The following is a 60,948-nucleotide window of genomic DNA, read 5'->3' as shown; positions in this document are numbered from 1 at the left end:
GCCACACCTGGCAGTTCTTGGGCCTTACTTCTGGCTCTGTATTCAAGATTCACTTCTAAGGGCCTGAGGGACCTTGCACAGCCCAGGGTAGTAGTTCAACCAGGTATGGGGCCCAAGCTAGGCACCCCATAATCTGAACTATGTTTCTGACACTGAAGTATGATTCTATATATTCCACAGGGTTCATAGGCCTATGTATTTTTGTATGGACATATTTGTGCATATTAATTTTTAATGCAATTTTCAATCATTGTTGCATTAGTCATGGTCTGAATGCCTTCATCTATTAAAAGAAAATGGTTAAAATTTAAGTCTTAAAGTTTAAGTGAAGCAGTCTTCACTTAATCACTTAACGTCCCGTTAGTCGTCGATTTGCTCGAGCGGGCACCAGTAACGTCTCCATTTGTCCCTGTCGCGTGCTAGTGTAGCCCAATGGCATCTGTTCGCTCTGGGAACATGAAGAGCCTCAAACCGATCGTTCATGATCTTCAAGAAGTAGTGTGACCATCTGGTAGGTGGGTGGCCATGCGGTCTTTTGACATCCCGTGGAATCCAGTCAGTAATAACTCTAGTCCAGCAGTCGTCTTTAAATCTCATTACGTGACCAGCCCATCTGATTTTTGATACCTTGGCAAACGAGACAGCGTCCCTGATTCTTAATCGTCAACGGATGTCAGAACTCCGGATTCTTTCTCTCATTTGAGTGAAACGTGATATTCCAAGCATAGCTCTTTCTATTCTTCTTTGGGAGACCTGAATAGCGTTCTCATCTTGTTTGCATAAGGCCCAGGTTTCTGAGGCATATGTTAATGCAGAAAGAACAGTGGAATCAAAGAGATGTGCCCGGCGCCGGAGGTTCTTTGTCCTATTAGGTATTTCTTCAACGTTCTTGAAGGCGTTTCAAGCCACTCTCTTCCTCCAGGTTATTTGTCATGTTGACTTCTCGACCTAGGTAACATAGCTGTTGCATTCGGAGATGGTCGTTCCGTTGAGAGCGAATGGGGCATCAGGAACGAGGCTGTTTCTCATGAACATTGTCTTCGTAAGATTCAGCTGTAGTCCTACCTTTCCACACTCACGGTCGAAGTCGGTCAACATTTGTGCCGCTTGGCTGATGTTTGGTGTTATTAAAACAATGTCATCAGCAAAGCGGACGTGATGTAGTTGCCGACCATCTATCTTCACTCCCATTCTTTCCCATTCCAGTCGTCGCATGATGTTCTCGAGGGTGGCACTGAAGTGTTTCGGTGAAATGGTATCACCCTGCCGCACCCCTCTCTTGACATCAACGATCACTTCTTTGTAGAATGGTGAGATCCTGGTAGTGAATCCGCAATACAGCTCACGGAGGATCCTGATGTATTGGGCTTGAATGCCCTGATTGGCTAGGGCTTCAATGACCGCTTCCGTCTCAACAGAATCAAAGGCCTTCTTTAAATCAATGAACGTTAAACAGAGCAGCATCTTGAACTCCCGAGAAACCTCAATGAGCTTGGTTATCGTGTGGATATGGTCGATGGTGCTGAATCCTTTGCGGAACCCTGCTTGCTCGCATGGTTGTCATTCATCTAGTATTCTGCCAATCCTATTTAGGATGACTCGAGTGAATAACTTGTAGATGACAGAAAATAGGCAGATCAGGTGATAGTTGCCAATGTCATGGATGTCTCCCTTCTTGAACAGTAGTATGGTCCTGCTGGTTTTCCATTGGGACGGAACCTTGCATTCAGATAGGTAGTGAGTGAAGAACCGAGCCAGTGTATTGATGAGTACTGAAGGCAGGTTCTTCAGGTGTTCAGGTCTGACCTTGTCTGGGCCGGGTGCTGTTTGTTTCTTTACCAACGAAATGGCGTGTCGGATTTCAGAAGGGAGAATGTTGGGAACGACATATCCATCCTGTGGAATTTGGTATGTCGGCAAGTGGACATGGCTATCGAAGAGATTTGAGTAGAAGTCATGGATAATCTTCTCCATTGCCGTTCTGGAGGATGTGATGGATCCATCAGGACGTCGGAGGGCAGTCGTCTTGGTCTTGTAGTTGGCGAAGGACAGGCTGGCGTTACGAATACTTTTCCCGGCTTCTGCCGCATCTACCAGTACTTCTGCTCTTCTCTCTTTGAGGTCTTCCTTGATCGCAACTCTGCACTGCTTTGCGAGCTCGGACGTTAGCTTGCCATTGCCTGCAGCATGCGCCAAACCATGCTGGCGAATTAGCTCAAGAGTTTTCGAAGATAGGCAATTTTTTGTGGCTATTTCTCTCTTGCATTCCTCGCACATTCATGCTGAACCAGTTGATCGTATTCCTCATCAATGTTGTCAACAATGGCATCTTCCCATGTTGCCGCAATAGTGCCAAATAGTTCCCAGTTGGTGGTCGTTCTGGGAGTTCTCTTTTTGAACTTTGCAGCCCTTTCTCCCCACTCTGTGAAGTAGAATTTTGCATGAAGGAGACGGTGGTCCGATCCCGTTCGAAATTTTGGGACAACAGAGACATCGGTCAGGCAAAACCGTCAATTGAATATGATGTGATCTATTTCGTTGTGGAATCGTCCACTGGGAGACTCCCATGTCCATCGTTTAGATTCTGCCTTCTGGAACTGTGAGTTACCATGGATGGTCTTGGTCGACATGATGAACTCAGAGAGTCTCTCACCCTGTTCATTCCATTCTAGGCCATGGGTCCTGATGTGAAGTTCTTCAGCTGATCTTCTTGTTCCTATCTTGGCATTAAAATCACCCACAATGATCTTGTAGAAGGTGTGATCTTTTTTATAGAACTTCTCCAGCTCCATGTAGAACTTCTCAATTTCTCCTTCATCATAATTGGGTGTTGGTGCGTAGACAACAAAGATAGAAACTGCAGGCAGTGAGCCACATCTATTCAAATGTAAACATCCGATTCGTGTTGTTAGGTATTCGAATGAATCAATGCTCTTGGCCAAGTTTGTGTTGACAAGAACACAGATGCCTCCGACATCTCTTTTATCGCATGTTCCGAGGAATAATTCTTCTCCAGTGTCGAAAACGGCATGGTGAGATTCGTGCCTTCTTGTCTCAGTCAGACTAATGATGTCGTACTTGATCATTCGCGCTTCTACCATCAGGTCCTTGATGGATGCATCTGATGCTAGCATATGTGCATTGAAAGTACAGATGATCATTTTTGTCTTCCTTCGTTGTGGCAGCCTAGGTCAGCCTTGAGATTTTGTCGGCCTCTCCTTTCTCATCCTTCTCAGTGCTGCCAGGTCGGTGAAGCCTTCAGGGTCAGGTGAATGAGACCAGTTGTAGTTACTGGTTTTGGCATATCGAATACACAACGGATAGCTTGCCAGGCTCTTCCGTGCGGGCGGAATACTCTCGGTAGCTTGCCAGTCTTTCCGAGTGGGATAGAGGCTTTTGGGGTGACCTCTAATCACCCATGTAGGTGTTACCATATTTGAACCCTGTCAAATATGGTGCGACAATTCCGGAAGATGGGTATTTAGTGTCTTTTGATGTGTCGCACTGCGGCTTTGTGGCCGCACAGGTCTGGAAAGCATCCTGGAGTATGGCGACGGCTGAGTAGTGGAGGGAGTGTTGATAGTGGAAGTCTGCCAGTGGGGTATTTATCTGGGTAGGGTGGGTCTTCTGTGGTCAATTTGATCCCTGGGTGGTTGATGGAAGCAGCCAGGGCAGGGTAGGGTGGGGCTCCTGATTAGAATCCCTTTGTCACCTGTGGTTGGTGGGAGCAAGCAGAGAAACTCTGTCCCTGGGTCCGCCGAGCCTGGAGTCCAAGGTCTCAGAGAGTTCTGCTTATCTTGTTCTGTGGGTCTTCAGTCGTGCATGAGTCTAGGCCGGAGCTGCCACGCGAGTCCGGAAGTGTGGAGTGTGGAGACGGCTCGGTAGTGGAGGAAGCAATCTTCAAGTTGCTTTAATGTGATCACATATTGTTGATTAAAATATCTTAGCATCACATTCAAATTTTCTAAGAAAAATTTGTATATAAACATAAACTTGCAAGACTAATAATTTATAACTGCAATCTTTGATATAACTCTCTCTCCCTCTCTCTCTCTCTCTTCTCGCTCTCTCTGTCTCTCTCCCTCTCTCTCTCCCTCCCTCTTCCTCTCTCTATGCTAGAGGCACTGATGTATTCACAGAAGAACTTCTCGCACAAATTCTCTCGGGGACTTTATGCAAGAGTGGAATCCTTTTTATCAATGAATTCTTGGATAAAAAATAATGTATTCTTAAAATGATTAAAAAAATAAAATTAATGTTTTCATAAATCTTTCTTTTAAAACTGCTTTGTGGCCTAGAATGTTTTAGATTTAACCTCTGGAAAAAAAGGCAAAGGTAAAGGCCCTCCCGTTGATTGTCGATTTGCTCGAGTGGGCCTAGTAACGTCTCCATTGGAGACTTTGTTGTTACTGTGTCTGGCATATCGAATACTCTCGGTAGCTTGCCGGGCTCTCTGAGAGGGGCGGAGGAATCAAACTCGGGTTGGCCATGTTGGCCGCGTGTAAGGCGAATGCCCTACCCGCTGTGCTATCGCTCCATGTAAAATTATGAACCAAAGGTATTCTTAGTCTAAGCCAAACCTGATTCATGAAAGCTAACATTTAATTTTAGAGCATATTTTTGCTTTGGTGGGGTCACAGTTGGTGGTTTCTCCAAGCTCTGCACAAAGAAACTACTCATGGTGGTCCTTGGGGAACCATATGGGATGCCTGGGGTCCAACCTGGGTCGGTAAACACAAAGCAAATGCCCTACCTGCTGTACTGTCGCTCCAGCCCCTGATATTTTATATTTTTAGTCATTTCTTAACCTCATGGGGTATAGCAAAATCATCATTAAAATTATTGTATGGCCAGATGTGTAGTACAGGGTTAAAGGAAGTTATCCTCATGTAGCCAATTCTGATTTGAATCTCTGGCACTGCATATTGTGCCCATCACCATCAATAGCCAGGAGAAAGTTCTGAGCTTCACTGAATAAGCCCCCTCAAAGCAAAGTAACTAGATATGATTTGGTAAATTTTCAACTGTCAACTTGGCAAAACTTCTATATTCACTATGCCAGAAAATTCAGTCTCTTAAATAGTTTATATAATCCTGATTTTATATGTCATTGTCATTGCACATATCTCAAAATTTGTAACCAGGATCTGATAAGACCATTTACTGGATCAGTATTCGATTCCACTTTTTTTCTTCTTTACTATTGGAATTTCTAAAAGTCTAATTGGAGAAACCATATAGAATAATTAAAACATCACACGTTTGGGGGGTGCAGTGGGCACAATGGCAATTCTCAGGCTTACTCCTGCCTCTGTGTTCAGGGATCATTCCTAGTGGTGCTCAGAGTACCAGATGTAGTTCCAAGGATCAAACCCTGTTTGGCTGAGTAAAAGACAAGTACCAATATGGCACTATTTGTCAAAGTCAAAGCATCACACTTTTAACTACATAATAGAGATGTAGTTAAAACACCAAGCATCATTACTGGTCTTAGGGCAGGATTACCTAATATATAATATATTCCCACTCTTCTCACCTCAGTTGAAGACATATATGTTCAGGAAAAAACAAACAATGTGATAAATAATTTTTTTCTCTACTTTTGAGGGTCACACTAGTCATATCTCATGGGCTAGTTCTGGTTCTGTTCTGAGGGTACAGTGGTATTGGTCCGGGAGGTTCTTTTATTATCATGTAGTGTCATGGTGGGTGTGATGTTGGGACAGATTGTTAAGTGGAGCTTTGTGGATGTGACAGAACATACTGGGCCTCTTCCATGTGATGCATGTACTCCAGCTATGTTACTTCTCCCATAAATCCAAGCCTAAGCACCAAAATGAAATAAAAATGTACATAATCCAATAATTTCTACTATATAAATATGGTAGTAAATACTAATCAAAAATTATTCTAAAGGGTCTTGAGCAATAGCACAGCTGGTAGGGCATTTCCCTTGCTCACAGCTGACCTGGGTTCAATTCCAAGCATCCCATATGGTCCCCTGAGCACTGCCAGGAGCAATTCCTGAGTGCAGAGCCAGGAGTAACCTCTGTGCATTGCCGGGTGTGACTCAAAAAAAGCAAACAAAAAAATATCATTCAAAAGTAGCACTGTCCTCTAGTTGTTCATCGATTTGCTCGAGCAGGCCCAGTAACGTCTCCATTGTGAGACTTGTTGTTACTGTGTTTGGCATATTGAATACATCATGGGTAGCTTGCCAGGCTTTGCCGTGTGGGCAGGATACTCTCGGTAGCTTGCTGGGCTCTCCGAGAGAGGCAGAGGAATTGAACCTGGCTCGGTCGGGCTAGCTGCGCTACCACTGTGCTATAGCTCCAGTCCTATTGAAAAGTATATGGAGGGATGGGTACTTGATCGTTGTATAACTGAAACCCAAGCACAAAAATTTATAAGTCTATAACTGTACCTCATGGTGTTTCACTAATAAAAAAAATGTGTATACAAGCAATATACTGGTTTGGCAAGTATTAGAATAGATGTACCTGTAAATTTTTCATGAATTCAAGAAACAGTCTCTACAATATGGTAAATTAACTATTGAGAATAAAGATACACACACTCATGATTTTGAAAAAACTGTATATGAATTGAAGCAGAAGTGAGCTCTAATTATTTTGATTCTAATCATCATGACAAATTATCAGGATTCCCAGCACTCCATATGGTCTCCTGAGCACCTCCAGGAGTAATTCCTGAATGCATAGCCAGGAGTAACCCCTGTGCATTGCTGGGCGTGACCGAAAAAAACAAATAAAGAAAACAAACAACCAAAAAAACAATTATTCCATCTCAATCCCCCAAGCCTACCACCAAAGCAGAATACAGTAATTTATTTCATATTGCGTGTTATGAATAATCCTCTATAGAGGATTCAAAAAAATTTCCTTAGAGGAAAGTGTGAGAAGATTGTTGTATCACCCTGGAACCTTTAAACCATTGCTTTTTTACTACATGAAAGTTTGCTGACACCTGTTGTAAGAGGTTCAGAAATTCTATGTTTATAGAATACTTCAATATAAATATTTGAATGATGATGATATAATATAATATGAACTGAACATTTGAATATGTATTTGTTCAGTTTCAAGAAAAACTTTGAGATTATGCCCCATAGATGAATTTTCTCTTTGATATGTTTCTGCATTTTTAGCCACTTAAAAACAAAGGATTAATGAATTAACTTCTATGATGAGATTGTTCATCATTAATTAGTGTATTTTCAAGATAATTGAAAGATCAGGGAGGACTTTGTTTCACCTAATAGTCTCTTTGTAATCATGGAAAACACTACTTCAATAAAATATTCTCTAGAGTGAACATCCCCAAGGCCTTGTTTTTACATATATATACAACTGTGTGGTGTTAGAGTTACCTTTCAGATTTTCTTCTTCTGTGAACATCTCTGTGGTTATATTTAAAACAGTGAAAGATAAGTTCATTTTTATTTAATACATATCTACTACATAATTTCCTAATCATATTTTTAAAGTTTGCAGTTGTATAAAAAAGTGCTAAATGATCAACAGGAATATCCAATGTTGATAATTTTAGCAAAGAATTTTCCATAAATGACTAAGTCAAATTATTCTATAGTTAGGTAAGTAAAATCAGTTTTTCTTAAACTCAATCAAGAAGGAAATCATGTTCCCTCTCATATCCAACAATCTTTGCAAAAATCAAATTATATTTATTGTCTAACTCCATAATTCCTATTTAATTCAGTTTGCTAGAAATATTTGATTCCTGATCTTGTGCATATGTAGCTTCTGGGCTTTTGTCTACAAATTGCAATTTGTAGAATTGAAAGGAGAAGGTGTATGAGAATCTAGTGAGTATTTAATGATCAAAATACCTGTTCACAACATAAGTATTTAAATGTGACTTTCATTGCAAAATAAATATATCTTTGAATTTATCTTGATTATTTATAGTCATTGGGCTCTGAATATAACTGAATGTTTTCAGGTTTTCTTGATCAGTTTTGCTAAATTGTCTACAAACAAAAATTATGTCATACTATTTGCAATTATGCACAGTATTCTTAGAAACATTTTAGAGGAAAACATCATTGGTTATATAAATGTATTTTATAAATAATGGTTTCTCAAATAACTTATGTTTCTGGGCATACATGGTGACTATGAAAGGAAAATAATGTGACAGGTGTTACTGGAAATTTGAAAAAGATGTTTATAGAAATTTATAATCTCAGACATGTGAACAGTTATTAACACTTGGAACTCAATCAAAAACTATCAACATTGGATGATCTCCTGTTATTATACCAGAGTTATGTCAGTTTTCTAGTGGTGGAGTGAAAGAGCAGATATACCCGTGGGAATAATGTGAAGGACAGAGTGACTTGAAGAGATTTCAGCAATTGTATTTATCCTTGGGGCTGGAGCGATAGCACAGTGGTAGGGCATTTGCCTTGCAAGCAGTCAATATGACCCACTTGAGTTTGATTCCTGAGCCTCTCTCGGAGAGCCCAGCAAGCTACCCAGAGTATCTTGCCCACACAGCAGAGCCTGGCAAGCTACCCGTGATGTATTCAATATGCCAAACACAGTAACAAAAAAGTCTCCAATGGAGACGTTACTGGGCCTGCTCGAGCAAATCGATGAACAACGGGAGGACAGTGACAGTGACAGTGACAGTATTTATCCTGAAACCAATAATTTTCCTCTCAGTACATTACTACTCAGACTTTTCCACAATAATCCTAGAGAATAACATAGATTATTTGAAAAGTATAGATCTATGAATATTGATAAAAATTTTATTTTTACATGAAATTTTTGTAAAATTTGGGTAAATATGTTAGGTAAAATTGGAAAACAAACTAAAATAGTATAACATTTGTGATTGAAGAAAGCATGAAACTAACAAAAGATATATAAAATAGCAGTTGAAACAAAGGGTAGGTATATACTGATGATGAAGTTTTCTTTATGAGTGGAATTCATAGTAGTTTTGCATGGTTTTGGAAGAAAATGCATAATTGAGTGGAAATTACAGAGTACATAAGTACAACCATAATAACCTAGAATTTTTATGGCATTTTATATGCACTGATCTTCCTCTTTTGCTTAGTACATCCAATGTTTCAGTAAGCAATCAGGAAGTAGCTGAGACAATAATCGTACATACTGGTGGAAAAATACTCTTGAGACTTTTTTTTTTACAACAAACGAGACATATGCAATTTATACTACTCATTACTACTTTATTTCCATCCCCACTTCAGCTATCACTTGTAAGAAGACAGTTTTATGTCTACTTTGGTTAAATTGGCTCAGAGAAGAGGTTTTAGTTCTGTCTTTTTTGGTCTATATTGATTTGCTACAGTGTGTTCAAAACTAAAGAAGCACTTTGACTTCTTTAGTATAGTTTTTATTAATGAACATAATGTAGAAATAGTCAGATGGAGTTATGTATGGGGAAAGGATTCAGAACTTCCATACAGCTTGTTGGTGCATCCCTGCCTATCCTAATGCTCATCCTTGTGTTCTATGAAGATTACTTATGTTGACAAAAGGTAAAGGTAAAGGTAAAAGGCCCTCCCGTTGATCGTCGATTTGCTCGAGCGGGCCCAGTAACGTCTCCATTGGAGACTTTGTTGTTACTGTGTCTGGCATATCGAATACTCTCGGTAGCTTGCCGGGCTCTCCAAGAGGGGCGGAGGAATCGAACTCGGGTTGGCCATGTTGGCCGCTTGTAAGGCAGTCGCCCTACCCGCTATGCTATAGCTCCAGCCCCTTATGTTGATATAGAGGATTATCAACTTATGTTGATATATCATATCAACTTGTTGATATATCAACTTATTGATATATCATATCATATATATTGATATATATATATTCATATATATTGATATCATATATATTGATATAACATATCAACTTGTTGATATATCAACTTATGTTGATATAGAGGATTAATTATTAAAACTGAAGTATGTAGTCAACCTTCATTTCTTTGTCTCCCTAAGGAAGAACAAATTTCCACTGTCAGTTCTGGTCCTCTAACCTTAGGGCTGGTTCTCTTGGTAACTTTCACAGTCACTCTAAAAAGAGAAAACATTTTTGATCACTCTTATCATTTAGGAAATCTACAGGAATAAATTTATAATCAAAATAAATTTAAAGATTTAGTCATTATGTAGTGAAGTCATGTTCACGCATTTATTTACAGGTATTTGTATCATTAAATACTTACTATATTCTAGAATACCTTTTTCTTGTGAATTGGACTTTGCAGAAGGAAACCCAAATGTAATATGGTAAATGAAATCAAATGAGTGAAATAGGCATTATTGCTGTATGTTATATTGTCATATTGATAAGAATATACTCATTGAAAATGATATAGATAATAAAGAATAATGAGTATGAGAAATGAGTAAAGTAGAGATAATGGGAATGGAGAAATAAAGAAGTCAAGAGAATACCATATGGAAGTGATGTAATATGTTTCTTTGAAATCTACTCTGCAAAAAGCAAAGTAAAAAAACAATTGATGCATATTTTTTAGATCACAATGAATACCTAAGTAATATGTTCTTCACCTGCTAATTTGGGCTAGAGTGATAGCACAGCAGGTAGGGTGTTTGCCTTGCACACGGCCAACCCAGCTGACGCTGGTTCTATTCCTCTGCCCCTCTTGGGTAGCCCGGCAAACTACCGAGAGTATCTTGTCTGCACGGCAAAGCCTGGCAGGCTATCTGTGACATATTCGATATGCCAAACACAGTAACAACAAGTCTCACAATGGAGAAGTTACTGGGCCGCTCGAGCAAATCAGTGAACAATGGGAGGACAGTACAGTACAGCACAGTACCTGCTAAGTTACAGGTAGAGAAAGTTGAACATTTAATGGTGCTGTGGAATTAGTCTTCAGCAAAATATATATTAAATATATATTAAGCATATAATGCTTAAGCTGATTTATAACACAGAGCCCTCTAAACAGTATTATAATAGAGTAACAAAGGCCAACAGTGTAATTTCAATATTAGTTTCAAGGTTGTTATTCACAGAAATCCTTCTCCTAAGTAGAAAATATTAAGACACAAATGAAAATAAACAATGGCTGTTTGGTAGAGAAAATTCAGATGTAGATATATGCACTCTTAAAAAAACGAGTTTAGATAAACCATGACTTTGTCCCTCTATGTAATTTTCAATTTTAAGTAGTCATAGTTAAACAGATTAGGCTGTAGGAAAATTGTCAGAAGCATGTACATTATCTTCAAGATTTTTAATTACACATAGATAAAAAATTTTATATTGTTTATTACAAGTAAACCAGGTGTCTGCAAATATTATAGTGTATCAGTTTAAATGCATGTTGATAAGTTCTACCTTTGTTCTTTTCTCAAATGACTTTTTAATAGCATTTTTTATAGAAAGTTCCCTAATACTTTACAATTGTGATGGTAGTAGATTGTAGTTTTTGAGGGAAGATATTCACTGAACAGAGATATCCTTAATATCACTACTCACAGATCTTTCCATATCTGGATGTTGTTGTCAGTTTTCTGAATAAACTTGACTCTGTTCTTTACAGGCTCGCAGAAAACCAGAGTGCTGAAGCCACATTCATTCTCCTGGGATTTTCAGAATATCCTGTAATCCAGATGCCTCTGTTCCTGTTATTCTTAATAATTTACATTGTTGCTGTTGTGGGGAACCTGGGTATGATCTTGGTGATCAAGATCAATCCCAAACTCCATATCCCAATGTACTATTTCCTCAGCCACTTATCTTTTGTTGATTTCTGTTACTCTACATCCGGTACACCCAAACTCCTAGAAAACTTGGTTGTGGAAGACAGAACCATCACGTTTGCAGAATGTGTCACTCAATTCTTCTTTCTGTGTTCCCTTGTGGTGACAGAAACGTTCATGTTGGCTGTGATGGCCTATGACCGATTTGTGGCTGTTTGCAAACCTCTACAGTACACAACTGTGATGTCCCATAAGCTTTGTGCCATGTTGGTTGGTGCATCATACTCTTGGGGTATAGTTTGTTCCGCCACTCTTAGCTACTTTTTACTGGATTCATCATACAGAGGAAAGAACGTCATAAACAACTTTGTTTGTGAACATGCAGCCATTACCTCTGTCTCTTATTCTGACCCCTACATCAGTCAGCTGCTCCTCAATATTATTGCTACCTTCAATGAAATAATCTCCCTGGTCATCATTCTTACTTCCTATGCTTTCATTTTCATCACAGTCATAAAGATGCCTTCTGCAGGGGGTAGGAAGAAAGCCTTCTCCACTTGTGCCTCCCATCTCACTGCCATTTCTGTCTTTCATGGAACCATCCTCTTTCTGTACTGTGTTCCTAACTCCAAAAATTCATGGCTGATGGTCAAGGTGGGCTCTGTGTTTTACACAGTGGTTATCCCCATGCTCAACCCACTGATCTACAGTCTTAGAAACAAAGTTGTGAAAGAAACAGTTAGGAAATTATTTCAGATCAAATTATGCAGTGATAAAGTGTAAAGCATATATGAGATTACTTTTCTAGAAAGTATTGGCTGTAGTTATTCTATATTGAGTCCATACTGTATTTTATAACACGTTAGGTGACATTCTATCACCTTTCTAATGTCTTGTAACATAAATTGAAAATTTCCTAGCTTGGTTCAAATTTTGAAATAATCCAGATCTTAAGGCTGAAAATTCTTTTATTTTGCTCTTTATGTTTCCCACTTCTCCCTCTTTTTCTTTTGAAATGATCTTTAATACTAATATTTTATTTACTAAAAATAACATTATTAATATTAATGTGATAAATCTCCTAATTATAAAACTAAGATCTTAATTAAAAGTCACAACATTAACATTTCTCCTATAGCATCTATACCATGTGATTTCCTTCCAAATTTTTTGTTAAGTAATTGAAATAAATTTATGTGTATCTCATACATAATATGAACATTTATTATGATGAAGACATTTACTCATTAATATAAATAATAAAGGCCCTCCCATTGATCATCAATTTGCTCGAGCAGGCCCAGTAACGTCTCCATTGGAGACTTTGTTGTTACTGTGTTTGGCATATTGAATACGTCACGGGGAGCTTGCCAGGCTCTGCTATGCGGGCGAGATACTCTCAGTAGCTTGCCAGGCTCTCTGAGAGGGGTGGAGGAATCGAACTCGGGTCGGCCATGTTGGCTGTGTGCAAGGCAAACGCCTTACTGCTGTGCTATTGCTCCAAACCTGTTAATATAAAAGTAGACTATATATACAGATTGAACATAATATCCTAAATATAATTTCATAAATCTACATTAAATTCTAAAATGCCATCCTGCATTATTTACAATGAATGAATCAAAGACTTGGTCCTTGCAGTGTCAAGATCCACACAGGGAAATCTGACCTAATTCTCTTATAAATATCAGAACATGACATCTAAAATGTATGATCATTAGATTAGTTCAATACAAATATTTTCATTACACATGCTAGGACATATTATACATATTATAACTTATTATTAGCATTTCATTTTATTTTAAAATTGAATTGTACTTATCATTTGTCACCAAGTTGTGCTATTCATTAAAATACTGAGATTTTTATTTGTTTTAATTTTAATGAGTTCCCAGTACCTTTTGCCAAGCTCTTCTCTTTTTGCTATAATTTTAACAAGTATGTTGACAAAGATATAAGCATAGGAATTATCTTACATCAAATATATATCCAATGATACGCATAATAATATCCATTTGATCCATGTTCTTTTTTATTATTTCCTCTGACACTTGTATGTAACTTCAGATTCAATAGTATGCTATGTCAATTAATCTTTTTCTTCAATTTTATCTGCATGTCATCACCCTTGAATATCTCCAAAATCCTAAACATATTTTATGGCATTTTCAGATCTTATATGCTAGTATTTTGTGACCAATTATATCATTTGATTAAGCTTGGATTCTAAGTGTAACACCATTCTCTCTCTTACAGAATACTAAAGTTTGAAATTAACTGTTTGCAGTGTATAAAGAAGTGAGGAAATTAACTCAAAATCTCCCAAAGAGTGATTAGACAAGTTTCATCATGGATTTTTTCATCTTTTTTTATATACGTAAATAATTTGATAGAAATAGGTAACCCATAACTACTATTTGTTTTTATCAAATTTTCAGTAATTGTCAGGCTTACCCTAAGCAGATATTTTCCGTGGAAAAGTATAATGCCAGATGAAGAGAGGAGTCTTTCTAATCTTGATGCCATTTATATGCTCTGATGCATGGTATCCATGAACTCTTGTTCTAACTCAGCCTTGTAAATGCTCTATGTTTTTTTCATTATTTCAATATTTTCTCCATTATGAAATTAGAAAGATCTATTCCAATTTTTTTTACACCAAATGATATACTGTATATAACATACTATTTGAGAGTATATGATAAATTAACAACTCTAATAATTTAACAAAAAAGAAATAATAGATTAATTTTTTTAAAAAAATTTCAAACAATGAGTTTTCGGTCCGTGTTAGGCATTTAAATATTTTTCTTTTTTGTTACATAGTATGCTTCAAAATACTAACATAATTTAAATTTTTAAAGACATATCACAGAATAATTGGCAATTTTGATGGAAGGGTCTCCAGTTGTGGTCACAAGACCCGTGGGACATACCTAGCAATTTCTGCCAACTTGACTGGGTGGTTCAATTCTAGAGCCAAAGGATGCTTCAATGCAAATTGGGACCTGCAGTTTCAAGAACCACAGAGGGCATTCTAATTCTGACTTTACTTTGAGGTTTGCAATCCCACATGCAAATGCTTGGGAGCATTTGATGCCAGGATTGAAATGAGGAGGGTTTCATGAAAGGCATACACTTCTGTATTTCTTCCCAGATAAATCTCTTTCTCTGTCTCTCTCTCTGTCTCTGGGTGATTGAAACTTGGTTGGCCACCACATGCCAGCCAAGAGTCCTACTACTTGTCACTTAAAATATATTTTAAGCATATATTTTTAACTTAAAAGCTATCTCCTCTCTCATTTAATTTGCTTTCAAGGAAAATTCCAAGTACATGAGTTATGATGTTAAAAATATTGCCTATCTTGGTACAATTTCTTTGTGGAGTATAGACCACGTCAGATATTTTTATATAGGGTTATGTATAGATAAATCTATTTTAACTAAGTGCAATCAAATATTTTATATAATCTTTACTTTTATATGTCATTGTCAATGTAGTTACTTCAAGATTTGTAGTCAGGCTCTGATGAGAGCATTTTCTGGATCAGTATTTAAATCCACTTTTTTTCTTTCCTAGTGAAATTTCTAAAAGACTAAATGAAACCACAAAGAAGAGTTAAAACATCAGACTTTTAATTTGTTTGTTTGGGGGCCACATCTGGCTGTGCTCAGGGCTTACTCCTGGCTCTGTGTCTACCATTCTTGGTGGTGCTCAGAGTACCATATGTAGTACCAAGGATCAAACCCGGTTTGTCTGAGTGCAAGGCAAGTGCCTACCTGCTGTACTGTTACTCTGGTCAAAACATCACACTTTTAACTACATCACCAAGGCAGTAAAAAAACAAGTATCATTGTTGGTCTGCTGACAATAGAATTTGATCTATCCTCAGGACAGAGTTACCAAATATATTCCCACTCTTCTTAACTCGGTTGAAGACATGCATATTTTGGAATTAACAAACAATATGCCTAAATGGCTTTTTAATTCCTTATAGTTTTGAGGGTTGACACCTGTCAGAGCTGAGGAGCTACTTCTGTTTCTGTTCTGAGGGTGCGGTGGTTGTTGTTCCAGTAGGTTCTTTTAGGATCATGTGGTACCTGGGTGTGCTGGGATGTAGGGTGAATTGGTAGGTGGACTTGTGTGCAGGTGGGGATAAAAATGACGAATCATACTGGGTCTCTTACATGCAATGCATGTACTCCAGCTACGTGACCTATCACACCAAACCAAGCCTAAGCACGATAATGAATTAAATATGCACATAATAATATTAATTGCTACTATATAAATATGGGAGTAAACATGTAATAAAAATAAAATGACTGAAAAGTATAAAGTAGCAATATACTGCTTTGGGGATTATTAGAGTAGGTGTACCTGTGTTTTTCATGAATTCAAGAAACATAGTCTCCGCAATATGGTAAATTAACTTTTGCGACATAAAGATACATTCACTAATGATTTTGTAAAAACTGAATAAATTGAAGCAGAGAAAGAGTCCTCTAATTATTTTGGTTCTAATCATCACAACAAATTATCAGAAATCTCCAGGGTCTGTGTCTCCCAGGTCAGGAAGTTTATAAAACAAATAACATAATTATGAGTTTAGTTTCCAGATGTGCCTGCCCCATAGATCTTCTCTATGGTAGCTCTAAAATTTCTCAGAGTTGAAAATGATATTTCTTAATATCAACTGAATTATCCTGCAATAGTAAGTAACAATATAATGAAAAATTTGGACATTTTTAAGCAAAAATTCAATTTGATTGAATGTAAGAAACTGATTAATTGTAGCCAGGAAGCCTTCAATAAAAGTACATCAGGAAAATCTGAGTTTGGGTGAGTTGACTAAATAAAGGATCACCTCTTCATTCTGTTATATGTTATATCATAATTCAGGAAATTTTTGTCATAGAAAACATATGTAATCTGAGCAACAACAATTAGCACACAGATAAGACTCTATAGTAAAGAGTCACAGTCTATTCGTCTTATTGCAGAACCATTGCACTAACTATGACATCGGGGTTTTAATTGCTTTGATAGACACAATATGTGGTCTTAAGAAAATCATTACTAGACTTACACAATAGAAGTAATTTCTTTTATGGAGGAAACTAACACACAAATTCACACACATGTTCACACATTGACACAAAAATTTCCACTTAAATTTTTAAAAAAATGTACAAACATATATATTGTGAAATATATATGGAAAATTTGAATTTAAATACATAGGGTTTAAACTTTATCACTGGGAGTTATTGGCAGAAAAAATATGCAATTCAGGAAGAAAGGTGTCACTTCTTCCTTCCCCCCTGCATTAGACAATGATAGATAATTATATAAATGATAAATAATTAGAAAATAATAACACTTTTTTTGCAATAAAGATTTAAGAATCCCTACTAGGAATGAACAGTCTTTTAGTAACCAAAGAAAAAGGACTATAGAAAAATTTCTGGGGCTGTTTTAGAACTGCAGACACAATTGTTTTGAGTTATTTAATATAAGCACCATGAAAAATATACTACTGCATCCCAGGCTTAGTAAATAAAAAAATAACTAACATATTGGTCTGCAGATTGATAAGATTATTGGAATTACTAGGTGTGGTTAAGCAGAAAATTTTTAATGTGGAAGCTTCGGATTGTTCTTTTCCTGAATGCCTTACTTACATTTCCAGATATAAGATACAAAATGAGTATCAGAAGAACACAGATGGGAATTGGTTTTTTTTTCTATTGTTGCTATGCACAAAGTTATAGGTTTTATTAAATACTCTACAGGGTATACTCAAAATTCTGGGCCTAATATCAAAGTACAATTTTATTTTGCAATATTGCTAGGAATGCATATTATTGCAGAATCCTAGTAGTACTCTCAGATACCCCACTAAGTTCATTAAAAACAATACCTAATCTTGAAAAAAAAATTCTATTTTAAGAATTATTTCCCATATGCATTTGTCCATATATATATTTTATTTGTGACCTAAATTATACACAATTTTAGTCTAGTTCTTAAAAGAATTATGTAATGGTTAAGTATCATGTTTATCAAGTAGCATTAAATTCTATAAGGTAATTATTCCTCATTAGGTGTATTTTGAGAAAAATATGGATTTAAAAGAAGAGAAAAAATATTGACAAAGAACTTAAGTATTACCCATAGTAATAGAAGTGAAGTGAATTCTGAAGGTTGGTGAGATTAACAAAGTCTAAAGAAACAGTGAACACATTCTGAGTAGATATAATGTGTTAAATTAAAGGAAGAAGCAGTATGTTCAGCAGTCAATATAATTAAAATGAACTGTTATATAAGTAGGAAAGAGAAAAAGAAAAGAGTCGAGAACTGCAATTTATTTCATAAGGACATTGTACACAATTTTAAAATTCCAAGTACACATGTGCAGTATTTTGTATTTAAGAAATATTAAGATTAGCAAGGCAATCAATTGAAAGAAATTAATTGAAATATTTTGTTGCATGTACCTATATGTTACTTGCTACACAGATGTTTCAGTAAACTGAGTGGGCACATTTAAAATAAGTTGCTCATTTAAGCAACTCTGCTAAATATTTGGCAAATATAAGCATACTGCTGAAATTAGACCTCACAGTCTAGATATTCTGAAATTACCATGCACTGTTATTAGTTCAGAGAAATTGATAAATTAACAGAATATTGAGTACACCTTGTGGCTATATCTCAAAACCAGTGCAAGGAGGAAATTGAAACAAAACAAGTGTATTCAAAATAATTTTCTGTCACTGTCACTGTCACTGTCCTCCCGTTGTTCATCGATTTGCTCGAGTGGGTATGGTAAAAAAAAAAAACAACTCTACTTTGTGTGCTTTGGGGACCACACTGAGTGCTCAGAGCATAGTAATCTTATTTCTGGATTCAGGAATAATTCCTGGCAGTACTCTACTGAGACCATATGTGATGCCAGGTCAGTCACCATGCCAAGCAAAAGCCCTACCACCACACTACTGTTCTGACCTCAGAAGTCTATTTCTAATGTTTTCTAATATGTGAAGTTCTACAATGTTAAAAAGGGGTAGCAGTTTTAATTTATTTGAGCACCAGTAATATGGCTATATTCATTTAATATGTAAAGTAAGAGAAAGGAAGAGTACGACCCAAGAGAAATTTTCTAGAATAGAATTGACATGATGATTATTGCTTTGGATAATTTTCACTGAAAAAAGATCATTACTTAGTGAAATTCAGTAGTTCTAAAGTAAAGAATAGGTAATCGAGTTGTTTCAGAGGAAGACAATACAAGATATATGTAATAGTTCATTAATATGTTTTCAACTATGTTTATCTCATAGGGCTGGGGTGATAGCACAGTGATAGGGCGTTTGCTTTGGCTGCGGCTGACAGGACCGACCCGGGTTCAATTCCTCTGCCCCTCTTGGAGAGCCCAGCAAGCTACTGAGAGTACATCACCTGCACTGCAAAGCCTGGCAAGCTACCTGTGTCATATTTGATATGCCAAACACAGTAACAACAAGTATCACAATGGAGACGTTACTGGGCCCGGTTGAGCAAATCGATGAACAAGGGGAGAACAATGACAGTGACAGTGACTTATCTCATCATCATGGTTAAGAAGCATTCACAGACATAGGTTCTATTAGTCAGATTTTACCCCCTTCCACATCTTTAACTGATAATGATGTAAGCTAGCTTTTTGGCAGTAGGAGAGAGCCTTCCCAAAATTTTAACCTGAATGACTAAAATCCAAGGAAACAATTTATAGTAGAGAATTTAGAGAGAACAGTTTCCATTTTTGAATAAAACAACAAAGGCTTTTTATGTTATGGTAAAAGCAATTCACAAAGTTTGAAATAATTTTCTATAAAAAGGAAGGTGCTATCTCAAAGCTGATTATTTTTGGTTGGGAGTAGAGTTAGATATAATGAGAGTTTTGCTCTTTCCAGGCAATGCTCGTCAGTATTCATTCTGAACTCTGTTCAAAATGGCAGCATCATGTTTAATATTTCCTTGACATCCATTTCAAGAATTAGGCTTTGTTTAAGCCTTAATATTATGAACTTTGTAAGAAATTTGTCACAGTAACAGTCACAGTCCTCCTGTTGTTCATTGATTTGCTGGAGTGGGCCCAGTAACGTTTCCATCGTGAGACTTGTTGTTACTGTGTTTGGCATATCAAACACATCATGGGGAGCTTGCCAGGCTTTGCCGTGTGAGCGAGATACTCTCGGTAGCTTCCTGGAAGAAATTTGTCATATTCAATAATTCAGTTTAACAAATATTATATGTGTATTTTTTATTATTTCTTTTTTTCATTCCTCATTAGTCCCCAGAACAAAGTTTGTCCCATCAGATTAAAGGGTTTTTGTCAATGTTACTAGATGAGCTTCTTGTGTTAGCACTGTAATTTTTCTCTTTTGCAATCAATGAAAGATAAACCATTCTTCTTTCTCATACATAAGACATTACAGAGTGAATAAGTGACATAAAATCATCAGTGAAATTGTAAAGGATATATATTTAGAACAATTATGAAGAAGATAGTTTAGTATCACTAAAATGTTTTCAGTCTGAGGAAAAACTAAATGGCATATATACAATTGAGAGAAGATTGTTAACAGTGCAAGTTTTAGCTGAATCCTATTAAAGATACTATGAGGTAGACATTCTATGAATTCTTAAAAAGAGGAGACATTTCAAATGGGCAAATGTTCAATAGATTAATATAGAGTCTTAAATGCTTTAATGCATATTTTTCTCTGAGATTAGAAGATGACAAGTTTTGCTTTATTGAGAAAAAGTGTTTCATCTTCCTAGGACTACTTATGTTGTGCTTATATAATGCTTTTGGTATGCTCAGTATTTTTCTCTTTGCTTTCTGTATTCTTTGGTCTCATAATTTAATCACCAGGCATTCAGTGCTCTGCAGAAGAAGACACTCACGTACAAATAATCAAATATTGAATATTGATAAAACTCTATTTTTTCTTGTTTTCCAGATGAAGAAACTAAAATTCTAAAGGAGAACTCTAATGGCCCATAACAAGAAAGTTAAAAAAAATTTCAGTAGAACTCCCAAGTGAAACATAACATTCTGCCTGGTTTATATTTAGCTCTCCTTAATTCCTTTTAACATATCATACAATATTCTGCTATCTACTCCTCTGTTTTTAGTGAAGTCATGTTACTGGCTAACAGAAATCAGAGTTCAGTGACCATGTTCATCCTCTTGGGCTTCTCAGACTTCCCACATCTCCAGACACCTCTCTTCTTGGTGTTTTTGGTCATCTACACAATCACTGTGGTGGGTAACCTCGGCATTATTATGGTGGTGAGGATCAATCCCAAGCTGCAAACACCCATGTACTTTTTCCTTAGTCATCTATCATTTTTGGATATTTGCTACTCCAGTGTATTTACACCCAAACTGCTTGAAATCTTAGTCGTACAAGATAGAAGCATCTCCTTCAAAGGATGCATGATTCAGTTTTACTTTATTTGTGCCTTTGTGATTACGGAAATGTTCATGCTGGCAGTGATGGCCTATGACCGTTTCGTAGCTGTATGTAACCCCCTGCTCTATACTGTTGCTATGTCTCGTAAGCTCTGTACGCTCTTGGTAGCCGGAACCTACACTTGGGGTGGACTTTGCTCTTTAACAATCACGTATTCTCTTTTAGAACAGACCTACTGTGGTCCTAACATCATAAATCACTTTGGCTGTGAGTACTCTGCTATCCTGTCCTTATCCTGTTCTGATCCCTCCTTCAGTCAGTTGGTATGCTTCATCATTTCCACGTTCAATGAGACTACCAGCCTCTTCATCATCCTTGCTTCCTATGTTTTTATTGTTGTCACCATCGTTAGAATGCCTTCCACAGGTGGACTTCGCAAAGCCTTCTCCACCTGCGCCTCCCACCTGACAGCCATTACCATTTTTCATGGAATCATCCTTGTTCTCTACTGTGTACCTAACTCCAAAAGTTCATGGCTTCTGATCAAAGTGGCTACAGTGCTTTTCACAGTCATGATCCCCATGCTGAACCCCCTTATCTACAGCCTTAGGAATAAAGATGTAAAAGAAACAGTCAGAAATGTCATCAGCTCCAAACTTCTTTCTTAGTCAAAATAATCAGCATGTGTGGCTTTGGGTCACAATTTTATCCATTAATTTTTAACTTAATTAGCAATGGTTGAATCCCTTTATTTTAATTAAACATATGACTAATACTGAAATTTATTTAAATCTTGTGTTGGTTTTATTTTCTGTTGTTTGGATATCTAATATTGATTTCTGGGTTAAAAAGAAAACAAGGTAGTTTAAAGCACTTCATTTCAGATATTTTAGGAAGGAAGTATATTTAGAAACCCAGTTTGATATTGGAAGACATTGTGGTGAAATGGTATAAGTGTAGAGACTCATTACTTCATGAATTTACGCTGTGATTCTCATAAGTGGCAAACAAAGACTCTCTCTAATGTGCCTTCATTCACTCTTCTCATAACTTACTTTTCTTAGGCTTATAAACAGAACATTTTGTTCCTTGTAGATCTCAACTTCACTCCCACTGAAATAATAATTGAGATTTTCATCATGAAAATATTATCTGATCTTAAGTATTTACTGAAGAATATTAGCTAATTTTTCCATATACATACTTCCTTTTCAATATCAGTGTAACATAGCCCAATAAAAGGTGTTTCAAATTATACTAAAAGTAAATAAAATAATTGATCTATATCTACTTAGAAATATCTAGTACTTGGTCATAAAAAATAATTGAATGTGCATTTTGACCTTGCTTTCCCACCATGAACTTTCCCACCGATCAATTTTTTTTTAATTTATTTTTGACAGTCACATCTACTCACATGCTGAAACTACTGATACATAAATGTCTATTAGAGTCTCTTTTTCCAAGTTTTCTGCAAATATCTGTCAGTGACTCTTGGAGTTTGTACCTCTAAAGTTAAATTGTCTTCCAAAATCTTTGCTTTGCAACCCATTAATAACATATAATTTTCTTAAAGCTGTAATACCAAAGTGGTAAACTTCCTAAATATATTAATGCTATATAATTCACAAATCACAGACGAATTTTATGTGAAATTTTTTGTATGAAATCTACTGAGGAGCCATATAAGCAGAATGGTGTGCAGAACTCTCTTGCCTCACACATGGCCAACCTGGGTTTGACCCTTCCCAGAGCACTGCCACGAGTGATCCTTGAGAAGAGTCAGGAGAAACCCTGAGCACTATTGGGCCCCTAAAAAAAAATTTGTTTACCTTGCCCCCAGAGTGAAATATGACACTGTCTATTAAATTTGTGACTGAAGTTAAATCTTCACAAAATATAGATCTGTTTTGTATCTTTACTGTACATTCTTAAGTGTAAATCTACTGAAAAGTAATTTTGCATTTATTTTATTTAGTCACTGTTATTTACAAAGCCTCTAATAACAGAATTTGGAACATTTAGTGTTTTAATTGGTAGCTGTTTCTCAGGGTCAACACCCATCCACTAAAAATACAAGGGCTCCTTCCTGTCTTTATACTATCATTTCATTTCTAAGGAAATTAATACATAAAAAGTACCAGTATTGCACCATTTCAATGTCAGCTCTTTGAGCAATACCTCATAGAGCAATACGAAAAAAATATTTTTTAACAAATCAATGTATTCCCATTTTTATGAAATTCACTTCCAAATTATACCATATTAAGTATGTAATAACATATTAACATAATTATATATAACATATAATATTCCCTTTGTGAAAAAATATTTTCTCTTCAGAAGACATTTGTGAAGACTGTGCAACATGTATTATGTATGTCTCATTTCTATAAGAGGATAACTGAATTTTTGAAGATTCTAGATATTTATAGTTTGATAACTTTTATATAATTTCAAATATTATGGTTGAAATGTTCAAATTTATTCAACTGCCAACTATTTTTTGATATTTGACTTTTTGATATTTGAATTAATTCAATATTGAAATGTCTATTATCATGCTATATTTGAATATTTTATAATAATTTTATATCTAGAAGTGTAATTCAATTCTCCAATGGAGACATTACTGGGCCCGCTCGAGCAAATCGATGATCAACGGGAGGGTCTTTACCTTTTTACCTTATAATTCAATTACAGAGTTCCAAATGCTTCCAAATGATTAAATTAAATTCTACATTATTAAAAAATGTGTCAAAGTTTTAAATTTATGCCTAATTTTACACCAATGTTCAGTATTAACGGACTATAATTTTTACTAAGTAAATCTCTTTAGATATTTTACTAGTATTTGTTTTCTTCCATGGGTTGGAGTGATAGCACAGCAGGTAGGGTGTTTGCCTTGCACGCAGCTGACCTGAGTTCAATTCCTCCGCCCCTCTCAGAGAGCCCAGCAAGCTACCGAGTGTATCTCACCCACACAGCAAAGCCTGGCAAGCTATCCGTGATGTATTCGATATGCCAAACACAGTAACCACAAGTCTCACAATGGAGATGTTACTGGGCCCGCTCGAGCAAATCAATGAACAATGAGAGGATAGTGCTACAGAGCTACAGTGTTTTTTTCTTTCATAAGGAGTACTTAATTTGAACTAATAAGTAGAAAATAAATGTTTATCTTAGACACACCTTAATATATCTATATTTTTTCTTATTAAGCTGCTTTCTTTGAGTTTCATCACTCTTTAATTTATCCTTCTCTATTTGAACTTTTATTTTTAGCATGCATTTATAATACTTTTGCTAGTCGTATAGTCTTGAATTAATTAAACATTTTGACTTGATTTATCATTGTTACATCTTTTGATAAAGAACAATTCTGATTAATATCTAAGTAAAATATATTTTATAAAATTGTATGCATTATTAAGTGTATAGTTATGATGCATCTATATTGTATTTAATAAATTTTATTATCATTTATACTTATATTATGACTTATCTAAAGTTCACTTTTTCGGATGGTATGAGGTTTGGGTCTTTAAGACTGTTTTACTTGCTGAAATTACTTATGTTGTCTTCATCTTTACTATGCATTTCTGTGGGCAAAGAGAGAACACTTCAATGCAGAATGTATGTTTTAAAAGTAGCATCAGTGTTGAAGCTTTAAATATACCAGTGTAGTTTTCTCTATTCCTCAAGCTTATATAATCAATGTAGAGAAGAAGATGCTATGAATAGTGAGTGTTCTTTTCATCTAGGTCCTGTAATAATAAAAAAAAAAACTGGGAAAACCAAGTCATACTTAGCCAAGTGCAAAACATCAGGGTCATAATCACCAATAGTTTTGTTGTTAGGTCATTTTATCCAGATGCATGCAGGTCTGAAAAAATCTTTTAATTTAAAATAATTTGCTCCTTTATTAGCTGGAGTGTTACTGGGCCCACTCGAGCAAATCAATGAACAATGGGAGGACAATGCTGTAGTGTTACTCCCATACTTATTTTTCTGTAATACCAATATTATCATAAACTTCCCAAACATGTCTTTATATGCAATATTGTTATCTATGTTAATAATGACTGCTTTGAGAAATTCAATAATCAATGTCTTGAAAGTAAGATTATTTAGTTTCAAAGATATAAAACTCACTTGCATTGGCTCTGACTCAGGGTGAGGAATTAGGAATTATTTACTTCCCAGTTAGTGAATAGTGACTGCCCCACATTTCTTTCTTTAATCCTAGAACCAGTTAACTACATTGTCTACAAAACATATTATAAAGGCAAATATTATTAAGTAGAAATATTCAAAGTTTCCTAAGGCAACAGTACTTTACTTCTGTGAGCATATTGAATTTATAGTGTGTGATACTAGTCAACTAGGAATTTTGTGGCTCTCTCTCACCACCTGCGTTCAGTTCTTTTGCACTGCTTTCTTCTTGAGGTTGGCTGATGCCATGGGTGAACAAAGGAGGAAACGAGGGCTAGTCTAGTTGGGGATCAGTTGCCGTTTATTCCATTCCTTCAACATGCCTATTCCAATCTCACTAAGCTCCCCATTCTGTTTTCATACTGCCCCTCATTCCCATCTCCTCCAGTTTCCCATGTTCATATCTCCAGGCTATGACTCACTACCTTGGTCTCTCTCTAGTCTCTCCTCACCTCCCAGCATTGAGGGCAGAAACCACACCTAAGTCTGGTAGCATAATCAACATATCAAAGCCCTTCCTGATTGCCTGCAGCCAGGAGATCCAGTTCAAGGGTGAAATACCATCTAGGGTTTTTTCTCCTTCCCTTAGTCCAATAACCATTTAAACATTCATCTTAATTCTACTTCTTAATATTAGTTATTTTGAATGAACACAGTAAGAGATACATTAAGCTTGTACTGTGGCTCTCCTGGAGACATCTCACCTTAGATCTCAGACTATAGTGCTCAGGTTATAGTCTTTCCTAACCCTAGCAGGGTCCTAATCCAGTTGTTACCTTTTGAATCATGACAGAATTTGTCCATGACCATGCTTTTAACTTATAGTTAAGTATTATGGCGTTTTGGCCTGGCCCATTTAATGCCAACTTAGCTCACAACTTGTCCTGGGGTCCATCCAGTCCTTTGTCAGGACCCTGCTTTTTGGGTGCTAGGAAGTGAAAGGCAACTGAGGCTTAAGTCAAGAGAACAGATGCTCAGGAATGAATATAATTTGGAGTCAATTAACTCCCAAATTACAAAGGCACAGCATTAACTGTCTTTCAGTGTCTATACAAAAAGGACATAGCTCAGAATTAACTATGCAAAGGACATAAGGAGAATAGAAAAGCATTATTTACAAGTTAAGAGTCTGATTAGGATATAAAGGTGATTGACAGGTTAGGGAAACAGAGCACAAAGAAAGAAGTGACAGATAAGCACAGAATAATGGGAGTGCCTTGGAAAAACTGCGAATGGATGCAACCCAATAAACCTAAGCTCCCTGTGGCAAGGCAGAAAGGACAAACCAATGCTATTCTACATGTAGGACTCATAAACTGAAGTTGAGGAAATACGGATCACCAAAAATATAGTATAAATTATATATAATGTTAAGGATGGTGAATAATTGGTCACCATCATTAATAACCTCAGTCTTTTACTTGAATGTATTATTTTCTTGCAAAGTGCTTTCCAGAATAGCAGGCAAATTGAACAGCAGCAATTTAGTAGAAAGGAACCAACCTCAATCACAGTATATGATTATACCTTCCTATCATCATAGCTTTGGTAATCAGATTTGATTATAAAATAATAATTTCCATTTGTCCTGCCAATAAATGCTGCCCTCTAACAATAGTTTTTTATAAGGATTGTAAAACCACATTAATTTTAGTCACTGTTGTGAGTCCATGAAATGCTTGATCTTTCTTTCTTTCTTTCTTTCTTCTTTCTTTCTTTCTCTCTCTTTCTTTCTCTCTCTCTTTCTTTCTCTCTCTCTCCCTTCCTTTCTCCCTCCCTCCCTTCCTCCCTCCCTCCCTCCCTCCCTCCTTCCCTCCCTCCTTCTTCCCTCCCTCCTTTCTTCCCTCCCTCCCTTCCTGCCTCTCTTTCTTTCTTTCTTTCTTTCTTTCTTTCTTTCTTTCTCTCTCTCTCTCTCTTTCTTTTTTCTTTCTTTCTAATGCTTGGCAATGTTCAGGGGTTACTTTTAGATGTTCTAAAACTAAAAACTAAAAACTCAGGATTCTAAAACTAAAATCTAAAAACTCACTTACTGCTGGTGATGCTTGGGGAACCATAAGAAATGCCAAAAAGTGAACCCAGTTTTTTTACATGCAAGTCAAACACTCTACCTGATTTAGTATCTCTACAGCACCACTTTTGTTTCTTTTCTGATGGATGGGTATGCTTAAGGTTTACTCCTGGCTTTGTTCTCAGGGATTTCAATTGGCAGTGCTCTGGGGACCATATGCAGTACAAGGCATTCAACCCAGTTAGAAAGCATGAGAGGCAAATACCCTAAACCCGACTGCCTCTATGGCCCATGTTCCCTCAATTATATAGTGAAAAGTTCAAAATTGTTTTCAGAATATTAGGCAAATGTTCCTTGAGGGTGAAATTAGGAGTCTTCAAAACTTATATGGTAACAATAGTACAAATTTTTTATTGAAAGACTGTGGCAAAAACAAGAAACTGCATTAAAAGATATTTCATTGTCACCATTACCCACCATTCAAAATGTTTTTTCTGTTGTTTTTACATTAAGTTGCTTTTGTTGTTTTGGGGCCACACCCAGCAGTGTTTAGTCCTTCTGTGCTCAGGGATTACTTCTGGGAGACAATATATACCATCAATGGTTACTTCTGTTTTGGATTTTAAGATACCTATTTTTCTTTTGTTTATTTATCTATTTTGAAAAATTTACATAGAAAATATAGATCTCCACGATGCACTCAAGATAGAAGCAAATCACACAAAGCCCTCAAAAAACAAATCAAACACCTCGAAATTAAACAGCTCAATGTTGAACAATGAGTGGGTCAGGAAGGAAGTCAAAGATGAAATCAAAAGATACCTGGAAACAAACTATAATGAAGAAATGAGCTACCAGAGCCTATGTGACGCAGCTAAAGCTGTGCTAAGAGGAAAATTTATAGTTACAAGCATTCCTTAGGAAAGAAGAAAGAGCCTACATAGATAACCTAACCACAGAATTGAAGATTTTATAAAAAAACCAACAAAAGAAACCCAAAATTGGCCAAAGGAAAGAAATAATAAACTTAGAGCAGAAATTAACAACATGGAAAACAAAGAAACAATCCAAAGGGTCAATGAAACCAAGAGCTGGTTCTTTGAGAAAATAAATAAGATTGATAAACCACTAGCAAGACTCACAAAGGAAGAATGAGAACCCTAAAAAACCAAGTCAGAAATGAAAAGGGGACATTACAACAGAAGCCAATGAAATCCAAAAGATCATCAGAGACTACCAAGTGAGATTCATCCCAGGGATGCGAGGATGGTTTAACATTCGGAAATCAATCAACATAATCCATCATATCAATAAAAGTAAAGATAAAAACCATATGATCATATCATAGATGCAGAGAAAGCTTTTGACAAGAACCAGCATCCATTTATGATGAAAACTCTCACCAAAATGGGTTTTGAAGGAATTTTCCTCAAGATAGTCAAAGCCATCTATGACAAACCTATGGCAAGCATTATTCTCAATGGGGAAAAATTAAGGGTCTTTCCTCTAAGATTAGGGACAAGACAAGGATCCCCACTATCACCTGTTCAATATAGTAATGGAAGTACTTGCAATTGCAAATAGGCAAGAAAAAGACATTAAAGGCCTCCAGATAGGAAAGGAAGAAATCAAGCTCTCACTATTTGCAGAAGATATGATACTATATATTGAGAATCCTAAATTCTCTACCAAGAAACTCCTAGAAACAATAGCTCTGTACAGAAAATTAGCAGGCTATTAAAAACAACGCCCAAAAATTCTGGCATCCCTATATGCAAATAATGAGAGAGAGGAAAGTGAATGAAAAAAGTAATCCTGTTCACAATTGTGCCCCAGAAAATCAAATACCTCGGGATCAGTGTAACTAAAGAGGTAAAAGATCTCTACAATTAAAACTACAAAACGCTACTCCATGAAATAAAAGAGAACACGAGGAAATGGAAACACATCCCCTGTTCATGGATAGGAAGAATCAACATCGTCAAAATGGCAATACTTCCGAAAGCATTATATAGATTCAACGTGATCCCTATAAGAATACCCATGAAATTCTTCAAAGAAATAGATCAAAGAAATAGATCATGAAATTCATATGGAACAACAAACACCCACGAATAGCTAAAGCAATTCTTGGGAAAAAGACATGGGGAGGCATTACCCTCCCTAACCTCAAATTCTACTACAAAGTGATAATAATTAAAACAGCATGGTATTGGAACAAAGCTAGGGACACAGACCAATGGAACAGGTTGGAATATCCATACACACAATCCAAATGTATAAACATTTAATCTTTGGTAAGGGAGCAAGAAATGTGAAGTGGGACAAGGAAAGCCTCTTCAACAAATGGTTCTGGCATAACTGGACAACCACATGCAAAAAAATGGGCTTAGACCTCAACCTAACACCATGCACAAAAGTCAGAACAAAATGGATTAAAGATCTCAACATCAGGCCAAAATCCATAAGATACCTTGAAGGCAAGGTCGGCAAAACCCTCCAGGATATTGAGGCTATTGGTATCTTCAAAGACGACACTCCACTGACCAACCAAGTGGAAACAGAGATAAACAAATGGGAATATCTTAAATTAAGAAGCTTCTGCACCTCAAAAGATATAGTGACCAGAATACAAAGACAATCTACTGAATGGGAAAGGATATTTATCCAATACCCTTCTGATAAAGGGTTGATATCTAGGACATACAAAGCACTGGTTGAAATATACAAGAAGAAAACATCTAACCCCATCAAAAATGGGGTGCTGAAATGAACAGAAACTTTCTCAAAGAAGAAGAAATCCAAATGGCTAAAAGGTGCATGAGAAAATGCTCTACATCACTAATCATTAGGGAGACGCAGATCAAAACAACAATGAGATATCATCTCACACCACAGAGACTGGCCCACATCCAACAGAACAAACGTTAGCAGTGTTTGCGTGGATGTGGTGAGAAAGGGACTCTCCATTGCTGGTGGGAATGCCGACTGTTTCAGCCATTTTGGAAAACAGTGTGAACAATTATAAAAAAATTAGAAATTGAGCCCCCATTTGACCCAGCAATATCGATCACTATCACCATCATCCTGTTGTTCATCGATTTACTCGAGTAGGCACCAGTAACGTCTCCTTCTTCCTAGCCCTTGAGATTTTGGAAAGTGCCATATTCAAGGCTCTCTCAGGGTCAGGAGAATGAGAACAATCATTGTTACTGGTTTTTGTCATATTGAGTATGCCACGGGGAGTTTGCCACTCTCCGCTGTGTGGGCAGGTTGCTTCCGTAGCCTGCTGGGTTCTCCAGAAGCAATACCACTACTGGGAATATATCCCAGAGAGGATGACATGACATCTGCACTTCTATGTTAATTGCTGAACTATCCACAATAGCCAAAATCTGGAAAAAAACCGAGTGCCCAAGAACAGATGACTGGTTAAAGAAACTTGGTACATCTACACAACGGAGTACTATGAATCTATTAGAAAAGATGAAGTCATGAAATTTACATACAAGTGGTACTAAATGGAAAGTATCATTCTAAGCAAAATGAATCAGAAAGAGTGGGACAGATATAGAAAGATTGCATTCATCTGGGGAATATAAAGTAACAAATTGGGAGACTAACACCCAAGAATAGACGAGATAAGTACCAGGAAGTTCACTCCATGGCTTTGAGGCCAGCCGCACATGCTGAGGGAGAAGACAGCTCAGATAGAGAGGGGAGCACCAAGTAAAGGGTGTTGGGAGGACCCTCCCAGGATGAGATATGCATGCTGAAAATAGACTATAGATCAAACGTGAGAGCCACCCAATGCCTCTTTTGCAAAACCCAGCACCCCAAAGGAGAGAGAGAACAAAAGGGAATGCCCTGCCACAGGGGTGAAGTGGGATGAAAGGGTGGGAGGTGGGAGGGATTTTGGAAGCATTGGTGGTGGGGAATGGGCACTGATGGAGGGATGGGTATTTGATCATTGTATAGTTGAAACCCAAGCACAAAAATTTGTAAGTCTACAACTGTACCTCATGGTTTTACACTAATAAAAATTAAAAAAAGAAGAAAATATAGGTCTCATTCAACATTTTCAAAGAGTTAATGAATTCTATTTGAAGATGACATTTTCCAAACTTTGGAAGAAATTGCATATGGCAAAGTATTAAATAGATTACCTCATTAATTCTTTGTGTGGTCTCTAAGGAAATACTTCCATGCTATTCTCTAGGGTTTACATCCCTAAAGTCTTGGTGGCACATAGGTCTGACACAAATTGTTGCATGCTATCAGATCTCTTCCTGGCTGCCATCTCAATATAAACTTAAATCTTTGAAAGAAAATTGTTGCTTTCCTTTGCATTTAATCATTCTTATATTCTTATTAAAATTTTAGATGTATGATATTTATTGAAGTTAAGTACTCAGCAAGAAATTTTCCAGACTGCAATCATCTTAGCAAAGTGCTTACATAAATGTCTCAGTTAAATTCTTCTATACTCAGGTAAGCAGATTCATTTATTATTATGTTTTACTGTGTAAATGATCATTTCCAAATTATCTTTGCAGGAGACAAAAGCATATTTATATCTGACATAGCACCTGTATATGTCACCTAAAATATTCTCTTTCCTTCCCATGAATATTATTAAAAACCAGTGACTTTATCACTGGGAAAATTTCCATTGTTTCTTGAGCGCAATGTTACTTTATATTTAATTTAATATTTTGGTTTGGAGGCTACACCTAGAGGTGCTCAGACATACTCTTGGTTCTGGGCTTAGGTATTCTCTTTGACCCAGGTATAGGGACCAAATTCTGGGTTCAAACCCAGAATATACAATCACTCCCACCCCACAGTTTTCCTTTTTTATCTCCTTACACAAATGCAGACTTTAATAACAAAAAAGGAGGTACATATTGTTACATATTATATAGCTTATAATATATTTTGCTATATGTTATGAAATATATTTTCAGAATAATTATACAAAGGTAATGAAAATGAAACACATGTGTCACAAGTTTAAGGGTTCTATAATATTCACAACTTTTTAAATGCATAGTAGAGATGAAATATTATATTTGTGATGATGTTACTGAATGAGAAAATAGCATGCAAAATATCTTTTTCACTAAGTTACCTGAACATTGTTGTTATTGCCTGAGACTTAGTGGTAAACTCTGAATCTCATCAAGTCTGTGAGGACAGAGTGAAGGAAGTATGCTTGAAGGAAAGGTGTGCGTTTGGATCATTTAAGTTGTATTTACCCTACAAGACAATTATTTCTGTTTTGATTCTGTCTTGTTATATTTTTCTGAATTACCCTAGGGAATAAGCAAAAGATTTGGAAAGTGTGAAAAAATATTATGGTCATGGACTTTACACTCAAAGATACTTATCTAAAATTTTTAAATATATTTTTAAAATACTAATAATAGTGGTAGAAAATAATCACAGTACCAAATCATGAGCAACGAAAAAAAAATGGTTGAAGAAAGTATTTAGATATTTGAATGATATTATTATATATGTTCATGTGGAGTAAACATGTAATTTTTAATACAGTACTGGAAGATCAAGCCACAATTTACTGGGAAATTTTACAGTTTAATTTTTGCTCATAATAAGGTTTGTAACTTTTATAGAACTTTATATAGAACATATTTTTTGTTATACCTAGTGTATCTTAGATTTCAGTTAAAATTTGCTATCATGCTGTATAACTATAGTCAACTGTTATAATAATAATGGTTTTAATGGAAGAAAAAAAGAAGTTAGACATTTTTTCATTAATCAAGCTATTTAAAAACAATCAAATGCATTCTTTTTATCAAATATTCTTTTATTTTATGTAATCCAAGAGCTTATGTCACTCAGGGTATCCAGACATCCAAAATGTTCCCACAAGTACTGCCTGGAGTAATTTCTGAGTTCACCACCAGGAGTAACTCCTGAGCATCAGTTGGGTTTGATCCAAAACAAAAACAATACAAAAGAAAACAAAACAAAAAATTAAGGTGTGATTCATTGCGTTGTCATTCACAATATGGTTTGGATTTAGAAGACTAGTCTCACTTGTGTAACATAATTGTAATCTTTACCCTAGCCCATGACTCAAATTCACCTACTCACATACTCTTTGTTTGGAGGTTGGCATTAATTCCACCTGCTGATCAAGGCTTTCCATTACAGTACACTATTAGGATTCCATTGAGATATTCAACAGTTCTGACACTCTACCTGGAGATATAATAAGATTTCATGGTTTAAGGATTCAGTCCTAGAAGACTATCTCTTCACCCTTTAGTACTACTTCATGTGGTACATATAGTTACCTGTATTTTTACAAAACTTTTATAGGGCAGAGGTTTCAAAGAGCAATGTTGATTCTAATACATTTCCTTTAGTTTTAAAAAATAACCTAGGGGGTTTTCCTTAATGTATTTTCATTTATCATTAAGAGATACATTCCATAACTAGACAGATAATTGTAAATATATATGACAAAGGAGAGAAGGCTTAGAGTTCTCTACCTTCAACTTGCATCACCCTTTCCCTCTCTTGCACCTCCACATGTACAACTAAGTAGAAATCACCAAACATCATTTCGGTTATTGTGTAATCACAAAGCAGCTAAGGAGCCCCTAGGCTCTTTCTCACTGCCTGCATTTGGTGGTGTCAGGCCACATCCCCACCTGGGGCAGCCCACGCCATGGGCAAATGAAGGAGGAAATGAGGGCCAAGCTGATTGGTGATCAGTTGCCATTTATTCCATTCTCCCCACATGCCTGTTCCAATCTCACTAAACTCCTCATTCTAGTCTCACACTGTCCCTCATTCCTATCTCCTCCTGTCTCTCTAACTCATCTCTCTGAGCTCCATCTCACAGCCTGGTCTCTCTCTCCTCTCCCCAACTCCCTGCATTGCAGGTAGACACCACACTCTGACCAGTAGCACAATCAACATATCAAAAGTCCTTCTTGATCACCTACTCCCTGCATTGCAGGTAGATACCACACTCTGACCAGTAGCACAATCAACATATCAAAAGTCCTTCTTGATCACCTATCAGGCTCAAGGACAGAAAAAACACTTATGGGTGTTTCTCCTCTCCTAAGTCAAATAACCCAATTAACATCTTAATTCTACTTCTTAATATTTGTTATTTTGTGGGGACACAGTTACAGATACATTAATCTTGTAAAATGACTCTTCTGGGGACATCTCACTATAGGTCTCAGACAATAGTGCTCAGGCTGGATTAATCTTTCCTAATCCTAGCATGGTCCTATCCAGTTGTACTTTTTTGGATAATGACAGAATTTGTCCATGACTATGCTCTTAAGTTTTAGTTAAGTATTACAACACTTTGGCCTGGCCCATTTTGATGTAAGTCTACCTCACAGCTTGCCCTGGGTCCATATAGTCCCTTATTGGGACCCTGCTTTCAGGGTGCTAGGAACTAATGGCAACTGAGGCTTAAGTGGAGAGAACAGATGCCCAGGAGTGAACATCATTCAGAGTCAATTAACTCCCAAGTGACAAAAGCATAGCATTAACTGTTTTCTTGTGTCTATACACATCTCCTGTGCTCTGAATTAACTATGCAAAGGACCTAAGGAGAAGAGAAAACCAATATTTGTAAGTTAACAGAGTCTTATTAGGAGATAAAGGTAACTGATCAGTGGGGGGAGCAGAGCACAAAAAAGGGGGTTACAAATATACACACAGGAATGGGGGCAATGTAATGGGAGTAATTCGATAAACCTAAGCTCCCTGTGGCAAGCCAGAAAGGACAAACCAATGTTATCCTATAGGAGTTATTATGGATGCTTACTTCTAGGTGTAAAGGATGAAAACATTGAGTATAGAAAATTGAGTCAGCCTCCAGTATTTTTCCCTCTCAGGAGTTCAGGGCTTACAGAAATTCCCACCATTCAAATTACAGTACAGGCTTCTCCGGCAACCAGACCCCATCCATAGGTGCGTTCCAAAGTTACTTCATGAAAATACCAAAGTAGTCCTTTGTTTTTTCTTTTGTCTTTATATTTATTTATTTACTTTATTTTGTGACTACACCTGATGATACTCAGGGCTCAACACCACAAATTACTCTCTTAGGGACCTTAAGGAATGCTCTGGATTGAACCTGAGTAAGCTGAAAGCAAGGCAAAAACCCTCCCTGCTGAACTATTGTTCTATCCCCCTTCCTTTCTTACCACTAGGAAATTAAAACCATTTTTTTTAGGGTTCTGTGGCAAAAATGAGAATGGATATAAATTCACTCTATTATCATAATGATGTGCCCACATACCAATTTCTTCAGAAAATGCTACTGATTACCCACACATTACTGTGTCATCTAGTTTTCAGGAATTATGCATTACTAAACAAAGACAAAAATAAAATGAAGACAATAATATAAAGAAAACAATTGGTTGCACGTAAATACAATTGTTATTTTTGAATGAGATATTTCTTGATAATGGCATATATACACACACATATATACATATATTATATATATTTATCACTGTATATATCACTATATATATTATATATATTTATCACAGTGATATATATATATCACTGTCACTGTCCTTCCATTGTTCATCGATTTTTCTCGAGCGGGTTCAGTAACGTCTCCATTGTGAGACTTTTTTGTTACTGTGTTTGCCATATCGAATATGTCATGAGTAGCTTGCCAGACTATGCTGTGCAGGCAAGATAGTCTCAGTAGTTTGCTGAGCTCTCCGAGAGGGGCGGAGGAATTGGGCATGTTGGCTGCATGTAAACCAAATGCCCTACCCACTGTGCTATCGCTTCAGCCCTATGAATAAATAGATGGATAGATAGATAGATAGATGGATAGATAGATAGATAGATAGATAGATAGATAGATAGATAGATAGATAGATAGATGCTTCTAGGAGAGCCCGGCAAGCTACCAAGACTATCCTGCCCACACAGGCATGGGCCTGGCAAGCTCCCTGTGGCGTATTTGATATGCCAAATACAGTACATACAGTAATGACAACAGGTCTCATTCCTCTGACCCTGAAAGAATCTACAATCATTGGGAAAAGATGACTAAGAAGAGGCTGCTAAAATCTCAAGACTGGGAGTAATAGAGATGTTACTGGCACAAATTCTAGTAATTTGATGATGAATGGGATGACAGTGATATAGTGAATGGCATGTCAGAGCATTATTGCTACCTTATTGTGACAAGAGATATGAGAGCAAAAAATGTAATATCTTGATGTCATTAAGAAAATAAGAGAAATGACCATGAAAAAGAATTTTTTTAACCTATATATCAAAGATGATGCAAAAAATACTTGAATAAATATTACACTAAATTTTTTGGTAGTACATCAGGAAAAAATACCAGGCTTAGATTTATAAGAATTATGATATGGACCATCTTATGATGATGTATAAAAAAGGTTTTAAGATATTAAATGCTGAGCATAAAATTATTGTATTTATTTCCACAGTATGTTTCTCCTCTTACTTGCTATAACAATGCAGCAATAATGGAGAATAGATTTACAAATATTTATGAATTTATGAAAATCCAGGTAACACAGGCATAATTATAATACAAAATATAATAACAAGTAAATGTATGTATGTATACAAAGAATAAGACATAAAATATTATGTATTGCTTTCAAGACAATACTTTTTTTTCCTTAAATTTTTATTAGTGAAACATCATGAGGTACAGTTGTAGACTTACAAATGTTTGTGCTTGGGTTTTAGTTATACAATGATCAAATACCCATCCCTCCACCAGTGCCCATTCTCCACCACCACCAATCCCAGTATCCCTCCCACACCCCTTCCCCCCATCCCACCCTACCTCTGTGGCAGGGAATTTCCTTTTGTTATCTCTCTCCTTTTGAGTGCTATGGTTTGCAAAAGAGACATTGAGTGGCAATCTTGTTTGGACTATAGTCTACTCTCATCATGCATTTCCCATCCTGAGAGGAACCTCCCAACACCCTTTATTTGGTGTTCCCTTCTCTATCTGAGCTGCCTTTTCCCCTAGTGTGTGTGGCTACAAGGGAATACTTTTACTTATAAATAATTCCATCAAAATGTTTTACTTGTCACTTTCATGAATTTTTCCAGGGGTTTCTGTAATTACTGTGTCAGATTATATGAATTATATAATGGCCACATGAAAATTTGTTGTTTTTCTCTAACTGCTCTACACTATAATCAATTCTATAGCCCTTCAATCCTATTTAGTCTAAATTGAGATACTATTCAATTCTGTCCTCTTTAAATAATGCAGTTAAACAAATATTTTTTCAACAAAACTCTTACTTGACCAAAGTTAATAGCCTATTGCAAATTTTGCTTCTGAATTTTCTCACCCAAGCTTTCTATCTTTTTCACAGGATTCCTGACAACCAAAGTGCCGAGACTACTTTCATTCTTTTGGGCTTCTCAGAATATCCAGACCTGCAGGTTCCCCTGTTCCTGATATTCTTAACCATCTACATCATCACTGTCCTAGGAAATCTGGGCATGATTTTCATTATCAAGATCAATCCCAAACTCCACACCCCGATGTACTTCTTCCTCAGCCATTTATCCTTTGTTGATTTCTGCTACTCTACAGTTGTTACACCCAAACTATTAGAAAACTTGGTTGTGGAAGACAGAACCATCACCTTCACAGAATGCATTTCCCAATTCCTCTGTGCATGCATATTTGTGGTGACAGATGTATACTTGCTGGCTGTGATGGCCTACGATCGATTTGTGGCCGTTTGTAGCCCTCTGGTCTACACAACTGCAATGTCCCAGAAGCTCTGTGCTATATTGGTGGGTGCATCATATTCTTGGGCTACAATTGGTGCCCTGACTATCACTTACTTTCTAGTGAATTTGTCTTACAAAGGAAAGAATATCATAAACAACTTTGTGTGTGAATATGCTGCCATTGTCTCTGTCTCTTATTCTGACCCCTATATTATCCAGGAGATCACTTTCATATATGCTGTCTTCAATGAAGTAGCAAGTCTGACAATCATTGTTACTTCCTATGCCTTTATTTTTATCACAGTCATGAAGATGTCTTCTACTGGGGGGAGGCAGAAAGCCTTCTCCACCTGTGCGTCCCATATCACGATCATTACCATCTTCCATGGGACAATCCTCTTTCTCTACTGTGTTCCTAAATCCAAAGATTCATGGCTCATGATCAAAGTGGCCTCTGTCTTTTACACAGTGGTCATTCCCATGCTCAACCCACTGATCTACAGTCTTAGGAACAAAGATGTGAAAGAAACTGTCAGAAAGTTTTTCTATACTAAATTGTACTGTAATGAAATGTAAAGTTAGAAATATATTTTTTGAAGACTGTTAAAAAGCTATTCAATAGGGTCTTGAGCGATAGTACAGTGGGTAGGGCATTTGCCTTGTAAGCAGCCAACCCGGGTTCGATTCCTGGCATCCCATATGGTCCCCTGAGCAGTGCCAGAGGTAATTCCTGAGTGCAGAGCCAGGAGAGCCCTGTGCATCCCTAGGTGTGACCCAAAAAAGCAAAAAAAGAAAAAAAAAAACCCTATTTAATAGAAAATTAGTATATCATGATATTGAAATCTTGAACTTATATATTTTTTGTTCTCATAATTAATGTATTTTAAGATTTTAAATTTTATTAGAGATAAATACTGCATGACTTAAATATTTTAGTTCATAACATAGAATATAAGGATTTTTCTATTTGTATCAATCTTAACTACAATATTCAAGACATTTAAAACATGAGATTTTTGAGAAGATATGTAGTGTGTAGTTCTATTTTTCAATTTAAGAGTAGCATAGAGAACCAATTAATCTAAATTCTTAAACCTTTGCAAAATATTCTATTTAATTCAATAGTATCTGTTGTTAGTCTGTAAACAAAAATAAGAGGAATGCATTTTCTTAAAAAATTCAATATAGGCATTGTTAAATAAAAAATGGTAGCATGCCCAAACGTTAATAGTTTTTTCTATTAATTTGAACCAGAAAAATTAATTTAGAAAAATATCACTCTAGTTCTAATCTTCATGGCTTTTTTGTGCAATAGTTGTCATTTACTTATTTATTTAAAAATTGTAGTAATTCTAGGTTAAATTTAGTTGAAATAAATAATATGGAGAGATCCAAATATCTTTAGTCAGTTTACTCCATGATCATTTACTATAATCATTTTATATGGACCATGAGATAATAAGCAGGTCTTATTCAGACCAGTTTTTTTTTTTGGTTGTAAACAAAATATTTTGAAGCAATGATTTGACTTTGATATCTTATGGTGATACCTACTACATTTACTTGCTCTTCAAGATTGACCCAGTAAGATTAGTTTTAATTTTTACCGACAATCCTTTGTGTATATAGAGAAAGTCATCAGCACTTAAACAATATGAAACAATAAGATTCCTAGTCAGTTATCAGTGGTACAAAATGAAGTGAAAAATTAGTCTCAAAATCGACTATAGCTTGGACGCAATACTTTGATTCATGGAACACCTTCTTCCTTGATAAATTCATATGAATCAATGGCAAATAAAAATAACAAAAACAAAAGCACATGACTGACAAATTTTCAGTATTTTCTAATAATTGACAAATCATGGGATTGCTTTAAATAAATGAGTGTTTGGGATGATGTATTCTGTGTTTTCTATTTATCATCTTACAAATTCTGATTAAATTTTATAAACAGAGAGAAAAAGTAAATGTTCATGTGTGGTGGTTCTAATTCAGTATATTGAAAGTTTTCTGTTATCACATTTTATAGTTATATTTCCGTATTACAATGACATTTTCTGTATATTATAAATGCTAAGGAATATTATTTTGTGTTAATATTTAACTTCACAAGAAATCGTCTTGGAAATAAACTTAGTTTTGACATTCCATCTACTTTGATAATTTACCGTCATCATCTACTGTCCCTTAGAATATTGTCAACTGTCTTATTATAAAGGAGTAAAATATATTTCAGTGTAGGAAATAATTTTCCAGATTTCTGACTGAGTTAATTGCTTTTATTTTAATACTTCCCTAGGTAGGACTTAGCTATTTATACTTTCCTGTAACTTACTTTCTTTTTCTCTACTCTCTCTTTTTTAAAAAAAATATTTTCTAAAAATGCTTGTTATATTAGTCTGGAAAACAGGGACACATTAAAAACTCTATAAATATATTTAATTCTTGATTCATTTAATGTCTGAAGAATATTTGTCACCTCTGTTTTAAGAATGTTTGTTGAGATGCTGTGATTTATAATACTATAAATAATAGTTTAGTGCATACATCATACCAACACCACACCCAACTACTTTATTCTGCCAAGGTATCTAAGCCCCGCTGTCAATAGTCCCATTCCCTCCCACAATTTGAGTTCTGTGCACAAACTATACAGTTGTGTTGGCATCCGTATTTTTAATAAACTCTTACTTTTCACTTTTCAGTTTTTATTTTAAATATTAGCATAAAATGATGTGTCACACTACCCAGCCGCCACCACACTCCAGGACGCTTTCCGGACCTGCACGGCAGCTTTGCGGTCATACGACACATCATAAGACACTAAATACCCATCTTCCGGAATTGCCGTACCATATTTGATAGGGTTCAAATATGGTAACACCTACGAGGGCGATTAGAGGTCGCCCCAAAAGCCTCTATCCTTCTCGGAAAGACTGGCAAGCTACCGAGAGTATTCTGCCTGCACGGAAGAGCCTGGCAAGCTATCCGTTGTGTATTCGATATGCCAAAACCAGTAACTACAACTGGTCTCATTCACCTGACCCTGAAGGCTTCACCAACACGGAAGAAACTGAGAAGGATGAGAAAGGAGAGGCCGATAAAATCTCAAGGCCAAACTAGGCTGCCACAACGAAGGAAGACAAAAATGATCATATATACTTTCAATGCATGTACGCTAGCATCAAATGCATCCATCGAGGACCTGATGGTACAAGCGCGAATGATCAAGTATGACATCATTGGTCTGACCGAGACAAGAAGGCACGAATCTCACCATGCCGTTTTCGACACTGGAGAAGAATTGTTCCTTGGAACATGCGATAAAAGAGGTGTCAGAGGTGTCAGTGTCCTTGTCAACACAAACTTGGCCATGAGCATTGATTCATTCGAATGCCTAACAAACCGAATCACATGTTTACATTTGAATAGATGTGGCTCACTGCCGGCAGTTTCTATCTTTGTTGTCTACACACCAACATCTCATTATGATGAAAGAGAAATAGAGAAGTTCTACATGGAGCTGGAGAAGTTCTATAAAGAAGACCACACTTTCTATAAGATCATTGTGGGTGATTTTAATGCCAAGATAGGACCGAGAAGATCAGCTGAAGAACTTCACATCGGGACCCATGGCCTAGAATGGAACAAACAGGGTGAGAGACTGTCTGAGTTCATCATGTCAGTCAAGACCATCCATGGTAACTCACAGTTTCAGAAAACAGAATCTAAACGTTGGACATGGGAGTCTCCCCATGGACAATTCCACAACGAAATAGACCACATCATATTCAATCAATGGTTTTGCCTGACCGATGTCGCTGTTGTCCCAAAATTCCGAACAGGATCAGATCACTCTCTCCTTCGTGAAAAATTCTACTTCACAGAGCGGGGATAAAGGGTTGCAAAGTTTAAAAAGAGAACTCCCAGAACGACCACCAACTGGGAGCTCTTTGGCACTATTGCGGCAACATGGAAAGTTGCCATTGTTGACAACATTGATGAGGAATACGATTGATTGGTACAGCACCTCCATGAATGTGTGAGGAACGCCAAGAGAGAGATAGCCACAAAAAAACACCTGTCTTCGAAAACTCTTGAGCTTATTCGCCAGCGTGGTTTGGAGCATGCCTCAGGCAACCGCAAGCTAACGTTCGAGCTCGCAAAGCAGTGCAGTGATGCGATCAAGGAGGACCTCAAAGAGAGAAGAGCAGAAGTGCTGGTAGATGTGGCAGAAGCCGGGAAAAGTATTCATAACGCCCGTCTGTCCTACGCCAACTACAAGACTAAGATGACTGCCCTCCGACGTTCTGATAGATCCATCACATCCTCCAGAATGGCAATGGAGAAGATTATCCATGACTTCTACTCAAATCTCTTTGATAGCCATGTCCAACTTGCCGACATACCAAATTCCACAGGATGGATATGTCGTTCTCAATGTTCTCCCTTCCGAAATCTGACATGCCATTTCGTTGGTAAAGAAATGAACAGCACCTGGCCCAGAGAAGGTCAGACCTGAACACCTGAAGAACCTGCCATCAGTACTCATCAATACACTGGCTCGTCTCTTCGCACGCTACCTGTCTGAATGCAAGGTTCTGTACCAATGGAAAACCAGCAAGACCATACTACTGTTCAAGATGGGAGATATCCATGACATTGGCAACTATCACCCGATCTGCCTATTGTCTTTCATTGACAAGTTATTCACTTGAGTCATCCTAAATAGGATTGGCAGAACACTAGATGAAGGACAACCATGCGAGCAAGCTGGGTTCCGCAAAGGAATCAGCACATCGACCATATCCACACGATAACCAAGCTCATTGAGATTTCTCGGGAATTCAAGATGCCGCTCTGTTTAACGTTCATTGATTTAAAGAAGGCCTTTGATTCTGTTGAGACGGAAGCAGTCATTGAAGCCCTAGCCAATCAGGGCATTCAAGCCCAATACATCAAGATCCTTGGTGAGCTATATTGCGGATTCACTACCAGGATCTCACCATTCTACAAAGAAGTAATCATTGGTGTCAAGAGAGGGGTTCAGCAGGGTGATACCATTTCACTGAAAGTCTTCAGTGCCACCCTCGAGAACATCATGCAACAACTGGATTGGGAAGGAATGGAAGTGAAGATAGATGGTCGGCAACTATACCACCTCCACTTTGCTATGACATTGTTTTAATAACACCAAACATCAGCCAAGCGGCACAAATGCTGGCCGACTTTGACCGTGAGTGTTGAAAGGTCAGACTACAGCTGAATCTTACGAAGACAATGTTTATGAGAAACAGCCTCGTTCCTGACGCCCCATTCGCTCTCAACGAAATGACCATCTCAGAATGCAACAGCTATATGGACCTAGGTCGAGAAGTCAACATGACAAATGACCTGGCACCCGAGCTGCACAGGAGGAATAGAGCAGCTTGGAATGCCTTCAAGAACGTCGAAGAAATAGCTAAGAGGACGAAGAACCGCCAGCTCCGGGCACATCTCTTTGATTCCACTGTTCTTCCTGCATTAACATATGCCTCAGAGACCTGGGCCCTAAGTAAACAGGATGAGAATGCTTTTCGGGTCTCCCAAAGAGGAATTGAAAGAGCTATGCTTGGAATATCATGTTTCACTCAAATGAGAGAAAGAATCCGGAGTTCCGACATACGTCGACAATCAAGAATCAGTGATGGTGTCTCGTTTGCCAAAGTGTCAAAAATCAGATGGGCTGGTCACGTAATGAGATTTAAAGACAACTGCTGGACTAGAGCTGTTACTGACTGGATTCCACGGGATGTCAAAAGACCACGTGGCCGCCCACCTACCAGATGGTCAGACTTCTTCGTCAAGATCATGAACGATCAGTTTGAGGCTCTTCATGATCCCGGAGCGAACAGATGCCTTTGGGCACCACTAGCACATGACAGGGACAAATGGAGACGTTACTGGTGCCCGCTCAAGCAAATCGACGACTAACGGGAAGTTAAGTGATTAAGTGATTAAGCATAAAATATTTCCACATGTTTCAAAAATTAACAGATCTGTATATTTTGCTTGTGCAAATTTAAGTAATTTTTTATTTAGACAACTACCTACCTGTGTCTACTTGGGATCAGCAAAATTGATCCACTGGCTTAGATTTTCTATTTTGCTTAAGATATTTTCTTTATTTATTCATAAAATCTTAGCTTGACATTGCAATCTTGCCCAAAATCATATACATTAGTTTAAGTCAAAAAAATTCAAAAACATCATACATTTACCTGAGCTTCTAAAAATGTCTATATATGCCCAATAAAACATTTTGTAAAATAGGAAATATAGAACCACCTTGAGTATGGTGGACAATGTAGACAGAGAAATGAATTTCAATGCAAAGTCTTGTTTTTACCATTGTATTTCAATAAGATGATTGCAGAATCTATTGACACACTTTAGATAGTTCCTACTTCACAATCAGGGAAAATGTGTTCACTGATTGGAAATAATTTTGGACATTGCACAAAAGAATATTGCTTCAATTCATCTTGAATGACATAATACAATGCTATATTACTTCCTCTCATGAATAAGATATTTTGGTACAGGACAAAGCTCATGATTTTCCTTTTTTTGGCTTCAATTCCAACATGCAAATTGATTAAACCACATTGAGTTTGTGTGAAGTACAATGCCTGAAATATTGACTATGTTGATCATTACATATAACTGTATTGATGACCCTTTCATTAAACCATGTCACTGATATATAGATACTTAGGTAAAGCTATGAAAGTTTCTTAAATAATAGTAGATGATAATCCTCATTAACCTAGATTATAATGTGCAACCTAAAATATGTCATATCACCTTCTTTTCTGTTTTAGCCATGAATGATACTTAAAAAGTATTATGTAAGTAATACAAAATACGTTATCTTCAGAAAATCATAAGTTTCATTCATAAAGCAAATTACACAGCACAATAAAATGGAAGAGAGCATGTAAAATAATAAATTTTTATAATTATATGTTTTATATCTGGATGCATATTAATCTAACTATAAATATATGACTGCACTGTAGCACTATAACACTATGCCTCCGTTGTTCATCAATTTGCTTGAGTGGACCCAAGAATATCTCCATTATGAGACTTGTTACTGTGTTTGGCATATTGAATACGTCACAGGTAGCTTGCCAGGCTCTGTTGTGCAGATACTCTCAGTAGCTTGCCAGGCTTTCCGAGAAGGGTGGAGGAATCAAACCCAGTTCTTCTGGGCCGGCTGTGTGCAAGGCAAAAGCCATACCACTGTGCTATCGCTCCAGCCAATAGTTAAATAATAACTTCTATATTGGATTCTAGTTCATTATTTTAATGTATTATGTATTTATGAATATGAAATATTTGGGGTCGAGTGATAGCACAGCGGTAGGGCATTTGCCTTCCAGCAGCCTCCTGGCCTAGGTGATTTTGATTTCTTCACCCCTCTCGGAGAGCCCAGCAAACTACTGAGAGTACCTCACCCACATGGCAAAGCCTGGCAAGCTACCAGTGACGTAATCGATATGCCAAACACAGTAACAACAAGTCTCACAAAAGAGACGTTACTGAGTCCGCTTGAGCAACTCGATGAACAATGGGAGGACAGTGCTACAGGAAATATTCTAGTTTTATTCAATATTTAAAAGATATTGATCTATTATATTTGATGATCATTTTTCCACAATATTTAGAGAAAATTGAATGAACCAAAATATTAGATATAAGATTGTATCTAATTGCTCCTAACGGTATTGGGGGAAATGTTATTTTCTCAATGCTATTCTCTGAGGTTTACATCCCTAAGGATTTGATAGCATAGATTTGTGACAGAGGTTGTTGTTATGCTTCCAATCATTCATTCTCACTTTATCTCTACAATCTCAGTCAACTTTAAAATAAGTAAGGACAATTTATGTTTCAAAAAAAATTTGTGTTAAAATACAGGGATATACACATTTTCATTTCATCATCCTGTTATTCGTCAATTGCCTCGAGCAGGCCCCAGTAACGTCTCTTTCATCCTAACCCTGAGATTATATTCAAGGCTCTTTAGGAGAATGAGACCCATCATTGTTACTGGTATTTGGCATATTTGGTATGCCACGGGGAGTTTGCCAGACTCTGCCCTGTGGGCAGGCTACATTCGATAGCCTGCAAGTTTGTCCAAAGTAGGAATGAGATAATAAGATATCATAAAAGATGTCCTGATAAGATGTCTCATGGCCGCAAATGCGGCCGAGCGGTTCCGGGAGCTGGATTTTATAGTCTCTGAGTCATGGCCGGGCCGTTGATGGGATTACACGGCGCCAGGGGGCCAGGTGGTGGGTGTGACCCCCACCTACTGGAATTTGGAGGATCTGGGTGGAGGATGCTCGACTCCAATCCGAGTAGGCTGGGAGATCTCAGCTCCGGAACCCGCGTGGATTTGTCCCTCTGCCAGTACCTTCAGGTGTGCGGAGAGTGGTCTCAGCATGGTGGTGGCTGGTCCTGGAGGTCTTCGGCTGCCGGAGCCCTGGTCGGGGCGGGGAGGAAAGCTCAAGACTCAGAAATTATAAAATCCAGCTCCCAGACGAAAACAGTGCAGTCCCCCCCCGCGCCTGGCTGTTCCTCGCTGGGGCCCGTTGGAGGGGAGCGGATATACACATAACAGTTATATATTAATAATTATGGAAGCTAATTTCCCATTAAGAATTATTCTGAAGTTCATTCATTTTAGCAAAAACCTTCCACAAAGGACTATGGCATATTGTTTTGCACTCAGGTGATCAAATTAATTCTTTATTGTGTTCCACTATATGAGAAAAATAATATTCCAGTTATCTTTTCATTGCACTAGGCAAATGCATGTATGTGCCTTTGAAGCTATCTGATTAACTAGAGCCATTTATTTTCATTTTCAAGTGTATTATTAACAGTCACTGACACTTATTAATAGAAGGTATTTTCATTGTCTCTTGGATTTCATGATTTCTTGACAAATACAATGCAATCTCATAGCAATGAAATACTTATGTATTATTTTGTATGTTATCTGTAATTCGCTGGAGCTATAGCACAGTGAGTAGGGCGTTTGCTCTGCACACAGCAGACCACGGTTCGATTCCTCTGTCCCTCTCAGAGAACCCAGCAAGCTACTGAGAGTATCCTGCCCACACGCCAGAACCCGGCAAGCTCTCCGTGGCATATTCGATATACCAAAAACAGTAACAAATCTCACAATGGAGATATTACTGGTGCCCGCCCAGCAAATCAATGAGCAGTGATACAGTGATACCTGTAATTATAAATATATCCTAAAAAATTTGTATAGTAAATTTCTTGAGTTTATTCCTTGCTAATGTTTCTTTAACTTGTTAACCCTAACTGCATCTCCTACATGAACGAAAATCTTAGCATAAACCTAAGCCTAAAACTAAAGGTTACCCCAGTAAGTATTTTAACAGCATAACTTTATCCCTAATTCTATCCTAAACACTAACCTTAAACTCTAACCCTGGTTCTACTGCAATCCCAAACCGAAACTCTAGCCTAATCAATTATTAGGCTAATAATAATTGACACTGATGAAAAACCTTTAATACCACAGCTAGCTTCTTATTATAATTTTAGATTTAATTGCAGAATAAAAAGAACATAAAGGTGGAATAGTTAATGTTCAAAGACAATGAAAACAAAATACATGAGAACTGGTATTCAGCAGGAAATGTGGCACTGGCGGACAAGACAGAGGACGTAAAAGTCACCAGCTATGGTGGACGGAAGCAATTAACCAGGAGAAGGAGGTAGTGCTGAAAGCTTGTGAAGTGTTATGTATGAAATTCTATCAGTAACAATATTGTAAATTGATAGAGTAAAAGCTTTTTAAAAAGTGCAGAAACACACTGGTTGTTGGGAGGCAGTTGGTGGAGAAAAGTAGGAACTGGTAAAGGGATCAATGTTGAATTACCATACGCCTGAACCCCAATCATGAATAAGTTTGTGATTTCATTATTTAAAATAAAAATTTAAAATGTAAGTGTGTAAATATCTTTTCTGAAGAGAGTACTCAACTCCGGGGATAATTGCAAGAAATGGAATTTCAGGATCTTATTAGAAATCAATTTCTGGTTTTCTTAGAGGTGTCCTTATTATTATCCAAGACAGCTGAGTAAGTAGACTTCCTCACCTGCAATGATGCATATTCAATTGAAGAGTTAAATATCTTTCATAAATTTTCTTTCGCCCATGGGCTCAAGATAATCTTATACTTTAATTCTTGGCAACTAAGTATAATGGAATTTATAAAAATAGTGAAAATATGGTTTTTTAAAAAAAAAACTTTCATGCTTTTAATGGCCAAAGGGAGAGAGAGAGGATGGGGGAAATTGTCTGTGAGGGAGGCACGGGGAGAATGGGAAAGGGGGTGTATACTGGGAAGATTGGTGGTGGGGAATGTGCACTGGTGGAGGGATAGGTGTTTGAACATAATCACTTGATCAATTGATACCCCATTACTCATCGATTTGCTCTGGTGGGCGCCAGTAATGTCTCCATTCATCTCTGTTGCATGCTAGCGTAGCCCAATGGCATCTGCTTATTCTAGGAACATGAAGAGCCTCAAACTGATCATTCAGGGTCTTGACAAAGAAGTCTGACCATTTCGTAGGTAGGCATCCATGCGATCTATTGACGTCCCATGGAATTCAGTCAATAACAGCTCTAGTCCAGCAGTTGTCTCTAAATCTTATTACGTGTCCAGTCCATCTGATTTTTGATGCCTTGGCAAATAAAACAGCGTCCCAGATTCTTGAGCGTTGACAGAGATTGGAATTCCAGATTCTATCTCTCATTTGAGTGAAGCATGATACTCCAAACATAGCTCTTTCGATTCCTCTTTGAGAGACCCGAATAGCGTTTTCATCCTTTTTTCGTAGGGCCCAGGTCTCTGAGACATATGTTAATGAAGGAAGAAAAATGGAATTGAAGAGATGTGCTCAGAGCTGGAGATTCTTTGTCCTCTTAGTTATTTCTTCAACACTCTTGAAGGCATTCCAAGCTGCTCTCTTCCTCCTGCGTAATTCAGGTGCAAGGTCATTTGTCACGTTGACTTCTCTACCTAGGTATATATAACTGTTGCATTCGGAGATGGTGGTTCCATTGAGAGTGAATGGAACGTCAGGAACAAGACTCTTTCTTGTGAACATTGTCTTTGTGAGATTCAGTTGTAATCCGACCTTTCCACACTCACGGTCGAAGTTGGTCAGCCCCTTGGCTGATGTTTTGTGTTAATAGAACAATGTCATCAGCAAAGCGGAGGTGGTATAGTTGCCAACCATCTATCTTCACTCCCATTCCTTCCCATTCCAGTCATCGCATGCATTCTCAAGGGTGGCATTAAAGAGTTTCGGTGAAATAGTATCACCCTGCTGAACCCCTCTCTTGACATGGATGACTACTTCTTTGTAGAATGGTGAGATCCTGGTAGTGAATCCATAATACAGCACACAGAGAATCCTGATGTATTGAGTTTGAACTCCCTGATTGGTTAAGGGCTTCGATGACCGCTTCCGTCTCAACAGAATCAAAGGCTTCTTTATTTATTTTTTTTTAAAGCTAAATAATTTTTTTTATTAGTGAAACACCATGAGGTACAGTTGTAGATTTACAATTTTTTTGTGCTTGGGTTTCGATTATACAATGATCAGATACCCATCCCTCCACCAGTGCCCATTTTACACCACCATGGATAATATACCCCCCACACTCATCCCCCTTTCCCCCCCTGCCTCTGTGGCAGGGCAATCCCAGTGTTCTCTCTCTCCTTTTGGGTGTTGTGGTCTGCAAAAGAGGTACTGAGTGGCAAACATGTTCAGTCCATAGTCTACTTTCAACATGCGTCTCCCCTCCTGGGAGGATCCTCCAAACACCCTTTATTTGGTGCTCCATACTCTATCTGAGCTGCCGTTTCCCCTAGAATGCCCGCTGGCCTCTAAGCTATGGAGTAATCCTCCTGGTGCTGATCTCAGCTATTCTTGGGTATTAATCTCATATTTTGTTACTTTATATCCCCCAGATGAATGCAATCTTTCTATGTCTATTCCTCTCTTTCTGACTCATTTCGCTTAGCATGATACTTTCCATGTTGTACCACTTGTATGTAAATTTCATGACTTCATCTTTTCTAACAGCTACATAGTACTCCATTGTGTAGATGTACCAAAGTTTCTTTAACCAGTCATCTGTTCTTGGGCATTCAGGTTTCTTCCAGTTTCTGGCTATTGTAAAGAGTGCTGCAATGAACAAACAAGTGCAGATGTCACTTCGACTATACATTTTTGCCTCTCTGGGATATATTCCCAGGAGTGGTATTGCTGGGTCAAATGGGAGATCAATTTCTAATTTTTTGAGAATCATCCATACTGTTTTCCAGAAGGGCTGAACCAGTCGACATTCCCACCAATGGTGAAGGAGTGTCCCTTTCTTGCCACATCCGCGCCAGCATCGGTTGCTTTTGTTCTTTTGAATGTGGGCCAGTTTCTGAGTTGTGAGATGGTACCTCATTGTGGTTTTGATCTGCATTTCCCTGATGATTAATGATGTAGAGCATTTTCTCATATGCTTTTTTGCCATTCGATTTCTTCTTTGAGAAAGTTTCTGTTCATTTCATTGCCCCATTTTTGGATGGGGTTGGATGTTTTCTTCTTGTGGAGTTTAACCAGTATTTTGTATATCCTGGATATCAACCCTTTGTCAGATGTGTATTCGGCGAATATCCTTTCCCATTCTGTAGACTGTCTTTGTATTTTGGTCACTGTTTCTTTGGAGGTGCAGAAGCTTCTTAGTTTAAGATAGTCCCATTTATCTATCTCTGTTTTCACTTGCTCGGCCAGTGGCATGGCATCTTTGAAGATAGCATTAGCTTCAATGTCATGGAGGGTTTTTCCAACTTTGTCTTCAATGTACCTTATGGTTTTTGGTCTGATGTTGAGATCTTTAATCCATTTTGATCTTACTTTTGTACGTGGTGTTAGGCAGAGTTCTGAGCCCATTTTTTTGCATGTAGCCGTCCAGTGATGCCAGCACAATTTGTTAAAGAGGCTTTCCTTACTCCACTTCACATTACTTGCACCTTTATCAAAGATTAGATGATCATATGATTGAGGGGAGATGTCAGTGTATTCTACCCTGTTCCATTGGTCTGCAGTTCTTCCTCAAAGGTTTCTTTAAATCAATGAACATTAGACAGAGTGGCATCTTGAACTCCCGAGAAACCTCAATGATCTTGGTTGTTGTGTGGATATGGTCCATGGTGCTGAATCCTTTATGGGACCCGGCTTGCTCGCACGGTTGTCCTTCATCTAGTGTTCTGCCAATCCTATTCAGGATGACTCGAGTGAACAGTTTGTAGATGACAGACAATAGGCAGATTGGGCGATAGTTGCCAATGCCGTGGATGTCTCCCTTCTTGTATAGTAGTACAGTCCTGCTGGTTTTCCATTGGGACGGAAACTTCCATTCAGACAGGTAGCGTGTGAAGAACCGAGCCAGTGTATTGATGAGTACTGATGGTAAGTTCTTCAGGTGTTCAGGTCTCACCTTGTCTGGGCCAGGGGCTCTTTGTTTCTTTACCGACTAGATGGTGTGTTGGATTTCGGAAGGAAGAACATTGGGAACGACATATCCATCCTGCGGAATTTGGTATGTGAGTAAGTAGACGTGGCTATTAAAGAGATCTGAGTAGAAGTCATGAATAATCTTCTCCATTGCCCTTCTGGAAGATGTGATAGATCCATCAGAATGTCGGAGGGCAGTCATATTGGTCTTGTAGTTGGTGAAGGACAGGCAGGCATTATGAATGCTTTTCCAGGTTTCTGCCGCATCTACAAGCACTGCTGCTCTTCTGTCTTTGAGGTCATCCTTGATCGCTTCTCTGCACTGTTTTGCCAGCTCGATCATTCGTTTGCGGTTGCCTGAGGCATGCACCAAGCCATGTTGGTGAATAAGTTCAAGAGTGTTCGAAGAAAGGTGTTTTTGTGTGTGTGTGTGTGTGTGTGTGTGTGTGTGTGTGTGTGTGATTATCTCTCTCTTGGCATTCCTCACACAATCACGGTGGTGCTGAACCATTAGATCGTATTCCTTGTCAATGTTGTCAATGACGGCATCTTCCCATGTTGCTGCAACAGAGCCAAAGAGCTCCCAGTTTGTGGTCGTTCTGGGAGTTCTCTTCTTAAACTTTGCATTCTTTTCTCCCTGCTCTGTGAATTAGAATTTTGCACAAAGGAGACGGTTGTCTGATCCCGTTTGGAATTTTGGGACAACAGCAACATCAATCAGGCAAAACCGCTAATTGAATATTAGTCGATTGCCTAGAGCAGGCCCCAGTAACGTCTCCTTCATCCTAGCCCTGAGATTATATTCAAGGCTCTTTAGAAGAATGAGACCCATCATTGTTACTGGTATTTGTCATATTGTGTATGCCACGGGGAGTTTGCCAGACTCTGCCGTGTGGGCAGGCTACATTCGGTAGCTTGTCAGTTTGTCCAAAGTAGGAATGAGATAATAAGATGTCATAATAAGATGTGCGTTCCCATCCTGTTCTCATCAACAGGATGAGAACACTATTCAGGTCTCCCAAAGCTGAATAGAAAGAGCTATGCTTGGAATATCACGTTTCACTCAAATGAGAGAAAAAATCCGGAGTTCCGACATCCATCGACGATCAAGAATCAGGGACGCTGTCTCATTTGCCAAGGTGTCAAAAATCAGATGGGCTGGTCACGTAATGAGATTTAAAGAGGACCGCTGGACTAGAGCTGTTACTGACTGGATTCCACAGGATGTCAAAAGACCACGTGGCCGCCCACCTACCAGATGGTCAGACTTCTTCGTCAAGATCATGAACGATCGGTTTGAGGCTCTTTATGTTCCCAGAACGAACAGATGCCATTGGGTTACACTAGCATGCGACAGGGACAAATGGCGACGTTACTGGGGCCCGCTCGAGCAAATCGACGACTAACGGGAAGTTAAGTGATTAAGTGATTAATAAGATGTGTGCGGAGAGTGGTCTCAGCATGGTGGTGGCTGGTCCTGGAGGTCTTTGACTGCCGGAGCCCTGGTCGGGGCAGGGAGGAAAGCTCAACCCGCTCCCCTCCAAGGGGCCCTGGTGAGGATAGCCAGGCGTGGGGGCAGGAGACTGCACTGTTCTCTTCCGGGAGCTGGTTTTTATAATCTCTGAGTCTTGGCCATTGATGGGATTACACGGCGCCAGGGGGGCAGTTGGTGGGTGTGACCGATTGGGGCTGAGCAATTGAATATGATGTGGTCTATTTCATTGTGGAACTGTCCACCGGGAGACTCCCATATCCAACTTTTAGATTCGGCCTTTTGGAACTGTGAGTTACCATGGATAGTCTTGTTTTGCAAGATGAACTCAGACAGTCTGTCACCCTGTTCTTTCCATTCTAGGCCATGGGTCCTGATGTGGAGTTCATTGGCTGATCTTCCTGGTCCTATCTTGGCTTTAAAATCACTGACAATGATCTTGTAGAAGGTGTGGTCTTCTTTGTAGAACTTTTCCAGCTCCTTGTAGAACTTCTCAATTTCTCCTTCACCGTAATTGAATGTTGGTGCATAGACAACAAAAATAAAAACTGCCAGCAGTGAGCCACATCTATTCAAGTTTAATCGTCCAATTCGGGTTGTTAGGCATTCGAATGAATCAAAGCTCATGGCTAAGTTCATGGTGACAAGGATACCGACACCACCTACGTCTCTTTTGTCACATGTTCTAAGGAACAGTTCTCCAGTTTCGAAAACGGCATGACATGATTGATGCCTTCTTGTCTAGGTCAGATGATGCCTTACTTGATCTTTCGTGCTTGTACCATCAGGTCCTCGATGAATGCATCAGATGCCAGTGTACGTGCATTGAAAGTACAGACGTTTTTGTCTTTCTTCATTTTGGCAGCCTTGTTCGCCCTTGAGATTTTATCAGCCTCTCCTTCCACATCCTTCTCAACTCTGCCGTATTCAGGGTCAGGGGAATGAGATCCATTTTTTTTTTTACTGGATTTGGCATATCAAATATACCACAGATAGCTTGCCAGGATCTGTCGTGTGGGTGGGATATTCAAGGTAGCCTGAAAACATAATAATAATAATAATAATAATAATAATAATATAATTACTCATTTTAGAGTAAAAAGGGAAGAGCCTACAATGGAGACAGATGTGGGATTAGAGTGCGGTGATGGGAGGGATAATGGGGACATTGGTGGTTGAAAATGCCCTCTGGTGGAGGGATGGGTGTTCAATCATTGTGTGACTGAAACTCAATCATGAAAGCTTTGTAACTGTATCTCACGGTGATTCAATTTAAAAAATTAAAAAATAGGATAAAAATAAAATCTATTAAAAATTTAAAAAACTTTCATGCTTTAACAATCTATTTTAAACTCTTTATTTACATTTTTCCTTTAAGTATTTCTAAGATTTAATCACACACTAAACTTGATGTGAAATACTAGTTAGTCAATGACATCTATTTCCTGGTTCAGCATTCAGAAAAGCTAGTATTTTCCCTTTTTTAACCATCCCCTGCTAAAAATAGCTGTTCACTATTAAAATTTTATGTGAGCACAAATTATGTTTTTAAATAATTTTGACTTGCTCTGGAAAGAAAGATGGTGGCCGCACGGGAGCCTTGTGGACAGCAGGTTTGAGCCGCGGCTGGGGGCGGCAGGGACCTCATGGGAAGGGGGGCGTAATGGGCCATCCTTCACGCCCGACCGAGGTCGCCAGCTGCCCCCCACGAGCGGCTCTCCGGCACGGCCACGACTCCAGAGCACAGAAACCACTCTCTTAACTATCTAACTTTTAATAGAAATTCTTCCAGGGTTAATAAGTAAAATAGCAGAAATCCAAAAGACATAATTTATTCTTAAACCAAGTTGTAGAAAGCAAATCATTTCACAACGCTGTTTCAGCATGTCTGATTTTGGGGGGGGGAGGGTCGTAAACTCTAAACAATAATTGTGCATCTTCTATCGAAACAATGTATCTAGTCAAAGTAGATAGAGTATTAACTAGAACTCATCTGCCTCACAGGAATTGGGAGGGGTGGGAGGTGCGGTTCTATTGGGGTTCGCAGTTAAAAATAAGTATTGGTAAAGGGAAATGTGTTTGATATTTACATGACTGAGACCTAAACCCGAAAGCTCTGTAACTTTTCCCACAGTGATTCAATAAAGAAATAAATTTAAAAACAAATAAATAAATAAATAATTTTGACTAAAAATTGGTGAAGCCTCTGTAATAGTTGTGCCAGAATGTCCAAACCTTTGAATCATTTGTGTGATATTTGTTTAAATATAGCATGTGAAAACTATATACGTACATATACCAAGATATTGTGCTCAGAGTCTGGTGAAAGGGTGTCTAATTGAGTCCAAATTTAACTCTATTTTAGTTTTCTTATGCAAGAAATTTCCAAAGAACTGAGTGAAGGTATAACAATCAATGGCTTGAAAGTAAGTTTACTTCATTTGAAAATGAAAGTTTACTTCATTTGAAAGATACATTTGCTCTGACTCAGTTTGCACTTTGCTTTTCACTACTTTTTGTGAATATTAATTGTTCCAGAATTCTTTTATGATCTTAAAATCTGTTTTATAAAACTTATGAATATATAAAAAGCCTTCCAGTAAAAATATTTTATCTCTTAAAACCACTATACTCTATCTTCAGTGAATAAGTTGAATAGTTACAAGACTAGACACAAAAACCAAAATTGTAGAAACATGTTCCACTAAAGATGGGAAATTTATGAACACAAAGTCATTGTTAAAAATTCTAACATTCCATTTTATTTTAGCACAATGATTTCCAGTTACTATATACATCTACACTCTTATCTGTATATATCTGCTTCATAACTCTATATTATTTTTAGTCACTTTAGTAATTGTAACATAATCAAATCAACTAGTTATTGATAATAGGATACCATTATTGATTCATTCACCGATTATCAAAACAGTTATTTTGGGGTCTCTAATGTTAGGGATAGGCAGAAAAGACAAATGTTATTTACAAGACATGTTAAATAAAATTAACTGTCAATAAATAAGTAACATGAATATAAATATATATATTGGGACCAGAGCAATAGTACCGTAGACACTTGCTTGTGACTAAGCCAGGTTCAATCCTTAGTATCCCATGTGGTTCCCTGAACATTGCCAGGAATAATTCCTTGAGTGTCTCAGAGAGACTGTCTGAGTTCATCATGTCGACCAAGACCATTCATGGTAACTCACAGTTCCAGAAGGCAGAATCTGAACGATGGACATGGGAGTCTCCCAGTGGACGATTCCACAACGAAATAGACCACATCATATTCAATCGACGGTTTTGCCTGACTGATGTCACTGTTGTCCCAAAATTTTCGAACGTGATCGGACCACCGTCTCCTTCGTGCAAAATTCTACTTCACAGAGCGGGGAGAAAGGGCTGCAAAGTTCAAAAAGACAACTCCCAGAATGACCACCAACTGGGAACTCTTTGGTACGATTGCGGCAACATGGGAAGATGCCATTGTTGACAACATTGACGAGGAATACGATCGAATGGTTCAGCACCTCCATGAATATGCGAGGAACACCAAGAGAGAGATAGCCACAAAAAATCACCTATCTTCGAAAACTCTTGAGCTAATTCGCCAGCGTGGTTTGGCGCATACCTCAGGCAACCGTAAGCTAACGTCCGAGCTCGCAAAGCAGTGTAGAGATGCGATCAAGGAAGACCTCAAAGAGAGAAGAGCGGAAGTACTGGTAGATGCGGCAGAAGCCGGGAAAAGTATTCGTAACGCCTGTCTGTCCTTCACCAACTAAAAGACCAAGATGACTGCCCTCTGACGTCCTGATGGATCCATCACATCCTCCAGAACGGCAATGGAGAAGATTATCCATGACTTCTACTAAAATCTCTTCGATAGCCATGTCCACTTGCCGACATGCCAAATTTCACAGGATGGATATGTCGTTCCCAACGTTCTCGCTTCTGAAATCCGACATGCCATTTCGTCAGTAAAGAAACAAACAGCACCCGGCCCAGACAAGGTCAGACCTGAACACCTGAAGAACCTGCCGTCAGTACTCATCAATACTCTGGCTCGGCTCTTCACTTGCTACTTGTCTGAATGCAAGGTTCCATCCCATGGGAAAACCAGCAGGACCATACTACTGTTCAAGAAGGAAGACATCCATGACATTGGCAACTATTGCCCGATCTGCCTATTGTCTGTCATCTACAAGTTATTCACTCGAGTCTTCCTAAATAGGATTGGCAGCACACTAGATGAAGGATAACCATGCGAGCAAGCCGGGTTCCGCAAAGGATTCAGCACCATCGACCATATCCACATGATAACCAAGCTCATTGAGGTTTCTCGGGAGTTCAAGATGCCGCTCTGTTTAACGTTCATTGATTTAAAGAAGGCCTTTGATTCTGTTGAGACGGAAGCGGTCATTGAAGCCCTAGCCAATCAGGGCATTCAAGCCCAATACATCAGGATCCTCCATGAGCTGTATTGCGGATTCACTACCAGGATCTCACCATTCTACAAAGAAGTGATCGTTGATGTCAAGAGAGGGGTGCGGCAGTGTGATACCATTTCACCGAAACTCTTCAGTGCCACCCTCGAGAACATCATGCGACGACTGGAATGGGAAGGAATGGGAGTGAAGATAGATGGTCGGCAACTACACCACCTCCGCTTTGCTGATGACATTGTTTTAATAACACCAAACATCAGCCAAGCGGCACAAATGCTGGCCGACTTTGACCATGAGCGTGGAAAGGTAGGACTACATCTGAATCTTACGAAGACAATGTTTATGAGAAACAGCCTCGTTCCTGACGCTCCATTCGCTCTCAACGGAATGACCATCTCCGAATGCAACAGCTATGTATACCTAGGTCGAGAGGTCAACATGACAAATGACCTGGCACCATGACAAATGAGCTGCGCAGGAGGAAGAGAGCGGCTTGGAACGCCTTCAAGAACGTCGAAGAAATAGCTAAGAGGACGAAGAACCTCCGGCTCCGGGCACATCTCTTTGATTCCACTGTTCTTCCTGCATTAACATATGCCTCAGAGACCTGGGCCCTACGCAAACAAGATGAGAATGCTATTCAGGTCTCCCAAAGAAGAATAGAAAGAGCTATGCTTGGAATATCACGTTTCACTCAAATGAGAGAACGAATCCGGAGTTCTGACATCCGTCGACGATCAAGGATCAGGGACGCTGTCTCATTTGCCAAGGTGTCGAAAATCAGATGGGCTGGTCACGTAATGAGATTTAAAGACGACCACTGGACTAGTGCTGTTACCGACTGGATTCAATGGAATGTCAAAAGACCGCGTGGCCACCCACCTACCAGATGGTCAGATTTCTTCGTCAAGATCATGAACGATCGGTTTGAGGCCCTTCATGTTCCCGGAGCGAACAGATGCCATTGGGCTACACTAGCACGCGACAGGGACAAATGGAGACGTTACTGGTGCCCGCTCGAGCAAATCGACGACTAACGGGAAGTTAAGTGATTAAGTGAATTCTTTGAGTGTGAATCAAGGAGTAACCCCTGAGCACTGCCAGGTATGCCCCCCAAAGTAAAACAAGATAAATACATATTTAAATATATTTAAAACTTATATATTAAAGATTTGGCAAAATATAAACAATTTTTTCTCATGGTAGGTTCATAAACTATTTTCCTTCCTAATTAAATTCACAATGTGTTCAAAATATATAACTTATTTTAATATATCATTACTCGTTGTTAATAGAAAATTTACTGAAAGCCTTGTGAAATAACATGAATCATTATTATTTTATCTGTAAAATAACTGTGGATAAGATATCAGTATAGTACATCAAGACACAGTAGTGCTAAGATATGAGAATATTGTGGAAATTTTATAATTTTCTCTTTTTAATATCCATTTAAAAGGTGCATGTTCAATGAAAAAAAATATTTGACAAATGTGCTTTCAAGTTCAAGCAAAAAGCTCTTTTAGTAGGAATTTATTTCTATATCTGGAGAGGATTTAGTAAATAATAAATCACCTAAGTGTTATCATGCTACGCAAACTAAGCCACTGTCATTGTCACTGTCAATGTCCTCCAATTGTTTGTGGATTTGCTTGAGTGGGTGCATTAACATTGTGAGACTAATTACTGTGTTTGGCATATTGTATACGTCACGGGTAGCTTGCCAGGCTTTGCCGTGCAGATGAGATATTCTCGGTAGCTTGCTGGGCTCTCTGAGAGGGGCGGAGGAATCGGACTCAGGCACGTTGGCTGCATGCAAGGCAAATGCCCTAAGCCAGGAGAAGAAAATCAAATACCAGATAAGACCATTCATATATGGTATATAAGAGTTAATGCTGAGGGTACACAGGATAGTACAGCAGGTAGGGCATTTGCCTTGCACTTGCATAAAGCTGACCCTGATTTGATTACCAACATTCATATGGTCTCCCAAGCACCACTCAGAGTAATCCTTGAGTGCAGAGCCAGGAGTAAAGTAAAGTAAGTAAAGGCCCTCCCATTGATCATCGATTTGCTCGAGCGGGCCCAGTAACGTCTCCATTGGAGACTTTGTTGTTACTGTGTTTGGCATATCGAATACGTCACGGGGAGCTTGCCAGGCTCTGCCGTGCGGGTGAGATACTCTCGGTAGCTTGCCGGGCTCTCCGAGAGGGGCGGAGGAATCGAACTCGGGTCGGCCATGTTGGCTGCGTGCAAGGCAAATGCCCTACCGCTGTGCTATTGCTCTGATATTGCTGGTGTGCCATCCCCCCAAGAAGTTAATGGAAAAATTAAGACAAAGTTAAACAGAAATAAATTATTAGACTGCATAAATGAAGTTAGCCAAAAAGGGGATTGTGTTGAAATTACGACAGACTGTGGTAGGAGGATATTTGTTCATGGTGCTGGATCTGGTATAGATAAAACCAGAATGAAAACATATGAGTGTATACATCTATAAATCTTAGTGGTAGTGCTTCAAATTCTAAAACACTCATTTCTTTTTGATAAATTAATATCTATCCACTCAGAAAACTAGATATGGAACTAAGATAAGTTCTGAGTAAATTGTGATAGTAGGTAGGTCAGTTAATAAAATATTTAGATTAACATTTGCATGGTTGCACAACAAATTTTCCAATTCCCACTTTGTTCACTTCCTACTGAGACACTTCCTACTTATTCAATAAAGATATATCTATAACATTCATTAAGTAAATAAGCAGATATTGTGCAGAAACATTATAGAAAATTTTCAAAGAGAAATCAGAACCCAGATTGATGAGAAAGTATTTAATTCACTAACTTCTACTGTTTCTATTTTTGCATTAACTCTCAATGAATCTTGATAAATTTTAAAACAGGTCTTCACAAGTCTCCATTATGGCAATAGAAATAATTTAGAATATTCATCTCCAACGTTGTGCCCCGTCTTCTTCCTCCCGCAGATCAGTCATTATTCGAATCTGGGACTTGGCTTTACCTGAGTACACGCCTCTGGCATCCTCTAGGACACTGGAACACTCACAATCCCTGAGCTTCCTTCTGTTCATCCCCAACACTGTGCCAGGTCTTAGTTTAAATAGTTTAAATCACTTCATTTCAGCTATTTTAGGAAAGAAGTATATTTAGAAACC

General features: G+C 37.9%; 4 protein-coding genes across 4 annotated transcripts in view; all 4 read left to right on the top strand.

Moving 5' to 3' along the window:
- Positions 1–2,628: 2,628 nt before the first annotated feature.
- LOC130042448 (olfactory receptor 5D13-like) lies at positions 2,629–12,532 on the top strand. The gene is made up of 2 exons (XM_056134629.1): positions 2,629–2,644; positions 11,598–12,532. Exons 1-2 carry the CDS (start codon positions 2,629–2,631, stop codon positions 12,530–12,532), a joined length of 951 nt encoding a protein of 316 aa, XP_055990604.1.
- Positions 12,533–20,946: 8,414 nt separating this feature from the next.
- Positions 20,947–21,888, top strand: LOC130045291 (olfactory receptor 1165-like). The gene has a single exon (XM_056138067.1). The coding sequence runs from the start codon at positions 20,947–20,949 to the stop codon at positions 21,886–21,888; it is 942 nt and encodes a 313-aa protein (XP_055994042.1).
- Positions 21,889–31,905: 10,017 nt separating this feature from the next.
- LOC130042441 (olfactory receptor 5D13-like) lies at positions 31,906–38,789 on the top strand. Its single transcript, XM_056134618.1, has 2 exons — positions 31,906–31,934; positions 37,847–38,789. The coding sequence occupies exons 1-2, from the start codon at positions 31,906–31,908 to the stop codon at positions 38,787–38,789; spliced, it is 972 nt and encodes a 323-aa protein (XP_055990593.1).
- A 21,355-nt stretch (positions 38,790–60,144) lies between these two features.
- The window catches only part of LOC130042431 (olfactory receptor 5D13-like), a 15,859-nt gene continuing 15,055 nt past the window's right edge, over positions 60,145–60,948 (top strand). The window contains exon 1 of the mRNA XM_056134606.1: positions 60,145–60,225. Within this exon, the coding sequence (XP_055990581.1) occupies positions 60,145–60,225 (81 nt within the window). The remainder of the gene's footprint in view (positions 60,226–60,948) is intronic.

The sequence above is a fragment of the Sorex fumeus genome, unplaced genomic scaffold, assembly GCF_029834395.1.
Source record: "Sorex fumeus unplaced genomic scaffold, SorFum_2.1 ptg000007l, whole genome shotgun sequence".
In the NCBI taxonomy this organism is placed as follows: Eukaryota; Metazoa; Chordata; class Mammalia; order Eulipotyphla; family Soricidae; genus Sorex; species Sorex fumeus.
Note: the sequence above shows the minus strand (reverse complement) of the source record. Positions and strands in the feature narration are given on the sequence as shown.

Coding starts and splice junctions, on each gene's coding strand:
- LOC130045291 (XM_056138067.1), top strand. CDS start 20,947: ATGTTACTGGCTAACAGAAATCAGAGTTCAGTGACCATGTTCATCCTC.
- LOC130042441 (XM_056134618.1), top strand. CDS start 31,906: ATGTCTCAGTTAAATTCTTCTATACTCAG. Junction 31,935..37,846: donor TTAAATTCTTCTATACTCAG/GTAAGCAGATTC, acceptor TCTTTTTCACAG/GATTCCTGACAACCAAAGTG.